This window comes from Lepidochelys kempii, chromosome 1, assembly GCF_965140265.1.
Source record: "Lepidochelys kempii isolate rLepKem1 chromosome 1, rLepKem1.hap2, whole genome shotgun sequence".
Classification (NCBI taxonomy): domain Eukaryota; kingdom Metazoa; phylum Chordata; order Testudines; family Cheloniidae; genus Lepidochelys; species Lepidochelys kempii.
The window spans coordinates 213517455-213589543 of NC_133256.1; the positions used below are offsets into that span (position 1 = coordinate 213517455).

Consider the following 72089-nt stretch of genomic DNA (forward strand, 5'->3'; position numbering starts at 1 on the left):
ATTCTTCTCTTCTGCAGGCTAAACAATCCCAGCTCCCTCAGCCTCTCCTCATAACTCATGTGTTCCAGTCCCCTAATCATTTTTGTTGCCCTTCGCTGGACTCTCTCCAATTTATCCACATCCTTCTTGAAGTGTGGGGCCCAAAACTGGACACAGTACTCCAGATGAGGCCTCACCAATGTCGAATAGAGGGGAACGATCACGTCCCTCGATCTGCTCGCTATGCCCCTACTTATACATCCCAAAATGCCATTGGCCTTCTTGGCAACAAGGGCACACTGCTGACTCATATCCAGCTTCTCGTCCACTGTCACCCCTAGGTCCTTTTCCGCAGAACTGCTGCCTAGCCATTCGGTCCCTAGTCTGTAGCTGTGCATTGGGTTCTTCCGTCCTAAGTGCAGGACCCTGCACTTATCCTTATTGAACCTCATCAGATTCCTTTTGGCCCAATCTTCCAATTGGTCTAGGTCCTTCTGTATCCTATCCCTCCCCTCCAGCGTATCTACCACTCCTCCCAGTTTAGTATCATCATGGAGGCGAGAGGCCCCGATGATGGTCGCCTAGAGTCCTACTGCGGTGGCCAAACTGTTAGGGGAATAAACAATTAGCCCTTGCTCTCACCAATTTAGGTGCTTGATTCGACTCTAGGATCCCACGAACTTCTAACTTCTGAGTCTAATCTATATATGCGTCTTTTATTAGTTAACAGAAATACAGCTCGAGCTGGGTGCCTCAGGAGAGGGACCCTGCCCCTCAGAAATTGCAAGCAATTATACCCTTTACAGTTGGTAACACCGTCCTCGCCCATGTCCAAAGTCCAGCCCCACAATTTGAGTAGGGGTCTCTGTTCTTTTCCATTGGACAGTTCTGTTGCTGAGTGGACAGTCCGTTGCTGGGTGCCGGATTTGCTCCAGGAGACAGTCAGTCCTACTCCTTGCATTCTTTTTTATCTTCGGTGATAACAGGCAGTCTCTCCTGGTTTTGTAGCTGCTTCTTCAGCATTCCTCTCAGGTCATCTTGACCTCGGCCTTAGGCTTCAACTACTTTAATCACTTATGCTAAGTTATAAGAACAAACTTATTGAACATTCATATAAAATAGCATATAAGCACTTTTTTATAACAATAACTCCACCTCAATAGAGGTGTTGTCCTTAGGTCGGTGTCGTTAGAGCAGCGCAGTGTCCATGTAGACACTGAGTTATTTACATCACCTGTTGTCTGTCAGCCCTGAGTAGGGCTGACAGCTGAAGCTCCCCCCACCCTGGTGCTGACAGCCCGAGCTGTCACCAGGCACTAGCTGGAGCTGTCAGCACCCGGGCCAGGGGGAGGGCTCCAGCTGTGAGCCTGGCCCCTGGCTGACAGCTTGGGCTGTCAGCACTGGAGCGGGGGGCGAGAGGGGAGGGGAGGCTGACAGTTGAGGCTGTCAGCCCCAGGGCTGCTGAACTGCAGCTGTCAGTGTCCCACAATCCCCTACCTCAGTCAGTGGAACCACTCCTAGTCGGGGCATGTCCCACCGACAGATGGGACATAGTGTGGACGTGAACCCACCACTTTAATTACTGTGTTGGCTGTACATTGACTTCACTTAAGTTGACTTAATTTTGTAGTGTAGGCAAGCCTTTAGTTTATGGTTGTCTGAGGGAAATAACTGAAGTGTGATGAAACTTAGAAAAAAATTATTTCAAGTTGGAACTCAGGGTTTATTTCCAGTTTCTCCGGTTCCATGCTATGCCTGAAGTTCCCAGTTTCAATCTGGCGTCTGTTACACATGTCAGAACTGCACTGATGGATTTTGTGTTCTCTCTGGTGCATGGCAGTGGTATTTTGATGCTGACAGTAGCTTATTTTTGCAAGTGACTTCCTAAGACTCTTTCCAGTTATTGTCTTGATTTTCATAACTGAACCCTAGTGTGGAGGGAAAGAAACAAGAAGTTCTGGTGTAGCATATAATAGAACGCCGATTTTAATCCCCACTCTGAAAATTCTGAAAAAAAGTATAAAAACCTCACAAGAAAACAAAATGCACTGAGTATATGTCCCATCATACTGATGGAGCCAGTGTTCCTTCTGGTGATGTTTCTTTACCTCAGCTGGACAGCTGCTTTCTCACAGATCCATAAGTGCTCCTGTGAGCAGTCATCTTTATACATTTTCCTGTCATATAGGCGTGCACATTGATCGTATCCACATCCGCGGTCCCTGAAATAGATGTTTTAGAAATAGATTAACATTGTTTGTGTTTAGTAATTTTGAATATTTGTTCATTATTGTATAGATCTGTGTTAATGGTGACATAAATCGTATCATAAGAGGAATGGGAACTGCCCCTTTAAGAATAGGGTGAAGGCACCGTGAGCGAGCTGCTACAGAAGCTAGTATTCACTGTGTGCTGCTGCTGCTGCTCCTGGAAAAGGACGGTGGCCTGTAGCTGGGCACTGGGGAGGTCTCTGTCTGCAAAAACCTCCTTACGCAAAAGGTTGGAAACCCAGAGCAAACAATGGTCTCTTTAAAAAATGACTCTAGTGGTTAAGGGTGTAGCACACAGACTGTCATCCTAGAAAATGAGGCATCGTTTTACTGTGTCCTGACATGTGCATTCTATGCGTGTGTTCAGGACCCTCGTGTCTTCGCCAGTTTCCTTAGGGGGTAAATAATGCACAGCTGCCCTACAACTGGTTTGGATTTCTGCCCCTTCCTGCCAGCTCAGCTGTGCCAGCCAGTGCTCCGCATGGCCAGTGCCAAGTCTCCAGCCTTGTTTGCCCACTCCCGCCCTGCCCTGTGCAGAACGGAGATTAGCAGCTCACAAAGGCTGTTATTGTCCCTGTGCGTCTCTGTCAGAACACAGGTAGGCAGCACAGGAGAGTAAGGGGGCGCCTTATGCTTCTCTCCTGCAGGGGTCCTGGAATGGGCCACAATCAGGCCCTAAATATTCATTACCAATCAGTTCTCTGTGCTGAAAAAGCTGAGCCGTCCTCCCAATGCCAGCCGTTCCCTTCAGATTTACATGATAATCCAAACCAGTAATAGTCTCTAATCTGTCTTGGAGGTACATGATTCTGTGAGGAAATCACAACAACATTACTTAAATAAAGAACTCATATTCTTACCTTTAAAAAAACCCCACTAATGTACATTAGTGATGGGAGAGAACTCCCAGCCAAAGCTATGGCGTCCACCCTTCCTGATGTGATGATATATCCCGGATTTGTATTACAGGACTGTTCAAGTGTCTCAGATTATTGAAATGTTGCAGGACAGATATAAAAGTCACCATTGAAGTGAGTCAGATTTTTAAAAGGTATTTATGCAGATAAGCACCGAGTGGGATTTTTCTAAAGTGCCTAACACCCATTAAAATCAATGGGAGATAGATGCCTGGGTGCTTCAGAAAATCTCATTAGGTGTCTATCTACATCTTTAGGTGCATAAACACCTTTACAAATCTGCCCTAACGGCCACATTTTTAAAGGTATTTAGGCATAACTATGCTCAGCTTTGCAACACCTAACTAATTTAGGAGCCTAATCCTCATTTTCAAAAGTGACTTGGGCACTTCGGAGCCTAAATGTGTTTGAAAATGAGATATCGTTTCCTAATCAGTTCAGCATTGCAAAGTTGAGCACGTAAGCAGCTAAATACCTTTAAATATGTGGGCCTAAATGCTTTGGTAATCTCGGAATAAAAGAATATTTGAACTAAATGCAAAGATGGACAATTTCTATGAACTCATGTCTTAATCTTTTAGAAATCTGACAGATGCTGACATATGATACAACATATAATAGTTGGGAAAACTGACAAGAAATATTTATGATAAATATTATTTCTAGTTTCATAAAACGACAGAAATTAGAGTTAGAAAAGCTGCTACCTTGTCCACGCACCAATGCAAGGTGGATTTCTTTATTTTGTAATTTAGAAAATGCTTCCATATAAAGTCTCTGAATTCATGTGCTCCAGTTAGTAGAACATATGACTTTTAAACAAAAAGTCAAAAACAATAGAACTCTATGCCCAATCCAGTTATAAACTTTAGACCAAACAACTGAACTCCAATTCCAATAAGCAACAGCCTGAAGAAAGGCATGGGATCAGCTCCATGCCCTAAAGATCCACAAATTATGTTTTTTTTGTAGCAGCACAGGAAGTGAATTCCAGACTCCAGGTTCCTTCACTAGAATGCCCTGTCTCTCCATCCCCAGGCATTTGAACTTAGCAGTGGTTAATTCTACCTACTCAGCTGGCCTCAGTTGCTTTGTGACAGTCCATGGCAGAAGAAGTTAGCTACCAGGGAGCTTGGACAAAACCCGCATAGGGCTTTAGACAGCAAATTCGAATCATCCCTTGCATTGCATACGGCAGCTAGAAGTACAGTTGTTTCTGGAAGTTGTCTGAGCAATAACAGAGCTTTGGTGGACTTCTGCTGTTGATTCTGCCTTGCTGCTCCTCAGTGCATGTTGTCTTTATCCCACGCTCCCAGCTCTCAACCTATGCTTGGCTCCCGGCCCTGATTTACTGTCTTCGGTTTAAGATGATTGCTGACCTCAGTGAAAGACCGTGGCCCAACCTGACCCAGACTGTTGCCTCACACACTCAATCTGGTAACAGTATCTGACTGTGTGCTTTTGAGCTGGCCTGGCCCCGGATTGATCTCTGACCTTCAGCCCCAGTATTGAGTAGCTCACTCCAGGCCCACAGGCCACCCATGACTTGGCCTGACAATAGGGGCCTAATTCCCAATTGTCCTGTGCCTTCTGTTGTCATTTACATGGGTGTAAACATCTACCAGATCAGATTGCTAACATTTTATGTCGACTTTACCACATTGTAAATGAAGAAGTGAATCCTGCTCTCTCTCTGCCCATCTGATGTGGAAGTGTGGAAATCCTGCCCTTGAACCCCTCTAGCAGCCAGAAGAGCAGGACAAGTGTTATCCACATAGAACTGATCAACCTACTCCTTAAAGCACCCAGAAGGCAGTGCTCTGTGTGGAAAACCCATTGTTCATAACCACAGCAGGATCTGAGAGACTCACATCTACTCTTTGCTTTAAAAATATCCTATGGTGGTAAGTTCCACAAGCTATTTATCCAGTGTCTGACAAAGGCACTGTTCACTGCAATGTACCACACCCTGTAGATAGGAGGCAATAGAGCTGTAGTAACCAAACTGCATTTTCTGTCTTGGGTGGCTTATGAGAAATTTACATCCAGATAAAATAAAAGAGGCTTGGGTAGGAGCTCTACCAGCTTCTCCATGTCTTGTAGCATGAGAAGGGTTGAATTCTGTAAGGAACAGAATTTTTGACTCTGCTTCCAGGACCTTTTCTCTCTTGAAATGTAGAAGCAGGTGTCACCTCCCATCCATTGCCAGTTTGCAGGGCAGAGTGTACAATTTGGTCCTAAAAAAGAGAGAGAAATTGTCTTTGTTTCTCATCCTAAGCAGTTCAATTTAGAATACAAGGGCTACTGCCATTGACTGGAAAGATGCACATAGAAGTTGCAGAGCTGTCATGTATATGGCACTGATCCTCCACGGGCCAAGCCCGGGATTATCACTAGCCTGTGTGAAATGATCTGCTGAGTCTCAGTTCTTTTAAAGTATGATACGATCTCCATTGAGAAGGGCTGGATTTTGCATTGCTGAAGAGGTAGAAACTGTGTTGAACCCAGCAGCAGAGAACGTTGTTATATCAGGAATCACCAGATCGAGCTTCTACACATAGTCTTACAAGTTCTGCTCCTCAGCATGAGAGCAGTGTGCAGTCTCTGAAGAGATGCTGTATTGTTGTTAGGTTTCAGAGTAACAGCTGTGCTAGTCTGTATTTGCAAAAAGAAATGGAGTACTTGTGGCACCTTAGAGACTAACCAATTTATTAGAGCATAAGCTTTCGTGAGTTACAGCTCACTTCATCAGATGCATACTGTGGAAAATACAGAAGATGTTTTTATACACACAAACCATGAAAAAATGTAAGGAGAGTGATCACTTTAGATAAGCTATTACCAGCAGGAGAGTAGGGTGGGGGGAGAGAAAACCTGTTGTAGTGATAAACACCCATTTTTTCATGGTTTGTGTGTATAAAAACATCTTCTGTATTTTCCACAGTATGCATCCGATGAAGTGAGCTGTAGCTCACGAAAGCTCATGCTCAAATAAATTGGTTAGTCTCTAAGGTGCCACAAGTACTTCTTTTCTTTTTGTTGTTAGGTTTGTGATTCAGGTTCTTTTTTATAAAGCTGTTACAAGCAGCAAGAGAATTTGCTCTTTCCCTTAATCTTTGTAACTACAGTTTATTTCTGGGACAGAGTTGCCTGCTGGGACCCAGACATTAATGTGTGGGCTGAGATTCCTGAAAGCAAGGATTGCCTGTATGCTGTTTGTGACCACCTCTGTTCCAGGTGTATCTAGTGTAAAGAAACCACTTGCACTAAGAATACCCAGACTCCTCATGATTAATTTCTCTTCCAATGGAAAACTGACCCTACCAGGCCCTGAAATCTGCTGTGACTCAGCAAAGAGGCCACTTTTTTTTTTAGTGAACAATCTTGCAGCGGCCAGAGAATGAGAATGGGGATGGAGACGGTATGAACTACCAGGATCAAGACTTTTTCCATCTTAATTGATAACATTATTATGAATCTGAATGTCCTTTATGTAAGGCCCCTTTAGACCACTCTGACAACGTAATGGTGCTTTAAAGGGAGTGTAAATGGCTCCCATAGCAGTGTAAAGGAGAATCTGCTCCTATACTATCTTTAAAGGATAGTTCATACATAACATACCTAAGGCAAAAATCATAAAAGCAAGGTGGTTAAAGGTCAGGGCATCTAACAGGGCATATCCTCTACTCCAGTGGTTTTTTTCACAGACCACTTGAAATTTGCAGAGGCTCCACTAATTAGGTGAGTGGCCCTTCGTTCTCTTGTGTGTGGCTGCCCAGGCGCGCACCTTAGAGGAAAGTATCTGTGGACCACCTGAATGGAGCTCGCAGACCACTGATGGTCCGCAGACCACAGTTTGAGAACCTCTGCTCTATGCCTCAACCTAGGAACACACATCCTACTAGAGCAACCACCATACAATGCAGAATACACACTGTCATCTGAACTCTGCCCCAGTGGGGACACCAGACTTACAGAATAGCCCTCCCAAAATCTCTACACCCACAAACAGACCTGACTTTCCGAAAGCACTGTCCCAATTATTCCTTCTGCACAGTTCTGGAAAAACCACACTAACTCAATGTTCACATAAGGGCTGTTCCACAGAGATCCTTCTCTTTATAAAAGTAGCGTCTGCTTTGCTGAAGACCTTCCTTCCATAGATGATGCTAGATTAGAAAAGCCCATTCATGCTCTGTGTTAAGTTCCAGTTTCAGAGAGAGGGGACATTACTGGAGGCATGTGAAAATTTCTTGCTCTTCCAATATGATCAAAACTAGTGCTGGTGAAAATGAAACTCCATTGTCCTTTTCAAAAACAAAATGTGTTCATGTTTTCCACTGGTGAACCATTGTGCTTAAGGATCTATTTATAAAATGATTATCAATCCCTCTTCCCCAGTCTCAGACCACTGGTAACCTTAGGCACTAGAGCCAGGGTCAGAAATAAATCACTTTTCCCATCTCCCTGAGATACTGGGCATCACAATGAAAGACTCTGATGATCTTTCCAGCTCTGCTTATTTTTCTAGTGTTTTGCAAGCAACTCGTGTACTCCACCCTTGAGGTTCCATAGTGAATCCACGTTAGAAGCCAATCAATATTGCTCCTTAATTAGCCAAAGAGGGCAGTGCAAAGTAGAGCTAACCAAACCATTTTTTTTTAGATGAGGGACTGAACAAAAATATCTGAAAAAAATGGTAAGTTTCCAATCAGAGGTGGGTTTTTTTCATTTTCTCGCTGAAATGAAAAATTGAAAAAAATTTCCTTGATGTTAAATGAAACCACATTTAAAAATGAAACTATTCATTTAGAAATGGAATGTTGTTAGTTTAGAAAAATATCAACGCAATGGAAAAAATTTGCTAAAGAGTCAGTTTGGGGTTGAACAAAATGTTTCCTTCATCCCACAATGTTTTGTTTCCAGACATTTTTAAAGGACTAGATTGAGAAAATGGCCAGAGGAGGAGGCCCTCTTAGAACCCTTACCTCGGCAGGTAGGGCATTCATTTGGAGGGGATATTTGGGTTTCCTTCGCCGATGCATTGATATGAACCTCTATCTCCTCTATCCCAGGAGAGTGAGCTAGAGGCTATTCTTGGATGAGGTTCTCTTAGTCTATTTTGTGGAAGCCATTCCACTTTGTATAAATAATTTAAAAATATTTGGAGCAGGGACATCATCACAGGTGAGGGCCCTAGCACCTAAACTGTAATCATTCTCCCAGTCATGCTCTGCTTTTGTGAATCACTCTGCTTTTGTGAATGGCACCTAAATTCTTGTGTTTATCTAGCCTGATTTTTTTATTTTATTTTTTTTTGCCAAAACAATTTGGGAAATACTTGTCCAGTCCTCTTATACTTTCTGGACAGATATAAATAAATAAGAATAAACTTTTTTATTTGACTTTTTCATTTTTTTCGTTATTTTTTAGTTTGTCTGACTTCAACCTAAGTTGACGAGTAGTTTTGGACACCCCTTTGATGATTTACTATTCAAAAAAAAAAAAAAAAAACAGTTGCCCAGCTCTATTGCTGAGTGATATAAAGCATTCCTGCTTCTCCAGACTCTGAACATGCTGCTTCTTTCACACTTCATGACCCAGTCTTAGAGGAACTGAATGAAAGTTGATCCTTAATCTTCCAAGCTGTTATACAGACCACTAAGCAACATCACTAGTGGACAGTTACTATCTGATACTGTTTTATGGCCCATGTGAAATCAGTCAGATAGTACCAGTTCAGTTACTAGGAGGAAGGTGTCAGCATCACAAAAGCACAATAATAACTGGCATTAATTATTTGCTTTCTTAGCCATTTGAACAGAGAAAACAAGGGCTGAATGGCTCATGAAGGAGGAATTCCCTTGTACCTCACCTCTCTGCTAATTGCATACAATTAGTGATCGTCCTTTTCAGTGCAAGTATAGAGGTCATTTAATGGGGTGTAATTGGAAGAGAATAGATGAAATTGTACAACCATTGCCCAACCTGTATCTATTCTGGAATAAAGGACAGGAGTCCATTTGCATAACAATCCTATTTACCATTATTCTTATTTTTTTCTTCCCCTTTCAGACACAAATTGTCTTTCATGTCTTGCAGCCTTTTTGAGGAACTTGTTTGCAGAGTTTCCTGGTTTTGCTTGAGGTTTCCAATCTGTTTCTGGAAGTCACTGGAAACCTGAAAAACTGAAATTCACAAAAAGCATTTTGTATTCTTATAATTTATTAATAAAAATTATTCCTGTCATTGTCCTCTTTTAATTTTTGTATCCGGGGGTAGCCGTGTTAGTCTGTATCCACAAAAACAACAAGGAGTCTGGTGCCAGTCATCTGTTTTTTTTTAAATTTTTGGTTATTCTATTCGTCTGGTTTAAATTTTGTGCCTTGTTTTGGGTAGTAACCTTTAGTATTGGCATTACAGGTTTAGTGTAATTTTTCTATTTTAAAATAAATTTTAAATAAAATGAGCTGGCTTTTTAATGAGATACAAAGCCTTTCACCTTTTTGTCACCAATTGATATCCAGCGCAGGTCAATAGTAACTGAAAAACATCCCCACCTTATAAGTGTTCAGTGTGAAATGAATTAGTGGATGTCACCCAGTTCCTCATGGGACTGGTTTCCATATCACAAAAAAGAGCATCATAACTTGGTGTCACCAAAAGGCTTCCCTTTGGCAATTTAAGTAGAGAGGTTAAGGAGTGAGTGGGCTCCAGAAATTGTCACTTGCAGCAATAACACTACTCTGGAGCTCAACCAAGGTAAAGTACATTAATGGGTGATAAGAACAGGAGGACTAGTGGCACCTTAGAGACTAACCAATTTATTTGAGCATGAGCTTTCATGAGCTACAGCTGAAACACGGCTGCTACTCTGAAACCTGTCCTTAAGGGGTGATAGTGTATCTGGGAAGCTTGCATTACCACTGCTCATGCTGTACCTGTGTGATGGTTAAATCAACAACTTCAGACTACAGGGGATGGATAGATACCTGTATCAAATTCACCAAATAAAAAAGTATTGATACTTACACACAATCCCCAGGGCTAATAGCCCTACCAGCAATGCCAAGCACAATGTGAGGAAAGTCAGGGCAGCCAGACGCCATGTGGGGGATGAAGTGGGGCGCCCTGCAGAAACAGCAGAAAAAAGTCCAGACCAGTAATATATATAATTGGTGCTTTAGTGGGGCCAATTTCACAATGCTGAAAACAATTATAAACCACATCCAAACCAGCTGGGAGGAAGAATTTAATCAGAAAAAAATTGAACGATAATTGGGAATCTTTAAACAACACCTTACTAGATGTCCCCAATGCCATAAGCCCACAATTGAGGAAGAAGGCTGTGCTAAGTTTAAAAAAAAAAACTAGTTTAGAGTAGAATTAAAGGCAGCTGTAAAAAATAATAATAATTAAATACATAGCAAATGGAATAAAGGGGAATTAATATAAATCAGAAATTAGGAATTGTAGAAAATTGATAAGGGAAGTCAAAGGACACAGGGAGCTATCTAGGGCAGCAGAAATAAGAACAATAAGAAGGAGTTTTTAAAATATATTAGGAACAAAAAGAATCCTGACAATGGTATTGGTCCATTGATAGATGGATATGATAGAATTACCAATAATAATGCAAAAAAGGCAGACATGCTAATATATATTTCTGTGCTGTATTTGGGGGGAAAGCAGATGATGCCGTCTCATCATATGGTGAGTACACTCTTTCCCATTCCACTTGTATCTCTGGAGAATGTTAAACAGAAACTGGTGTGACTGCTGATGGAATACTATGTCCAGTTCTGGTGCTCACAGTTCAAGAAGAATGTTGATAAATTGGAGAGGGTTCAGAGAAGAGCCATGAGAATAATTAAAGGATTAGAAAACATGTCTTATAGTTATAGAATCAAGGAGCAAAATCTCTTTATTTTAACTAAGGGGTGACTTGATTATAATCTATAAGTACCTCCATGGGGAACAAGTATTTAATAATGGACTCTTTAATCTTTCAGAGAGAGGTATAACACGATCCAAAGCCTGAAAGTTGAAGCTAGACAAATTCAGACTGGGAATAAAGTGTAAATTTTTAATGGTGAGAGTAATTAACTGTTGGAACAATTTACCCAGGGGTGTGGTGGATACTCCATCACTGACAATTTTTAAGTGAAGATTGGATGTTTTTCCAAAGCCGTGTCTACACTAGCGAGCTTACGTCTGTGCCGATGCAGCTGCGCCGTTGCAAGATTGATCGTGTAACTGCTCTATGCCAAGGGGAGAGTGCTCTCCTGTCAACTTAATAAAAACACCTCCATCAGTGGTGGTAACTATGTCCGCGGGAGAATCTCTCCCGCTGACATAGCACTGTGCACACTACCACTTATGCTGGCAAAACTTATGTTGTTCAGGGAGTGGTTTTTTCACACCCCTGAACGACATAAGTCATAGCGTAGACATGACCTAAAAGATTTGTTCTAGGAATTATTTTTGGAAAGTTCTATGGCCTGTGCTATGTAAGAGGTCAGACTAGATGCAAGAGGTCAGACTAGATGCTCATAATGGTCCTATCTGTCTTGGAATCTATGAAAACTAATAATGAATTCAGTGACTAAAAGCTCTGCATTCTGGAAATGCCTTATTTTGCTGCTTTGTTCTTCTTCCTTCCTTCCTTCCTTCCTTCCTTCCTTCCTTCCTTCCTTCCTTCCTTCCTTCCTTCCTTCCTCCTTGGTTCCCACATACCCACAAAGACACTGAGCCAGCTTCTGATAGGGCAGACTCAGAAATGGTGAAAGGTCTGCTTGGAAAGGGCTGCAGCTACACAAGTTTCCAACAGACTCTCTTCCACTGCAAGGGCTACAGATGGTCAGCACAGACCCTTGTTGGCCTTTACACAGGGCTTCCCCTGCAGAAGCCTAACCTGATCCTGTATTGTTCTTCCGCCATTGTACCCTATCTGTTAAAACTTATCCCATGACTTCTTTCTGCCAGAGAGACCTGCCTCCTCTGCAGTTTCTTCCCCCAGCTGAGCTCCCTCAGTCTACTTTTAAAGCCTAGCTAGCTCTGCCTCTTCTGGGCAGGAGACAATTAGTTAATCACTCCCAGGTGTGAAGCTGACTAACTAGGGTTCTTTCCCTTACTTTACAGAGGATGGGGATGCTCTGGCACCGGATCAACACCCTAAGCCAGCCCCCAGGTATCCTGGCCTGACTCCAGAAGAAAATTTTGGAGTTCTTTTGGCTGAAGCTGCACTGGGTCTCTGTGGGGGTCCTGAGTCTCCTCCTGGGAGAGGGTGGACAGGACCTGCCCTGCCTTCGCAGTAAGGTCCATGTCTACCACCTTTAGGCCCTGCAGAGACTCCTTTATGGTGCAGGTACTCCAGTGTAGAGTTTTCTGGTGCACGCCTTCCTCCACCATCTCTGAGGGCTCTGATACAACCTTCAGCTCTTCTACCTCCATCTGAGGGGTCTTCTGCAAGACCTGTCTGAGTTGCCGGTCTTCTACTGGGACATCCTCAGGACCTGGAAGCTGGACTTGATGACCAGGTCCATGGTGGCCGCCAGGAAGGAGGACCTCTTTGCAGAACCTCTGCTACACAACCCCCAGCTCAGTGTACAGGTGGCGGAGTCCCCCTTGGTGAGCCAGAAGTTGGTCCTGACAGGTATCACCAGAATCGGGGAGACCTCCTGGAGTAAAACAATTGGACCCCTGTCGCTTGGCCAGCACATGGGGCTCTCCATCCCTCAAGTTCGACGGTGTATAAGAGCAGCCATACGAGGTCAGTCCAAAGGTCCATCTAGCCCAGTATCCTGTCTTCCAACAGTGGCAATGCCAGCAGCCCCAGAGGGAATGAACGGAACAGGTAATCATCAAGTGATCCATCCCCGGCTGCCCAGTCCCAGCGTCTGGCAAACAGAGGCTAGGGACACTATCCCTGACCATCCTGGATAATAGCCTTTGATGGACCTGTGCTCCATGAATTTATCTAGTTCTTTTTTTAACCCTGTTATAGTCTTGGCCTTCACAAAATCCCCTGGCAAAGAGTTCCACAGGTTAACTCTGCATTGCGTGAAGAAATACTTCCTTTTGTATACACCAGGAGGTGAAGGCAGCCTTTCTGCCTGTCTCTCAGGCCTTCCTCGAGTGGGTTATTCAGGAGGGTTCTCCCTGCCTGCCCTTCCCCCCAGCTCTCTGGACCTCTCCATCAGGCCCCTGTCCTGTGAGCCTCCCCCTCATCCCCCCCGACCACTCCCTCCTCACCAGATGAGCTGGCTGCACAACTTGCAACAGGTCCATCTCTGAACTGTTGCACTGCCCTCCTCAAAAGATGCTGCAAAGAATCTGGCTACAATCAATGTGTGTCCAGAGAGCACTGAGAAACCTGTGTGCCTTCTTACAACACGTTCCTGGGGGCAGACTATTATGTCTTCTTCTGAAATCTTTGACACTGGTCAGTGTCAGAAACAGGATTTCTTTCTTTGCCTGTCAGCCCAGGTTCTGGGCACTTTTGAATACTTAAATGGCCCAGATCCTTAACTCTGCTGTGACCCCTATGCACAGCACCTCTGGGACACTGTGGCATAGCTGGCACAGGAGGGTAACACCAGTGTAATAGCTCTGATGCTAACTTCCTTCCCTATGGCTGGTGTAAACCGGTGGCTCCAGAAAAGAAGACACCACTGGGGTTTCCCTGAACCGGTGATCCCCAACTGCTCCTCCTCCAATGACCATTTATGGTCACGAGCACCTGCAGCAAAGTTGGAACAGCCTTCAGAGTGCTCTAACTGATTCCAGAGGACTGGCTTAGAGCACAATTGGCCCAGGATTGGGGATAGAACAAAGATGGTTTCCAGACATTCTTGCACATTCCCCTACTGAATCATGCTGTGTGCTCCTCTGCCTGAACCAGGAATCGGGGCCTGTAACACACTGATGCCGTCTGGTGATTGCTACTTTCCTAAAAATGACAAAACTGCTAAATAATCTGGCATTTATCTGAATGTAAAGGCAAAATAACCTACCACCTTCCCTACCGAGGTACAGCCCCAAGCTGGAGCCTGACAGCATCACATGTGGTCTCTGACAGATAAGGAAAAAAGGAAGTGGTTTCAGTTTGATTCACTCGGGATCTGAGGTTTCCCTAGCTGAATGCAAGCCCTTCTGCAGAGATCAGCCTGGGGCTCTGAGGTCCAAACTGGTCAGGGAGCCAGAGCAAACAAAAGTTCTGTCTGGAGAGTTTTGTATTTAACTAATCTCTCGTTCATTGTTTCAGAAAAAGGCTCTGTGAAACAGAGTTTGTGTTTTGAGCCTTTTTTTTTAATTCTTGCATTTACAAATATTCCCATGGTCTCTTTTTTAAAAGGACCTTTGACTATTTAAAGTATTTCCCTCTTCTCTGGCTCTGTTCACCCTCTCGCATGGAGACATCACAAACGCTCTATACTGTGAAAGTGAGTTATCATTTGTCACCAAATGTTACAACCTCCCGTGAGAAGGAAGCAGGTCAAAAATGAAAGAGAACTAAGATCCTATTTCCCCCATAGACCAGAGTTTGACAACTATAAAATCCTAATCTAGGGCAATATCCTGCCATTGTTGATTCTGCCAAAATCCCCATGGATGGCACAATATGTCCTCTAGACTCTCAAACTCTACTCTAGAACCTGATCCCACAAACACTACCTTGCACACTGGTCACTCCCATGGGTAGTCCCATTCAAGTCAATAGGATTACTCATGGTAGAAAGTGCTCTCAGCAGTTAGTGTTTGCAGGGATCCTTACATTATACAAATATGCAGGGGAGGGACAACATCTCCCTCCATGCTTTGAACTGCACAGTGCATGCTTCTGTGCTTCTGTTAATTAATAATGACAATAAAACAAAAGGAGAAATTCACCACTGGTGTAACTCTACTGACAGTCATGGATTTAGAGGAGTGAATTTGGCCCATTCTGCCTAAGATTAGGTTGACAGTACTTCCCAGTCCAGCTAATTTAAGCACAATAACCAAAAAAGCTCCTTAGAGATTGTACCTTTTTCCTCAGGAGCGGCAGGTTTTGGGATATTTTCCAGTGCATAAGGTTTATTAAATTCCAGATCCGCATATGTTATTTCCTCTGTCATAGCTGGTGAAGAGGGAAGCTTATATTTCAAGTCAAAAAGTTAAGGCACATTCAAGGTTCTGCAGCAGATGAGTGAGGAACAATATCTGTCATTTTAGAGAGGGCTCCTTTTTAATGCATTGGTAGATACAAATGATGCAACCTGGATGTCAGAGCAGAGTGGCCCAGAACTTCCTATGACAGGATGTTACAAAAGAGAAATGTTCCCTTTTGACTGAGGAACAGTCCCCCTCTCTTTCTTCCTCTGCCTCCCTTCTCACCCATCTACCCACCACTTATTTCTCTTTGCAACATCTGTCTGTGTAAATTCTGTGCTTTGGTTTTTAAAGAGGCAACTTGTTTCTGCAGAACTGCAGGGTCAGGATTCATATGTGGGGATGAATACAGGATTTTCACAGCATTATGGTCATGTTCTGTTATGACCAGATGCATGTCGTAGGGGTTAGTACTCTGCACAGTCCAGCAGCAGGCTTGGGATCAATTCTCAGTCCTTGTCGCTTGCCACAGGGTGCTGAGAGTGCTCCAGAGACTAGGTTCTGTCCCCAGGAGTTAGAGTTCAATGTGACCATGCAGAAGCCCAAGTCCAGGTACTTGGGCCCAGATCCTTGGCTGGTATAAATCAGTGTATTGATAATTGATTTATAGTCCAATGTACATCATCTGGCACCTGGTTTCTACCAGCTCAGGTCAGAAAGAGCAAGGAGTGCTCCAGGGATCGGGGCCAATGCCTGGGAACCACTGCTTGTGCTCTGATATGTGAGACTTCAGCTTTATTAACATTCCTGGAATCTTGCTTGTCTAGGCCTAAGGGGATAGTCTTTGACACAAGGAAAAGTTCAGGCAAAGGGACAGGTTTTGAGGCTGCACAAGAAGGTAAAAGGAGGATGCAACATGTGTGCTGGCTTTTGTGCCTCCTCCATAAGGGCCAGCAAAAATTGTAGACCCTGCACTCTTCTCAGTGCAGTGACTGCTCCTTTCTAGCACACCCTGTAGTGTAAGGCTCTGAAAGGGGACAGGAAGGAGGGAAGGAACTGGCTAGCCTTGGAAGACAGTGCATGCTGCACCCTCCTAGCAGACAGAGCACCAGGTGTGTTATCTGGTGCACCAGAGAGATCCACTGTATTTCTGTGGGCCACAGGGATTCCCACTGCTCCTGACCATACAGCATTAGGGCAAGTTTTGTAACAGCCAAAGCAACTGAGACACAGAAACAGACTCCTTTGGGGAGGTGGTCAAGTACTCAGTGATACTGAGAGATTCCAGAGAGTTTAAATTAGATGTGGGGATGCAGATGTGGGACGTACACCATTGTGAAATGAAACAAGGGCTACAACATGTGGATCAGGAGCAGATTGTAAATGATGTCACAATATGAATTGCTAACAGAAATAGGACTGATTCTCATTTACAGTAGGACCACCTTACACCACTCTGGCAGTGTAAAGGATCTTTAAGTGAGTGTGGATGAAATTTACACCTACTTTAAGATGTCTTTGCACTTTCAGATTGGTGTAAACCAGCCTTAGGGTGACTGAGAATCAGGCCATAATATGGGGTTTGTTTTGTTTCTCCCTCCAATTAACTGAAAAATATTATAGACATTAACATTTTCATCATCTCAGTTGTTAGAAACATAGAGAAGGAAAATTAAATTTAAATTATCCAAATGTTAACCTGTGTTCCAATAGAGCCCAATTCTACAAATGCTTTGCACAATATTATCTTTACTCAAATGAATAGCCCAGGTGAATTACTGATGTGCTTAAGTGTTTGCAAGTACAGGTAATTCATTTGGACTGATCAAAGAAGAAAACACTCTCTGAAATTATTTTAGTTATTAACCAAAATTCCGAGTGTCCCAACCTTTAAATTTGTGTTTAAATTCGGCAGAGAATTCCGTCTCTCTCCCTGCAGATAGGGTTTTTTTCCAGGCTGCACAGTTCTCTGCCTACACTTCCCAGCAAGCCAGATGACCTACACAGCCAGTGTCTGTGGTTTGTTTTGTGCTCCCTGACAGTTAATCAAAAAAAGGGGGCATGACCTATGCTGAGGTTCCACCCAAATCAGGGGCCCCATGACAGTCATCCTTTGTGAGCTGAGAACTCTGCCCCTCTTGTAGCTCTTGACTCACATTTACACTGCCACTCACATCCATATTTCCTCTGTCCAAGTAAGAAGAGAGTTAACCTTCTCTGAGAAAGCATCCAACAGTAATTTTCTCCAAGAGGAATTCACTCCAGCAGACATTGTTGTTTCCTTAAAGAAGTGATGCTTAAAAAATTAAGCAAGTTACAGATGAGAAAATATAGACAATATGAGATATTATGCAGGACACTGTCCAGATTCTTATACCTCACCTATCCCTGTGGTATGTGAACATCTAACAAAGTAGCTTCAGTGAGGAGTTGCATTATCACCAAAATGTCACTTTGGAGAATAAAAAGTAAACTATGCATAGGAGAAGAAGTTAGTTCCCTCTTTAGCACTTACCTCTTCTGCTTGTAGCACAAGCATCTTTGCTTCTCTCTCTTCCTATCAGCAACATGGCTAGTGACAGCCACTTGGGAAGAAAGAGTCTGCATTGAGAGACCTTTCAGAGATATAGGCCAATTCTCTTTCTGAGCACAGGTGATGCAATTAACAGAGTGGGACCAACAGTGGGAGTTATCACTATACCACCAACATAAGGGCGTGGTGTTTATTTTATTTATTTTATTTATCTATCCACTTCAGGACACTGCCCTCCAGCAGTGCCCACTACTCCAGACTTACCCCCTTCCGGGGAGGTTAACAGCAGGTTTGGGGACTCGCACCTGCCTCAGTGGCCAACCTCAACCCAAAGTCTAGCCCCCTTTGCCAGAGTGCCCCTGAATTTCAGTGATCACCACTATGAGGCAGCCCCTTGGGGACTGTTGCAGACAGGCATAATTTAGAGAATGTCCGAGGCTGCTATAAATTACACTAAGGAATAGGCCAGCCCCATTGACCTCAGAATCAGCACATGTGGCTTCAGCTCTCCTTTATCCCCTCCTTTCTCAGCTGCACTGAATAGAGCTTTGGCACAACTGAGGATCTGGCCCCTTCTATTTACTTTGTGGTTTTTCTCTTTACTCTCTACTGGAGGCAAAATAAACTTTGCTTTTATTGAAAATAAATATGGCTCCACTTCTCCTCCCACAGGGACTGGTGCAAATGAGGACTAACCCCACTGAATTCAATTCAATTAGATTGCTAGAAAGACAGAACACAGTCAAGTTCCTGGAAGTGGTTATAGTAAGTGTCAGTGGACACTGCCTTTCCTGGGCACTCCAAAGAAAAGGAAGTTCACTTTAAATGTCAGAGGAGGCTGGGTTGGGAATGAGGGAACAGAATAGACCCAAAGAGTGGCAATGCCCTCCTCAAAAGATGCTTCAAAGAAGCTGGCTGCAATCAGTGTATGTCCAGAGAGCACTGAAAGATCTGTGTGTCTGCTTACAACATCCTCCTGGGGCCTGACTTTGAAATCTTCCTCTAAAGCCTTCGACATTGGTCAGTATCAGAAACAGGATTTCTTTGTTTCTCTTTGTTTTTCCAGCCAAGGTTCTGGGCACTTTACAATCCTTAAATGGCCCAGATCCTTAACTGTGCTATGACCCCTATGCACAGCACCTCTGGGACACAGCGGCATAGCCGGCCCAGGAGGATCATACCTGTGTATTTGCTCTGATGCTAACTCTCCTCCTTATGGCTGGTATAAAATAGTGGCTCCAGAAAAGAAGGCACAGCTGGGGCTTTCCTGAACTTAGGTGATCCCTAGCTGCTCCAATGGTCATTTATGATCACTAGCAACTGGAGCAAGTTGGAGCAGCCTTCAGACTGCTCTAATTGGTACCAGAGGACTGGACTGAAGCATAGCTGGCCCAGGATCAGGAATAACACAAAGGTGGCTTAAAGCTACTTTGCACATTCCCCTCCTGAATCATGCTGTGTGCTCCTCTGCCTCAGCCAGGAATCAGGGCTGAGAACACACTGATGCTGTTTGGTGATTGCTACTTTCAGAAAAATGGCAAAACTGCTAAATAATCTGACATGTATTTGAATGTAAAGATGAAAAAACCTTCCACCTTCCCTACCAAGCTACAGCCCCCAGCTTGAGCCTGAAGGCAAAACGCTTTGTCCTCTTTGACAGTTAACCAGAAAAGGGAAGTAGTTTTCTATTTCAATTACTCTGCTGCAGAGAACAGCACGGGGGCTCTGTGGTTGAATTGGTCAGGAGGCCACAGCAAACCAATTTCCTGATTTGTACGTGTTTTGATTAAATAAACTCTCATTCATTGTTTTGTGAAAAGGTTCCACGAACTGGGGTTTGGCTTTTGAGGGTTTTTTCTTCCGCTTTCTAATGTCACCTTGGTCTCTTTTTGAAAATGCAGCGTTGACTGTTTAAAGTGTTTCCCTCTTCTCTGGCTGTGTTCACCCCCTCACATGGAGACAACACAAACACTCTGCTCCAGAAACTCGAGTTATAATTTGTCACCAAATGTTACAATCTCCCATGAGAAAGATGCAACCTGGAGCAGGTTAACCATGAAAGCAAACAAAGATCTTCTCCTCCCCATGGACCAGAGTTTGAGAATTTTAAAATCCTAATCTAGGCTGCATCGTGCCATGGATGATTCTGCAGAAATGATTATGAACTGATGACACAATATCTTCTCTAGCGTGTCAAACTGTTCTCTAGAGCCTGATCCCACAAACACTTATTACCTGGCATACTGCTCATTCCTATGGGTAATCTATCCAAGTGAATAGGACTACTCATGGCAAAAAGTATTACTCTCAGCAGTTAGTGTTTCCAGGATTGGTTCCCTACATAAGAAAATCTTCAGGGTAGAGACAGCATCTCCCTCACGCTTTGAACACCAATGTGCATGCTTCCACACTTCTGTTAATTAATAATGACAATAAAACAGGACAAATTCACCACTGGTGTGACTCTACCAAGAGTAGAGTTAGAGGATCAAATTTGGCCCACTCTGCCTAAGATTAGGTTGAGAGCACTTCCCAGCCCAGCTACTTTTAGCACAATAACTAAAAAGCCCCATAGAGATTGTACCTTTTTCCTCAGGAGCGTCAGGCTTTGGGACATTTTCCAGTGCATACGATTTATTAAATTCCAGATTCGCATATGTTATTTCCTCTGTCATAGCTGGTGAAGAGGGAAGCTTAAATTTCAAATCAAACAGTTATAGCATGTTTCAGGCTCTGCAGCTTTTGAGCAAGGAGCAAGATCTGCTGTTTTAGAGAGGGCTCCTTTTTTAATGCATTGGTAGATACAAATGATGCAACCCGGATATCAGAGCAGAGTGGCCCAGAACTTCCTCTGACAGGATGTTACAAAAGAGAAATGTTCCCCTTTGACTGAGGAATTGTCCCCCTCTCTTTCTTCCTCTACCTCCCTTCTGACTCATCTGCCCTCCACTTATTTCTCTTTGCAAAATCTGAAGAAAACACAGCCCTTCGGCAGAGAATTCCATCTCTCTCCCTGCAGATAGGGGTTTTTCCAGACTGCAAAGTTCTCTGCCTATACTTCCCAGCAAGCCAGATGGCCTACACAGCCAGTGTCTGTGGTTTGCTTTGTACTCCCTGACAGTTAAGCAAAAAAAGGGGGCATGACCTATGCTGAGGTTCCACCCAAATCAGGGGCCCCTTGACAGTCACCATTTGTGAGCTGAGAACTCTGCCCCTCTTGTAGCTCTTGACTCACATTTACACTGCCACTCACATCCATATTTCCTCTTTCCAGTAAGAAGAGAGTTAACCTTCTCTGAGAAAGCATCTAACAGTAATTTTCTCCAAGAGGAATTCACTCCAGCAGGTATTATGGTTTCCTTAAAGAAGTGAGGTTTAAAATATTCAGCAAGTTACAGATGAGAAAATATAGACAATATGAGATATTATGCAGGACACTGTCCAGGTTCTTATACCTCATCTATCCCCGAGAACCTAACAAAGTAGCTTCAGTGAGGATTTGCAACATCATCAAAACTGCAGTTTGGAGAACAAAAAGTAAACTATGTGTAGGAGAAGAAGTTAGTTCCTTCTTCAGCACTTACCTCTTCTGCTTGAAGCACAAGCATCTTTGCTTCTCTCTTCCTTCAGCAGCAAGGCTAGTGACAGCCATCTGGGAACAAAGTCTCTGGATTCAGAGCTTTCAGAGGTATAGGCCAATTCTCTTTCTGAGCACAGGTGATGCAATTAACAGAGTGGGACCAACACTGGGAGTTATCACTATCCCACCAACATAAGGGTGTGGTGTTTATTTTATTTAGTTAGTTAGTTAGTTGGGTGATCATACAATAACTTTACTGAAGTCACTGGGAAAGTGAAATGATGAAGTTATTTATATACAAACAGATATTAAGATGAGGAAGTTGGAGGTACATGATACTTTAAAGTGCATGTCTGCTCTAAAGGGATGAAATCCAACTCCCTTTCCCAGGGCTGGTCTGTCTCTGCAGAGTGAACAGGACAAAAAATCAACAACTTGTTTCTATTCCTAAGGCCAAGAGCATGGCTTTAAATATCCACAGGAAGCAGGTACATTCCATAAGAAGATGTCTTTTTATATTCACCTTTCAAAGTAAAACTGCGCTTTTGGAAATTTAGTCCTGTGTAGCAAAGATAAATTATAATGGACTTGCTGATTACATCTTAACCCACATCTCTCTCAGTACAGAATAATAACACCTGAGATTTTCATGTTGATCTAGGAGGATTTAGTTACACATCTTCCATTCAAATGTATGTCTTTAAATTCCCTAGACTGCTTTGAAAATCTCCACCAAATGGTTTTCCAGTAGAACCTTATTGTTCGGAATGACATGAGATGAAATTGAAATTTAGGCACATGAAAGCATCATCTACCCACAAGCTAGACAGTGTAATCTGAAAATACCTGGAAAATCAGAACTGAATGAATGGAAATGAACGTTATGGTGTCAAAAGCCACATGCACACACTATGCCTTCTGGATAAACAATGAACATTGGACATACAAATGGTACTTCATACCCAATTGGTACAGTGCAGTTCTCCTGGGAAGACCATACTAGACAAGCCATCAGAAGTTTTATGAGTGGATTTCTTCATTCCCCCTCACTTTAAGCCAAAAAAGACAAGGATGGAAGATCAGAGACCAGAGTCTAAAAATGGCCCCCTTTTAAGACTCTGCCATGTTGTTACAGAAAAGACAGATTAAGGATGAGTATTCATTGTTGTTCTCCTCCACAATCCCCTCCTTGCTACAAAGAACCTGATTTGTACCAATGCAGCAATCAGAAGATTCCCTGTACTGGGACACACTCACTTTTAATACAAAGTTTCTGCTGCTTAGAATCATAGAATCATAGAATCATAGAATATCAGGGTTGGAAGGGACCCCAGAAGGTCATCTAGTCCAACCCCCTGCTCAAAGCAGGACCAATTCCCAGTTAAATCATCCCAGCCAGGGCTTTGTCAAGCCTGACCTTAAAAACCTCTAAGGAAGGAGATTCTACCACCTCCCTAGGTAACGCATTCCAGTGTTTCACCACCCTCTTAGTGAAAAAGTTTTTCCTAATATCCAATCTAAACCTCCCCCACTGCAACTTGAGACCATTACTCCTCGTTCTGTCATCTGCTACCATTGAGAACAGTCTAGAGCCATCCTCTTTGGAACCCCCTTTCAGGTAGTTGAAAGCAGCTATCAAATCCCCCCTCATTCTTCTCTTCTGCAGGCTAAACAATCCCAGCTCCCTCAGCCTCTCCTCATAACTCATGTGTTCCAGTCCCCTAATCATTTTTGTTGCCCTTCGCTGGACTCTCTCCAATTTATCCACATCCTTCTTGAAGTGTGGGGCCCAAAACTGGACACAGTACTCCAGATGAGGCCTCACCAATGTCGAATAGAGGGGAACGATCACGTCCCTCGATCTGCTCGCTATGCCCCTACTTATACATCCCAAAATGCCATTGGCCTTCTTGGCAACAAGGGCACACTGCTGACTCATATCCAGCTTCTCGTCCACTGTCACCCCTAGGTCCTTTTCTGCAGAACTGCTGCCTAGCCATTCGGTCCCTAGTCTGTAGCTGTGCATTGGGTTCTTCCGTCCTAAGTGCAGGACCCTGCACTTATCCTTATTGAACCTCATCAGATTCCTTTTGGCCCAATCCTCCAATTTGTCTAGGTCCTTCTGTATCCTATCCCTCCCCTCCAGCGTATCTACCACTCCTCCCAGTTTAGTATCATCCGCAAATTTGCTGAGAGTGCAATCCACACCATCCTCCAGATCATTTATGAAGATATTGAATAAAACCGGCCCCAGGACCGACCCCTGGGGCACTCCACTTGATACTGGCTGCCAACTAGACATGGAGCCATTGATCACTACCCGTTGAGCCCGACAATTTAGCCAGCTTTCTACCCACCTTATGGTGCATTCATCCAGCCCATACTTCCTTAACTTGCAGACAAGAATACTATGGGAGACCGTGTCAAAAGCTTTGCTAAAGTCAAGAAACAATACATCCACTGCTTTCCCTTCATCCACAGAACCAGTAATCTCATCATAAAAGGCGATTAGATTAGTCAGGCATGACCTTCCCTTGGTGAATCCATGCTGGCTGTTCCTGATCACTTTCCTCTCATGCAAGTGCTTCAGGATTGATTCCTTGAGGACCTGCTCCATGATTTTTCCAGGGACTGAGGTGAGGCTGACTGGCCTGTAGTTCCCAGGATCTTCCTTCTTCCCTTTTTTAAAGATTGGCACTACATTAGCCTTTTTCCAGTCATCCGGGACTTCCCCGGTTCGCCACGAGTTTTCAAAGATAATGGCCAGTGGCTCTGCAATCACAGCCGCCAATTCCTTCAGCACTCTCGGATGCAACTCGTCCGGCCCCATGGACTTGTGCACGTCCAGCTTTTCTAAATAGTCCCTAACAGCCTCTATCTCCACAGAGGGCTGGCCATCTCTTCCGCATTTTGTGATGCCCAGCGCAGCAGTCTGGGAGCTGACCTTGTTAGTGAAAACAGAGGCAAAAAAAGCATTGAGTACATTAGCTTTTTCCACATCCTCTGTCACTAGGTTGCCTCCCTCATTCAGTAAGGGGCCCACACATTCCTTGGCTTTCTTCTTGTTGCCAACATACCTGAAGAAACCCTTCTTGTTACTCTTGACATCTCTGGCTAGCTGCAGCTCCAGGTGCGATTTGGCCCTCCTGATAACATTCCTACATGCCCGAGCAATATTTTTATACTCTTCCCTGGTCATATGTCCAACCTTCCACTTCTTGTAAGCTTCTTTTTTATGTTTAAGATCCGCTAGGATTTCACCATTAAGCCAAGTTGGTCGCCTGCCATATTTACTATTCTTTCGACTCATCGGGATGGTTTGTCCCTGTAACCTCAACAGGGATTCCTTGAAATACAGCCAGCTCTCCTGGACTCCTTTCCCCTTCAAGTTAGTCCCCCAGGGGATCCTGGCCATCCGTTCCCTGAGGGAGTCGAAGTCTGCTTTCCTGAAGTCCAGGGTCCGTATCCTGCTGCTTACCTTTGTTCCCTGCGTCAGGATCCTGAACTCAACCAACTCATGGTCACTGCCTCCCAGATTCCCATCCACTTTTGCTTCCCCCACTAATTCTACCCGGTTTGTGAGCAGCAGGTCAAGAAAAGCACCCCCCCTAGTTGGCTCCTCTAGCACTTGCACCAGGAAATTGTCCCCTACACTTTCCAAAAACTTCCTGGATTGTCTATGCACCGCTGTATTGCTCTCCCAGCAGATATCAGGAAAATTAAAGTCACCCATGAGAATCAGGGCATGCGATCTAGTAGCTTCCGTGAGCTGCCGGAAGAAAGCCTCATCCACCTCATCCCCCTGGTCCGGTGGTCTATAGCAGACTCCCACCACTACATCACTCTTGTTGCACACACTTCTAAACTTAATCCAGAGACACTCAGGTTTTTCTGCAGTTTCGTACCGGAGCTCTGAGCAGTCATACTGCTCCCTTACATACAGCGCTACTCCCCCACCTTTTCTGCCCTGCCTGTCCTTCCTGAACAGTTTATAACCATCCATGACAGTACTCCAGTCATATGAGTTATCCCACCAAGTCTCTGTTATTCCGATCACGTCATAGTTCCTTGACATCACCAGGACCTCCAGTTCTCCCTGCTTGTTTCCAAGGCTTTGTGCATTTGTATATAAGCACTTGAGATAACCTGTTGATCGCCCCTCATTGCCAGTATGAGGCAGGAGCCCTCCCCTCACAGACATTCCTGCCTGTGCTTCCTCCCGGTATCCCGCTTTCCCACTTACCTCAGGGCTTTGGTCTCCTTCCCCCGGTGAACCTAGTTTAAAGCCCTCCTCACTAGGTTAGCCAGCCTGCTGGCAAAGATGCTCTTCCCTCTCTTCGTAAGATGGAGCCCGTCTCTACCCAGCACTCCTCCTTCATGGAACACCATCCCATGGTCAAAGAAACCAAAGCCTTCTCTCCGACACCATCTGCGTAGCCATTCGTTGACTTCCACGATTCGACGCTCCCTACCTAGGCCTTTTCCTTCCACGGGGAGGATGGACGAGAACACCACTTGCGCCTCCAACTCCTTTATTCTTCTTCCTAGAGCCACATAGTCCGCAGTGATCCGCTCAAGGTCATTCTTGGCAGTATCATTGGTGCCCACGTGGAGAAGCAGGAAGGGGTAGCGATCCGAGGGCTTGATGAGTCTCGGCAGTCTCTCCGTCACATCACGAATCTTAGCCCCTGGCAAGCAGCAGACTTCTCGGTTTTCCCGGTTTTCCTTAGAGTCGCCAGGAGGATGTATGAATGGAATGGAGTACATCTCATGTGACATGGCATGTATTTTCCTGTTGTTGTTTATTTGAGGAAGATGTGTACTGTCGTTCAGGTACATTGAACACTGGCCCATGGACTGGAACTGGCCCACTTGATGTATTTGGTGGCCTTTGTGGTATATTCAGATTCTGCAGAGTCTAACTTTATTTTTGAAATCAGGTTTCCAGACTCAAGTGTTGCAAAGAAACCCTTGAAAATTTGACCCACAGAGTGTAAATTGCCACAGCATGAGTGTTATGCATATGCCCTAATCCTTGAGATCCCCATATCTACTGGAAGTGGCTTTTTCAGAATTATAATTGTCATCACTAACAAAAAGTGTAAATGTATTCATGACAATGTTTGCAACTGCTGGACTGCACTTCTCTTCAGCATTGTTCACGTTACTTTCCTCTTCCTTTTATGATCCTGCTGTTTTGTTTGTGTAAACATTAATGAAAAGAGAATTGGGGCCCTGGGTTAAAGTTCATTTAATCAAGAAACAAATGTATTCAAGAGTAGATCATGTCAGTAAGAGCCCTGGGTTGGTGACCATACCAGGGTGACCTCTACTCTGTCTGATCTAGGGAGGGGGAGCGGACATCCGGAATCAAAGCTCCCATGGTGAAAGTCTCTTGCTACTACCCAACTCCAGCTGAAACTAGGGCCTGTTACATGGTGCACCCCAACTGGTCTCCCTCTTCACAAGAACACACAAGAGTTTTCTATTCTTCAGACAGAGGGTGCCCTGGAAGTAAAAGATACTACTTTTATTCAAATTTTTAAATGACACCTGACCAAAGATCAAAGCACATGTACTATACAGAAAAGGCCCTTAAACTGATTGATCCACATGCAGTAGTATAAAAATAACACAGGAGATAAAGCATGCAACATTTTAAAAAGAGTACAATACAAATAGTACAAAATTCAACTGAACTAAAATCTACATTTAAGACCCACCCCAACGTTTAACAGCGAGACACCACATTGGTCGACTCTGCCCCAGATACACCAGTGCAATGTCTGTGCAGAGGAGTCCTCGGCTGGATCTGCGAGGCAGTACATTTCAGAGAGGAGAGCCTTTCAGTGAGAATCCTGCAAACCTAGCTGAATGGATCTGGGGACTGTCAGCTCACATGTTACGCTCTACCTCACGCACTGGAATAAAACAAAGGAAAGGGTTGATCAGTACGGTGCAAAGCATCCAAATTAAAATGATCTTTTCAGATTCACTCACACTAACACTTTGAATTGAGCCTGGCAGCCAGTGCAGCCTCTTGAGCCCCGGGGGACTGTGCACGTTCCAGTCCAGAATCAGCATCATATAAGACAGTGGCAACTTTCTTCATTGCCTGACATTTCTGAGTGGCTTCAGGAGTAACCCCAAGAAACGTTCATCACAGAAATCCATTTATTATTCTTTTTGCCAATTACATGACTGCGAACATTATGATAACCCTAAAATTTTCAACTTGTTTTAAAATCCAGCCACAATATTTAACTCTTTTAGCCTGAGGCAGTGAGTTACAGAGATTTTCTATCCACTCTATTTACAGGGTCTTTCATTATGTCCTACAGTATTACAAGATGCAACCTAAAGATCTAATCATCTGAAAATGACCTATCAGAGTACTTTCTAAATCTTCATTTCTCACAAAATGTTTAAACATTCTTCATAATTCAAATCCCTCCAGAATCTTAAAGAGCTACATATGCATAATTTGGCTAAGTGATGACTGAATAGTAGGGATACTGCCACCTTCTACAGGTATGTACAGAAGGTCAGAGGAATGTGTTTAGGGTTGTTGGAGGGTTTAATAGATGTGTGAAAAACCTGAGGGAAATAGAAATGTTTAGGGTTAGTGATCAGGAAATTTTTGGCAGAATAGACTCCTGAATGAAAATGGTTGAAAACTCATCACCTGAGTTAAATCTGCAATAGACAAATATCTGTCAAATAGACAATGGGAGACAATCATATACTGGGCTTCCAGGGGATGAACAAGATGTGACCCTATAGTTCTTTCCATATCTCAGTTCAACAGCTTTATAATTTGTCAGGATTTGCAAGTTTCAATTTGGTATCCATTGCACATTTCAGAGCTGGATTAACAGACTTTGTGGATAGCACCCTATGTGTGTTCCCTAAGTAATGTAGTTTTTAACAGAGGTGTCCTAAAAACAATGCAAATGAAGACGCTGATTTGGACACTGACTACACACCTATTTAAATCACCATTTGAAAACTTTGAAGAACCAAAAAACTAACAATGCAGAGCAAACAGAGGATCTTCCCACGGCTGAAAAATAATAATTTCATACTGATAAACCACACTTCCCACTATTGATTGTCTTTAACCTCAGCTGGATGGCTGCCTTCTCACAGATCCAGATTTTTTTCTCTTGCAATTCTGATCAGCATAGACATATGCGGTAACAAACAGATATGCACAGTGTTTGGCAAGTTGGTAGATATAGATCCAAGAAACAAAGCACTGTTTCACTACATCGTGGCATGTTTGAGTTACACACATGGCCATTTCTAGACAGGGCCATCTCCACAAGAACTGTTCGAGTCCCTCTCAGTGAAACATGATTCTCCAAACTGTTGAAGAGCCTGGCAGGGCCAAGCCCTGAACCCTAGGACAATAGACCTGATTGTAAAGTGCTCACAGCCCTGCCAGCCCCCTGCATAGTGATGGAACCTCTGGAGGGAATCTGGGATGTGTCACCCAGATAGCAGTGAAGACACCAACATCTAGGTCATTGAACCCCAAACCAGTGTTTCTAGATACAGCCAGAGCTAAAAACCAATGTAAAGCAAACTCAAACTGGGACCTCTGAGCTAAATGTATGAACTTCTAGTGCATGAGGTAAAAGACACTTCTCTCTTAGCCAAGTCTGTAGCAGACTCATCGATCTCTAGCTGGCCTACCCAGCACTAGATGGGGACAGAATCATAGAATCACATAAGATTAGGGTTGGGAGAGACCTCAGGAGGTCATCTAGTCCAATCCCCTGCTCAAAGCAGATCCAACCCCTACTAAATCATCCCAGCAAGGGCTTTGTCAAGCCTGACCTTAAAAACCTCTAACGATAGAGATTTCAACACCTCCCTAGGTAACACATTCCAGTGCTTCACCACCCTCCTAGTGAAAGAGTTTCTCCTAATATCCAACCTACACCTCCACCACTGCAACTTGAGACCATTGCTCCTTGTTCTATCATCTGCCACCACTGAGAACAGCCTAGCTCCATCCTCTTTGGAACCCCCCTTCAGGTAATCGAAGGCTGATATGAAATCCCCCCTCACTCTCCTCTTCTGCAGACTAAAGAAGCCCATTTCCCTCAGCCTCTCCTCGTAAGTCAAGTGCCCCAGCCCCCTAATCATTTTCATTGCCCTCCACTGGACTCTCTCCAATTTGTCCACATACTTTCTGTAGTGGGAGACCCAAAATCAGATGTAATACTTCAGATGTGGCCTCACCAGTGCTGAATAGAGGGTGATAATCACTTCCCTTGATCTGCTGGCAATGCTCCTACTAATGCAGCCCAATATGCCGTTAGCCTTCTTGGCAACAAGGGCACACTGCTGACTCATATCCAGCTTCTCATCCACTGTAATCCGCAGGTCCTTTTCTGCAGAACTACTGCTTAGCCAGTCGGTCCCCAGCCTATAGCAATGCATGGGGTTCTTCCATCTTAAGTGCAGGATTCTGCATTTATCCTTGTTGAACCTCATCAGATTTCTTTTGGCCCAATACTCCAATTTGACTAGGTCACTCTGGACCCTACCCCTACCCTCCAGCATATCTACCTCTCCCCCCAGCTTAGTGTCATCCGTGAACTTGCTGAGGGTGGAATCCATCCCATCATCCAGATCATTAATGAAGATGTTGAACAAAATCGGCCCCAGGACCGACCCCTGGGGCAATCCACTTGATACCAGCTGCCAACTAGACATCAACCGATTGATCAGTACGCGCTGAGCCCGATGATCTAGCCAGCTTTCTATCCACCTTATAGTCCATTCATCCAATCCATACTTCTTTAACTTGCTGGCTAGAATACTGTGGGAGACAGTATCAAAAGCTTTGCTAAAGTCAAGGTAGATCACGTCCACCACTTTCCCCATATCCACAGAGCCAGTTATCTCATCATCGAAGGCAATCAGGTTGGTCAGGCATGACTTGCCCTTGGCAAATCCATGTTGACTGTTCCTGATCACCTTCCTCTTCTCCAAGTGCTTCAAAATGGATTCCTTGAGGACCTGTTCCATGATTTTTGTGGGAACTAAGGTAAGGCCGGTCTGTAGTTCCCCAGGTTCTCCTTCTTCCCTTTTTTGAAGATGGACCCTCTAGTTGCCTTTTTCCAGTCATCTGGGACCTCCCCTGATCGCCACAAGTTTTCAAAGATAATGGCCAATGGGTCTGCAATCACATCAGCCAACTCCCTCAGCAACCTCGATGCATTGCATCCAGCCCCAAGAACTGATTTGGTAACCGTGTTCAGGGAGTGCATGCCAGATTGGGTACCTCAGGTGAGTTCATGCAAAATATGAAATTGCAGAACTACTGTCGCTGAAAGAAGTCTCTGTACCAGATGGCTGGAAGGTAGCTACTGTAATGCCAGTCCTTAAAAAGGGCTCCAGAGGAGATCCTGGCAAGGTCCTCTCATGAATCAGTAACTGGTTAAAAGACAGGAGACAAAGGGTAGGAATGAATGGTCACTTTTCAGAATGGAGAGAGGTAAATAGTGGGGTCCCCCAGGGATCTGAACTGTGACCAATGCTGTTCAAAGTATTCATGAGTGATCTGGAAAAAGGAGTAAACAGTGAGGTGTCAACATTTGCAGACAAAAGAAGATTACTCAAGAGAGTTAAGTCCAAAGCAGACTGGGAAGAGTTACAAAGGGATCTCAAAAAAGTTTGTGACTGGGGTCTGAATGAGCTGTTGCCATCCAAGAAGGAGATTTGGGAATCATTCTGGATAGTTCTCTCAAAACTCCATATTAATGTTCAGCAGTGATAAAAATGGCTAACAGAATGTTAGGAGCTATTAGGAAAGGGATTGAAAATCAGACAGAAAATATCATGATGCCACTATATAAATAGATATATATCCATAGTCCATAGATTTCTGTGTCCAGTTCTGGTTTCCCCATTTAAAAAAGAATGTTGTGGAACTAGGGCTGTTGATTAATCACCGTTAACTCATGCAATTAACTCAAAAAAATTAAGCTTGATTTAAAAAATTAATTGTGATTAATAGCAGTTTTAATCACATGTTTAAACAATAGAATACCAATTGAAATTTATTAACTATTTTGGATGTTTTTCTACATTTTCAAATATATTCATTTCAGTTACAACACAGAATACAAAGTGTCCCGTGCTCACTTTATATCATTATTTTTATTACAAATATTTGCACTGTAAATATGATAAACAGAAGAAATAGTATTTTTCAATTCACCTCATATAAGTAGTGAAAGTGATCACTTTCATGAAAGTGCAATTTACAAAAGTAGATTTTTTTTGTTGTATAACTGCACTCAAAAACAAAACAATGTAAAACTTTAGCACCTACAAATCCACTCAGTCCTACTTCTTGTTCAGCCAATCGCTCAGACAAACAAGTTTGTTTCCATTTATGGGCTATAATGCTGCCTGCTTTTTATTTACAATGTCACCTGAAATTGAGAACAGGCATTCGCATGGCATTTTTATAGCCAGCATTGCAAGGTATTAACATGCCAGATATGCTCAATATTTGTATGCCCCTTCATGCTTTGGCCACCATTCCAGAGGACATGCTGATGACACTCATTAAAAAAATAATGCGTTAATTAAATTTGTGACTGAACTCCTTGGGGGAAAATTATATGTCTCCTGCTCTGTTTTTTACCCGCATTCTGCCGTATATTTCATATTATAGCAGTCTCGGATGATGACCCAGCACATGTTCATTTTAAGAACACTTTCATTGCAGATTTGACAAAATGCAAAGAAGGAACCGATGTTAGATTTCTATAGATAGCTACAGCACTTGAGCCAGGATTTAAGAATCTGAAGTGCCTTCCAAAATCTGAGAGGGACGAGGTGTGGAGCATGCTTTCAGAAGACTTAAAAGAGCAACACTCCAATGTGGAAACTACAGAACCTGAACCACCAAAAAAGAAAATCAAACTTCTGCTGGTGGCATCTGACTGAGATCATGAAAATGAACGTGCGTCGGTCGGCTCTGCTTTGGATCGTTATCGAGCAGAACCCATCATCAGCATGAATGCATGTTCCCTGGAATGGTGGTTGAAGCCTTGAAGGGACTTATGAATCTTTAGCGCATCTGGCATGTAAATATCTTGCAAAATCAGTTATGACAGTGCCATGCGAATGTCTGTTCTCATTTTCAGGGGATGTTGTAAACAAGAAGCAGGCAGCATTATCTCATGCAAATGTAACCAAACTTGTTTGTCTGAGTGATTGGCTGAACAAGAAATAGGACTGAGTGGACTTGTAGGCTTTTAAATATTACATTGTTTTATTTTTAATGCAATTTTTTGTACATATTTCTACATTTGTAGTTCAACTTTCATGATAAAGAGATTGCACTACAGTACTTGTATTAGGTGAATTGAAAAATACTATTTTGCTTTTACAGTGCAAATATTTGTAATAAAAATAAATATAAAGTGAACACTGTACACTTGGTATTCTGTGTTGTAATTGATATCAATATGTTTGAAAATGTAGAAAACATCCAAAATATTTTAATGGTTTTCTATTATTGTTTAATTGTGCAATTAATCATGATTAAATTTTTAATCATGCAATTAATTGAAATTACATTTTTAAATCACTTGACAGCCCTAAGTGGAACTGAAAAAGGTTTAGAGAAGGGTTTGACAGAATACACCACTGTATTCACACTGTACACACTATTGTAATAATCTTTGTACAAGTACGCCCTGTAAGGTATTACCTGAAAACCCATAATTTGCTGGTCAGTGTTGTCCTGGTAAAATATGTGTGGTACCATGGTATAGGAAGATTGTAAGATTCCCCCTGTAGGCTGTTATTAACACATGTTCAAAACCATGCAGCCTTGCCCAGGCAGAAGTTAGGTCTGTCCTGAACAAAGGAAGGATTGTGTGCTAGCGTTAATTTGCATTTAAGCAGGAAAGAGAGCAATCAAACTGGAAGGGGAGACAAAGGAAGTTCGAACAGGTGAAAAAACAGCAGGAAATATCCTTCCTTTGTCTCCTGAGTCTCAGCTGGAAATGTTTTTCAAGAAGGGGACTGAAAGTATAAAAAGGAGGAACAAACACCCTGTCAAGGTTCCTTCCTCACTCTGAACTCTAGGGTACAGATGTGGGGACCTGCATGAAAACCCCCTATGCTTACTTTTACCAGCTTAGGTTAAAACTTCCCCAAGATACAAATTAATTTTACCCTTTTGCCCCTGGACTTCCACTGCCACCACCAAACTTTATCTGGGTTCCTGAAAAAATGTAGTTTGGACACGTCTTTCCCCCCAAAATCCTCCCAACCCTTGCACCCCGCTTCCTGGAGAAGGTTTGGTAAAAATCCTCACCAATTTGCATAGGTGACCACAGGCCCAAACCCTTGGATCTTAGAACAATGAAAAAGCATTCAGTTTTCTTACAAGAAGACTTTTAATAGAAGTAAAAAGGAATCACCTCTGTAAAATCAGGATGGTAGATACCTTACAGGGTAATTAGATTCAAAACATAGAGAATCCCTCTAGGCAAAACCTTAAGTTACAAAAAAGACACACAGACAGGAATATTCATTCTATACAGCACAGCTATTTTCTCAGCCATTTAAAGAAATCATAATCTAACACATACCTAGCTAGATTACTTACTAAAAGTTCTAAGACTCCATTCCTGTTCTGTTCCCGGCCAAAGCATCATACAGACAGACACAGACCCTTTGTTTTTCTCCCTCCTCCCAGCTTTTGAAAGTATCTTGTCTCCTCATTGGTCATTTTGGTCAGGTTACCTTTAGCTTCTTAACCCTTTACAGGTGAGAGGATTTTTCCTCTGGCCAGGAGGAATTTTAAAGGGGTTTACCCTTCCCTTTATATTTATGACACACCCCAAGGGACTGCTCGCTCTCTCCCTGCCCATCACATTCTCAGCCCCGGAAGAGACAAAGGAAGCAGCCTTTCTGAGGAGGGGGTCTTGACCTGAAGAGTTTGGTCAGTAACATTGCTGGAAGGATGTGTTGAGAGATTTTGATTGAATCTAATATAGTTTGTTAAGTTAGTCACTAGTAAACATTTTATGTTTATTTTTCTGATAACCATTTCTGACTTTTAAGCCTCATTACTTCTGCTTCAAAAAAATCAATCTCTTTGTAGTTAATAAACTTGTTTGACAGTTTTTTCTAATCCAGTGTGATTAGCTTGAAGTGCTTGGATAACTATTTAAGATAATAAAATGGCATATTATTCCCTTAAAGCAGTGTTTCCGAAACTTGGGGTGCCGCTTGTTCAGGGAAAGCCCCTGGCGGGCTGAGCCGGTTTGTTTACCTGCTGCATCTGCAGGTTCAGCCGATCGCGGCTCCCACTGGCCGCGGTTTGCCACTTCAGGCCAATGGGGGCTGCGGGAAGTGGTGGCCGGTACGATTGGCCTGCAGGAATGAACCACAGCCACTGGGAGCTGCAATTGGCCGAACCTGCAGACACGGCAGGTAAACAAACCGGCCCGGCCTGCCAGGGGCTTTCCCTGAACAAGCGGCATCCCAAGTTTAATATATAAGACTTAATATATTTTAATATATAAGACTTAATATATATATAAGACTTAATATATTTTTACTGTCCAGGAGGGGGCTGGGAAATACAGTACATATATTTCTGGGGGAAATTTGAGACCGGGGGGGCAGGTGTTGGGGTCTGCGGTGGGGCGGCTGCCCCAGCCCCTCCGGAGAAGGGCTGGAACAGGCCGTAGAGGCTGCACAGACCAGCGGCCAATCAGCAAGGGCCTGTGGACAGACAATCAGGGCAGATTATGAGGCAGCCAATCAGGGCCAAGCTAGGTCCTATATAAAGGTGCCTAGCAGGGGTGGGATCAGTTTCTCCCTGACTAGCAGGGGAGGAGGACTGGCTCCTGAGCTAGGGAGTGAGCATCTTGGACAGAGCAATGCTGGGCAGGCTCGGGGGAGCAGGAGAGAGCTCCATCCCCATTACCTGCCAGGCTGCAGACCCTCCTACAAAGGGCTGAGAAGGTGTACAGGGCCAAAGGGGAACTGGCCCAGGGAAGAATAGGAGGACAAGAGGGGAACAAAGGAGGGCAGAAAGAGGCTGCCACTAGAGGGTCCCTGGCTCAGGACTCAGAGTAGTGGGCAGGCCTGGGTTGCCCCATCCCTCCCTTACACTGCACCTGGCCACCGAAGACAGTGGCCAGTACAGACTGCAACTTGCCCCTGAGGTAAGGGGCTTGACTTTGGGTTGTGGTTGTCCACTGAGGCAGGTGTGAGTCCCAAAAACTGCTGTTAATCTCCCTGGAAGGGGGTAAGTCTGGAGTAGTGGGCATTGCCGGAGGGCAATGTCCTGAAGCGAACGCTGCCAAGTGGGGAGCAATGCGGGACCCAGGGCAGCAGAACCCACAGCGGGCAAGAGGGTGCTCCAGGACTGGACAGAGCTAATTCCCGGAGCAACCAGTGGGAGGCGCCAGCGGCGGTGAGTCTTGACCCCATCACAGGGTCACTGCAGAATACCCAAAGCTGGTGAGAGCCAAGGGGTGGCTGGCTGGCTGCAGCACACACAGTGACTTACATGCTGGTGGCTGTTTATGAGCTGTGTAGGTTGGAGACTACAGCAGCAAGGTATTGTAAAGGGCACCCCAGGTTACACTGCAGAGGTGACACAGCCATCCACTAGTCTGAATTGTACCCCAGAATGTCACAAAGGGCACAAAGATGGTGAAGGGTACGGAACGGCTTCCATACCAGGAGAGACTAAAGATTTGGGTTGTTCATCCTAGAAAAGAGAGAAGTAAGGGGAAGAGGGATATAATTAAGGTTTTCAGCTAAGATTGAGCAGCAGGGCTAGGCACCTCCCTGCAGCCTGGACGTAGATGCCTGTCCCTGTGAGAAGGGAAGGGTTTGCACACACTTCTCCTCAGCATCTCCCATTGAACAGCTTAGGCGGTTCCCTGCCTAGGGTGCTGGCTTTTGTAAGCCCCATTACAAGGTTCCTGTCTCTTGATATATTTTGAATAAGAGTCTAGGAGCCTATCTCAGACTTCAGGAGTTGCAGTGGTTTTCTGGGCACCTCAAAGTTAGGTATGGCTCGGTGTCACAGCACCTAACTCCTTTTGTGCATCCCGGCCCTCAAGAATCTAATGTTCTGAAGCATCACACCATGCGCTTCTGTCATAAATATAAAGGGAAGGGTAACCACCTTTCTGTATACAGGGCTATAAAATCCCTCCTGGCCAGAGGCAGAACCCTTTTACCTATAAAGGGTTAAGAAGCAAAAATAACCTTGCTGGCATCTGACCCAAATGACCAATGAGAGGACAAGATACTTTCAAATCTGGAGCAGGGGGAACAAAGGGTTTGTCTGTCTGTGTGATGCTTTTTCCGGGAATAGATCAGGAATGGAGCCTCAGAAACTCTTAAGTTAGTGAGTACTCTAGCAAGAAATGTTAGATTTCCTTTTGTTTAATAGCTGGTAAAATAGCTGTGCTGAATGGAATGTATATTCCTGTTTTTGTGTCTTTTTGTAACTGTTTTGCCTAGAGGGATTCTCTAAGATTTTAATCTGATTAACCTGTAAGGTATTTACCATCCTGATTTTACAGAGGTGATGCTTTTACTTTTTCTTTAATTAAAATTCTTCTTTTAAGAAGCTGATTGCTTTTTCATTGTTCTTAAGATCCAAGGGTTTGGGTCTGTGTTCCCCTGTACAAATTGGTGAGGATTTTTATCAAGCCTTCTCCAGGAAACCGAGTGTAGGGCTTGGGGGGGCGGTATTTTGTGGGACGACGTCTCCAAGTGGGCTCTTTCTCTGTTCTTTGTTTAACACACTTGGTGGTGGCAGCATAGGGTTCAAGGACAAGGCAAAGTTTGTACCTTGGGGAAGTTTTTAACCTAAGCTATTAAGAGTAAGCTTAGAGGGTCTTTCATGCAGGTCCCCACATCTGTACTCTAGAGTTCAGAGTGGGGAAAGAACCTTGACAGCTTCTAATCACAAGATGTGACCGAAAAGGTCTTTATCTCTAATTTTTCTGGTTCATTGATATGCCAGAAGTTCCTAGTTTCAATTTGGCACCTGTTGCACATTTCAGAACTAGATTCCTAGATTTTTGGGTGTTATCAATAGTTATCGGGTGTAATACTTTTGTGCTGATCGTAGTTTATTTTTACTAGTTACTTTCTAAGAATCTTTCCAGTTAATGTTTCTTGATTTTCATCACTGAAACCTGTGGAGAAAAGAAGCAGAAAGTTCTGGCTTAGTGGCTAATAAAATGCCCATTAGAATCCCAGTTGTGAGAAGTCTGAAAAACAAAAATATGCACAAGAAAACAGAATCACTAGTATATGTTATCGCATACTGATGGAGCCAATTTCCGTTTGATGTTGCTGTACCTTAGTTTGACAGCTGCTTTCTCACAGATACAGAAGTACTTCTCTGTGCAGTAGTAACTATAAATTTTTTCTCTGTATAGGTATCCACAATTAGAGGATGAATACAAGTCAATCCTAGAAAATAAAGCATAATTTCATTATATCTTGACATTGGCACTCAGTGCATGTATTCAGGGCACTCTGTATTTGCCAGTTTCCCTGGGGTAAGTAATGTGCATGTACCCTACAACTGGTTCAGATTACTTTCCTCTACATGAAAGCTCATCTCTGCCAGCCAGTGCATTGTGAGGTCAGTGTCAATGCTCCACTGCTCCTTGCCCACTCCCTCCTCACCCACACAGGACAGGGATTAGCAGCCCTACAGAAGCTGCTATTGCCCCTGTGCTTCTAGTCACAACACAGACAGCGCAGGAAACTAAGTGGGCACCATCTGTCTCCTTTGCACAAGCACCCAGGACAGGCCTCAATTTGGTCCAAAATATTTATAACTTACCAATCTACTTTCTGTGTCAAAACAGCTGAGCCATCCGTCCAATACCAGCTGTTCTCTCCAGATTTATGTAAACCAATCCAGTAATATTGTGTATTCTCTCTTGGAAGTACATGGTTCTGTGAGGAAATCACCACATTATTTCCCAAAAGAAGCCAAGTTCTTATAGGAGATATGGGGTCTGGTGCCCTATTGTCCTGCACATTGTCTTGTTATTTACACCAGGATAAAATGGGTATAATACCTACCAGATCAGAATGCTGGCATTTGATGGCCACTTTATTCCAGTGTAAATGAAGACACAAATTTTAGGACCATGGTGAATCCAACTCTGTGGAAGTGTGGAAATCCTTCCCTTGAATCCCTCAAGGAACCCAGAAGACCAGGACAAATGTTATCCACAAAGCACTGATCCACCCTCCTCCTGAAATCAGCCAGAAGGCAGTACCCCCTGCAGAAAAACCATTGTTTGTAACTATAGCAGGATCTGAGAGACTTGTGTCTATTTTACTAATATCACCGGCAATAAGTTCCAAGTGTGACCAACAGATTTACTGTACTCTGCACTGTTCCACACTTTGTGGTTCCTGAGGCAACAGAGCTGTAGTAACCAAAATGCAATTTATCTTGGAGAGGCTTCTGAGAAATTAATTAAAGTTAAAATAAAACAGACTGGGAGAGGGACCATACCAGCTTACGTCTGTGTTTTAGCATGAGAAGGGTGGAATTCTGTAAGGAGCAGAACCTCTGGCTCTCTTCCCATGACCTCTTCTGCATTGATATGTAGAAGCAGGTGTCACCTCCCATCCATTGCCAGCTTGCAGGGCACAGTATACAACTGGGTCCTATGAAAGAGAAATTGTTTCTATTTCTCATCCTAAGCAGTTCAGTGGAGAATACAGGAGCTGAAGCCATGGGTTTGAGTGCGTATAGAAGTTGCAGAGTTGTAATGGATGTGACACTAATCCTCCTGGGACCAAACTGGAGAATCTCGCTAGCCTGTGTGAAATGAGTTGCTGAGTCTCAGTTCTGCTACAGTATGACTTGATCTCCATTGAGGAGTGGTGGATTTTTCATTGCTGAGAAATTTAAAACCCAGTTATTATCAGAAGTCACCAAGTCATGCTGCTACACATAATCTTACAAGTTCTGTTCGTCAGCATATGAGCAGTGTGTAGTCTTTGAAGAAATACTATGTTGTTAGTTTTGTGAGGGAGGCTCTTTTTGACAGAGCTGTTACAAGCAGCCAGAGAGTTTGCCATTTTCCTTAATCTCTGTAATTAGAGTCCATTCTTGGGGCAGGGCTATCTCCTGGAAACCAGGTATTAGTGTGTTGCCTCAGATTCCTGAAAGCGGGGATTGCTGCATGCTGTTTGTGACCACCTCTGTTCCAGGGTGTATATAGTATAAACCAAGCAATTGCACTGAGGGAATACGCAGACTTTTTGTCATAGATTTCTCATCCAAAAGGAAACTTACCCCACTTCTCCAGGGTTCTAGGCACCACAATCAAACACTCTGATGACATTTTCACTCCTGCTTATTTTTTTACTGGTTTGATATCCAACTGCCCAGTTCCACCCTGGAGGTTCCATAGCAAATTCACTATAAGGGCGTTGCTGAATAGAGCTAAGTAAATAACTGGGTGGCTGGGGGGTGGGGGGTGGGTTGCTCAGCATCTGAAGGGGAAAAAAATCTTTAAAAAAAAGTTCAGTAAGTTTCAAATCAGTTCAGAACTCTTTCTCGCTGAAACAAATTCATGTGGGTCAAATGAAACAATTTCAAAATGAAAGTTTATTTAGAAACTAAATGTTGAAATGGTTCATTTCAAAAATGTCAAAATGAAGCATTTTGAGTTAGTTGATTTTTTTCCTTATTTTTTATTTGGCGGAATTCTATCCAAATTCAGAAATAATTTTGCTCACCACTTTGGACATTTACTATTCACTAAAAAAACATTGCCTAGCTCAATGCTGAGTCACACAAAGTACTCTTGCTTCCCCACTGACTGAACATACTGCTTCTTTTGCAATTCATTATCCTGTCCCAGTCCCAGAGGTACTGAATGAAAATTGAACCTTAGTCCTCCACACTGTTCTGCAGACCACTAAGCAACATCTCGGGTGACAGTTACCATCTGATGCTGTACTGTGGCCCATGTGAAATCAGTTGGTTAGCAAAAATCCAGTTACTAGGAGGTAGGTCACATCACATCACAAAAGCACCACAATAACTAACATTAATTATTTGCTTTCTTAGCAATTTCAACACACAAGAAGAGGATCGAATGGATCATGAAGGAGGAATTCGCTTATCTCACCTCTCCACTAACTGCATACACTTAGTTGTGGTCCCTTTCAATGCAAGGGCAGAGTTAATTTAATAGGGATGTTATGAGAAGCAGATGGGGGAATTGTATAACCTTTGCCCAACCTTATCTATTCTGGAATAAAGGATAGGAGTCCATTTGCATAACAATCCTAATTACCATTATTCTCATTATTTTCCTCTCCTTTAAGACACAAATGATCTTTCATATCTTGCATTCTTTTTGAAAAATTTGTTTGCAGAGTTTCCTGGTTCCTCATGAGGCTCCCAATTTGTTTCTGGAAGTTATTGGAAACCTGAAAAACTGAAATTCACAAAAGCATTTTCCATTCTGACCATTTACAAATCAAAATTATTCCTGTCTCTCTCCTCTTAATTTTAGTGATTCCGTCCATCTGGTTTAAATGTTGTGCCTCATTTCATGTCGTAATGATTAGAAGTGACATCACAGATTTAGTGTAATTTTTTTCTACTAAAAACAATATAAAATGAGCTGGTTTGTTAATGGGGTACAGAGCCTTTCACCTTTTTGTCACCAATGTTTATCCAATGCAGGTCAGTATTAACCAAAAGGCATGCCTCCTGAGAAGTGTACAGTATGAAATGAGTTAGTGGATGTCACTCCAGTTCCTAATGGGACAGGTTTCCACAGCACAAAAACCACCACCATAACTGGCACAAGAAGGCTTCTCTTTGGCAATTTAAGCAGAGAGGCCAAGGAGTGAATGGGCTACACAGATTGTCACTTGTAGCATTAATACTACTCTGGAGCAGGGCCAAGGTTAAAGTACATTAATTGGTGAGAGTGTGTCTGGGAAACTTGCATTATCACTGCCCCCGCTGTACCTTTGAACCAGTTAAATCATCAACTTCAGACTAGAAAGGATGGATATCAATCTGGCATCTTTTACAAGCACCAAATGAATGAATAAATAAAATATTGATACTTACACACAATCCCAAGGGCTAACATCCCTAGCAGCAATGCCAAGCACAGTATGAGGAAAGTCAAGGCAGCCAGACGCCATGTGGAGGATGAGGAGGGGAGCCCTGGAGGAACAGCAGAATAAAGTCCAGACCAGTAATATTATTTATATATATATTGACCCTCTTAAAGCACTAAGTGTGTGTGTGAAATGAAATGAAAATTGGGAATCATTTAACACTTCTCTAGATGCCCAAAAAGTCACAATCCCACAAAGAAGGCTGTGCTGGTTAAAAAACCAGTCTGGATTATAAGACAATTGAAGGCAGCTGTAAAATATTATATCGAAGGAAACACGCTGTGAGAAAAGGCTCTTAGCCTCTACGTGCTATTCAAAACTCCCGCCAAAGAGGGACAGCCTTTTGATGAGAAGGAATTCAAAGCCAGCCAAGGTTGGCTTAACAGTTTTAGGAACTGCTTCAACCTCAAAAACGTGCAGACTACTGGTGAAGCTGCATCTGTCAATGAAGAGGCAGCAAAAGCTTACCCTGAACAATTAAAGAAATATAATATATACACACACACACAAAATGGAATAAAGGGGAAGTTGATAGTAATGAATATAAATCATTGTGAAATAATGTATCCCTGTGTTCACACCCTACACACTATTGTAATAAGGTTTATACAAAGTATGCCTTTTCAGATTGTGATGGGTTGGACCCCCCTTCTGAGATGCCACCTGTTGTGTTGGGGTCCCACTGAGCCCACTCATTCTACCAGCCTGGGCTGCCTCACCCTGTCCTGCTACACGCACAGGTAGGGGACACACCCAGGTGTAGAATCACAGCGTCTGCAATCAGCTCTGTGTGGGAAGACTCAGCTCAGGGAATTTACCATAGGGTACAGCAGCAAAGCATTGTAAAGGGCAACCCAGGTTAGAGGGCAGGAGCGAAACAGCTACTCATTAGTCTGGATTCTACACTGAGTATGTCACAATCAGAAGTTAGGAATTGCAGGAAATTGATAATGGATTATAAGGTGGATAGAAATCTGGGTAGATCATCGGGATCGATAGGTAGTGATCAACGGCTCGATGTCTAGTTGGCAGCTGTATCAAGTGGAGAGCCCCACAGGTCAGTCCTTGGCCTGGTTTTGTTCAACATCTTCATTAATGATCTGGATGATGGGATGGATTCCACCCTCAGCAAGTTCATGGATGACACTAAGCTGGGGGGAGAAATAGATACACTGGAGGGTAGGAATAGGGTCCAGAGTGACCTAGCTAAATTGGAGGATTGGGCCAAAAGAAAACTGATGATGTTCAACAAGGACAAGTGCAGAGTCCTGCACTTAGGATGAAAGAATCTCATGCACTACTAGAGGCTGGAGACCGACTAGCTAAGCAGCAGTTCTGCAGAAAAGGACCTGGAGATTACAGTGGACGAGAGGCTGGATATGAGTCAGAAGTGTGCCCTTGTTGCCAAGAAGGCTAACGGCATATTGGGTTGCATTAGTAGGAGCATTGCCAGCAGATCGAGGGAAGTGATTATCACCATCTATTCAGCACTGGTGAGGCCACATCTGAAGTATTACATCCAGTTTTGGGCCCCCCACTACAGAAAGGATGTGGACAAATTGGAGAGAGTCCAGCGGAGGGCAAAGAAAATTATGAGGGGGCTGGGGCACATGACTTACGAGGAGAGGCCGAGGGAACTGGGCTTAGGTAGTCTGCAGAAGAGAAGAATGAGGGGGAATTTGATAGCAGACTTCAATTACCTAAAGGGGAGTTCCAAAGGGGATGGAGCTAGGCTGTTCTCAGTGGTGGCAGATGACAGAACAATGAGCAATGGTCTCAAGTAGCAGTGGGGGAGGTCTAGGTTGGATATCAGGAAACACTATTTCACAAGGAGGGTGGTGAAGCACCGGAATGGGTTACCTAGAGAGGTGATGGAATCTCCATCCGTAGAGGTTTTTAAGGCCCGGCTTGACAAAACCCTGGCTGGGATGATTTATTTGGAGTTGGTCCTGCTTTGAGCAGGGGATTGGACTAGATGACCTCCTGAGGTCTCTTCCAACCCTAATCTTCTATGATTCTATGAAGCCATGGGACGGAAGTAGAAATCTGTGGCAGCAGAGTTAAGGACAGTGAGAAGGAATTTTTTAAATATATTAGGAACAAAATGAATCCTGACAATGGTATGGGTCCATTGCAAGATGGAAATGGTAGAATTATCAATAATAATGCAGAAAAGGCAGAAGTGTTCAATAAATATTTGTGTTCTGTGTTTGGGGAAGAAAACAGATGATGCAGTCTCATCATATGGTGGTAATAGCACTCTTTCTATTCCACTTGTATCTCTGAAGATTGTTAAACAAGCTACTAAAGTTAGAACATTTTAAAATCAGCAGGTCCAGATAATTTGTATTCAAGAGTTTTAAAAAAGCTGGCTGAGGAGCTTGCTGGACCATTAATGTTAATTTTCAATAAGTCTCGGAGTAATGAGGAAGTTCCAGAAAAGTGGAAGAAAGCTAATGCTATGCCAACTTTTAAAAAAAGTAAACAGGATGACCCAGATAATTATAAACCTATCAGCCTACCATCAATTCTTGACAAGATAATGGAGTATCTGATATGGAACTCGATAAATAATGAACTAAAGGACATTAATATAATTAATGCAAATCAGCATGCATTTATGGAAAATAGATCTGGTCAAACTAACTTGATTTTTTTTATGAGATTGCAAGTTCGGTTGATAAAAATAATAGGATTGATATAATGTACTTTGCCTTCTGTAAGGCATTTGACACGGTGCCGCATGACATTTTGTTAAAAAAACTAGAATGCTATAACATTAACATGACACACATTAAATGGATTAACAACTAGGTAACAAATAGGTCTCAAAATGTAACTATATAGCATTTTTATCAATGACCTGGAGGAAAACATAAAATCATCATTGATGAAGTTTGCAGACGATACAAAAATTTGGGGAGTGGTAAATAATGAAAAGGGCGGGTCACTGATTCAGAATGATCTCGATAGCTTAGTAAACTGGGCACCAAGCAAACAATATGTGTTTTAATATGGCTAAATGTATCATCTGGGAACAAAGAATGCAGACCATACTTTGATGATGAGGGACTCTGACCTGGGAAGCAGTAACTCTGAAAAAAGTTTGGGAGTGGTGGCGGATGATCAGCTGAACACAACCTACCAGTGTGATTCTGTGGCGAAAAGAGCTAATGCAACCCTGGGATCATAAACAGGGGAATCTTGAGTAGGAGTAGGGAGGTTTCAAACCCTTTTGGAGACAACCAAGATGTTACAACTCAATTTTATGAACTCTTTGATTGGATAATATGCACTTGAACCAGATCCTCAGCTGGGGTAAATTGGAATGATCTACTGAAGTCAGAATAGCGACACCAAGTTTTGATCAGTTCTAGCTACAAATGAGTTAACTTCCCAATTAATTACAATCCAGTTCCAATTTGGAGTGTGTATGGGACAGTAACTGTGTACCCAGTTCATATTAACATTTTGCATAAGTCCAAGGCTGGAGCACAGACAGAAGACCCTGTTAAATCCAGGTTAGTTCCCATTTTCTCTTCAAAATAGAATGCTGTTTTAACCAGTCTTGTAAATGGGCCTCCCTACATGGTTGTTTTTGTAATGTAGACAGGCCCATGACCCACATGCTCTCAGAGAGAGGCTGGTCCTCTGAAAAAAGGCATCATGCTGTAGTGGAAAGAAACAAAAGGACTTTCTGAAACATAACAGTTTTCATCTTACTTAGCCAATATCCCGTGAAATTAACTGCAAGCGTGTTTTTAGTCTAGCTGTATTTCTAGTCTCCTTATTGAACCAGGTCCCTGCCACCGTGGTTTGCCTGCTTTATGTTGCTCCGGCAATGTAAAACAGGAAGAAAGTCTACTTAGCCATCTACATGGGAATCCACCATGATAGGGAAATTCCTAGCTGGAGTAGCCAACTTCATACCACCTGGCCATAACATAAAGCGGGTGTCTAGGACATGGCTAGGAAGGCGACATGGTGAGAATGCCCCTGCACTCCAGTGACCATCACTTGTGAAGGAGCCCCGTGGACACTGTTGCAGCCAGGCCTGAGGCTGCTCTAAATTATGCTGAGGGAGGGGTCAGCCTGTAAGTGTGTGTCTTCGTCTCTAGGGCACACCTGATGCCTAGATGCAGCATTGCAGAGCTCTATGACTCTCATACCACCTCTGGTGACTACTTATTTGGCTACAATGGCCAGTCCCAGCCAATGTATTCTCCCTACCCCCTGTCTGTGTCTTCTGTAGCTCAGCCCTCTAGCCAGGTCACATAAGAGTTCAGCTTCTTCCAGAGTAGCACAAACAACATCAAACAGATCCTTAAACTAATAGTCCTTCTGCTTCTCTCAACTTCTCTGTAGTTCCCTTGTTTGCCTTTGCACAGGGCTTTTCTTGCAGGTGCCTAACCTGCCTCTGTATTGTTCTTCTGCCATTGTACCCTGTCTGTTAAATCTTATCCCATCACTTCTCTCTGCCAGAGAGACCTGCCTCCTCGCCACTCTCTTCCCCTAAGTGAGATCCCTCAATCTACTTATAAGGCCCAGCTTCACCTACTCTGGCTAGTAGGCAACTAGTTAATCACCCTCAGGTGTGGAGCTGAGTAATTGGGGGTACTTTCCCTTACCTTGCAGATGATGGGGGTTAAGCCCCATCATACAGCCTCAGTTGGCCTCATGATTAGCAAAGGTGGTGTAAACTCCCTTTTATCTGCTTCCCCCTTAGCTGCACTGAATGGAGCTTTGGCACAGCTGAGGATATGGCACCTTTTGTTTACTTTTGCCATTTTTCTTTTTACTCTCTATCCAAGGCAAAATAAACATTGCTTATGTTAAAGATACCTATGGCTCCGCTTCTCCTCCCACTGCACTGGTGCAAATCAAGGTTAACTCCACTGAATTCAATGACTGCCTGAAAGACAGTCAAGTTTCTGGAAGTGGTTATGTTAGGTGTTGGACTGCTTTTCCTGGGCACGCTGACGAGAAGGAAGTTCACTTTAAATCTCAGAGGAGGCTGGGTCGGGAATGAGGGAACAAACCCAAAGAGTTGCAAAGCCATCCTCAAAAGTTGCTGCAAAGAAGCTGGCTGCAGCCAGCGTGTGTCCAGAGAGCACTGAAAGATCTGTGTGCCTGCTTACAACATCTTCCAGGAGCCAGACTATTAAATCTTCCTTTAAAGCTTTTGACATTGGTCAGTATCAGAAACAGGATTTCTTTTTCTTTCTCTTTCTCTTTCCAGCCTAGGTTCTGGGCACTTAACAATACTTAGATGCCCCAGATCCTTCCCTGTGCTGTGACTAAGGTGACCAGATAGCAAGTGTGAAAAATTGGGAAGAGGAGAGGGGAAATGGGGGTGGGCGGGGGCGTGTAATAAAGTCCTATCTAAGACAAAACCCCTAATAATCCGGACAATCCAGATAAAATCGGGGCATCTGGTCACCCTAGCTGTGACCCCTATGCACAGCACCCTTGGGACACAGTGACAAAGCTGGCCCAGGAGGATCATATCAGTGCAGTAGCTGTGCTGTCAACTCCCCTCCCTATGGCTGGTGTAAAGTGGTGGCTCTGAAAAAGAAGGCACAGTTAGGGCTTCCCTGAACTCTGGAGATCCCCAACTGCTGTAATAACCACTTATGGTCACTAGCAGCAGACACAAGTTGGAGCAGCCTTCAGAATGCTCTAATTTATACCAGAGGACTAGCCTGTACGTAAAGACAAAATAACCTAACACCTTCCCTAACGAGGTATAGCCCCAAATTGGAGCCTAAAGGCATCACAACTGGCGCTCTCAGAAATTTAAGCAAAAAAAGGGAATGTGGTTTTCAGTTTGATTCACTTGAGGACTGCGGTTTCCTTAGCTGAATGCAAATCCTGCTGCAGAGGACAGGATGGGGCTGTGAGGTCTGAACTGGTCAGGGAGCCAGAGAAAACAAAAGACCAGGTTTGTGAGTGTTTTACTTACATAATCTCTCATTCATTGTTTCAGGAAAAGGTTCCATGAATCAGGTTTGTTTTTTGAGGAATGTTTTTCTTACACTTACTAATGTGCTCTTGGTGTATTTTTTTTAAAGTGACCTATGACAATTTCAAGTGTTTTCCCCTTCTCTGGCTGTGTTTACCCTCTCACATGGAGATGCCACAAATGCTCCATACCCTGAAAGCAAGTTATCATTTGTCACCAAATGTTACCACCTCCCATGAGAAAGAAGCAACCTGGAGTCGGTCCTACATGAAAGAGAACAAAGATTCTCGTTTCCCCATGGAACAGAATTTGGCAACTGTAAAATCTTAACCTAGGGCCACATCATCCCATGGATGATTCTATAGAAATCCCCACTGAATTCATTATGAACTGATGGCACAATATGTCCTCAAGACTGTCAGACTCTACTCTAGAGCCTGATCCTCAAACACTTACTACCTTTCACACTGCTCACTCCCATGGGTAGTCCTATTAAAGTCAATAGGACTACTCACGGTAGTAAGTACTACTTTCAGCAATTGATGTTTGCAGGAGTGGGTCCCTATATAGTAAAATGGTATGGGGAGGGACATCTCCCTCCATGGTTTGAACAGCACCGTGCATGCCTCTGCAGTAATCACAATAAAACAGGAGAAATTCACCACTGGTGTGACTCTACTGAGAAGGAGGGAGTTAAAGGAGTGAATTTGGTCCATTCTGCCTAAGATTAGGTTAGAGCACTTCCCAGCCCAGCTACTTTAAGCACAACTAAAAAGCCCCATAGAGATCGTACCTTTTTCCACAGGAGCGTCAGGCTTTGGGATATTTTCCAGTGCATAAGATTTATTAAATTCCAGATCCGCATATGTTATTTCTTCTGTCATAGCTGGTGAAGACGGAAGCTTATATTTCAACTAAAAAAAATATAGCACGTTTCAGGTTCTGCAGCTGTTGAGTGAGGGAAAAGATCTGCTGTTTTAGAGAGGGCTCCTTTTCAGTGCATTGGTAGATACAAATGAGGCAACAGAGCAGTCCAGAACTTCCTATAAGAGGATGTCACAAAGAAAAATGTTCCCTTTTGACCAAGAAATTGTCTCTCTCTCTTTCTTCCTCTTCCCTTCTCGCCTATCTGCTTATTTCTCACTTATTTCTCTTTGCAATGGCTGAAGAAAACACAGTCCTGTCTGTGTAAATTCTGTGGTTTTGGTTTTTAAAGAGGTAACTTGTTTCTGGAGAACTGCAAATTCAGGACTTGCATGCAGGAATGAATACAAGCTTTTCACAGCATCATAGTCATGTTCTTTTGCCCTTGCTAGCTGCAACTCCAATTGTTCTTTGGCCTTTGTGATTACACCCCTGCATGCTCGAGCAATATTTTTATACTCCTCCCTAGTCATCTGTCCAAGTTTCCACTTCTTGTAAGTTTCTTTTTTGTGTTTAATCTCACTGAAGATTGTTCTGTTAAGCCAAGCTGGTTGCCAGTCATATTTGCTATTCTTTCTGCACATTGGGGTGGTTTGTTCCTGCGCCCTCAATAAGGCTTCTTTAAAATACAGCTAACTCTCGTGGACTCCTTTCTCCTCGTATTAGCTTCCCAGGAGATCCTGCCCATCAGTTCTTTGCAGGAGTCAAAATCAGCTTTTCTGAAGTCCAGGGTCTGTATTCAGCTGCTCTCCTTTCTTCCTTTTGTCAGGATCCTGAACTCAACCATCTCATGGTCACTGCTGCCCAGGTTGCCACCCACTTCTACTTCCCCTACTAATTCTTCCCTGTTTGTGAGCAGCAGGTCAAGAGGAGCTCGGCCCCTAATTGGTTCCTCCATCACTTGTACCAGTTCTCACCAACACTCCCCAAAAGCTTCCTGGATTGTGCACTGCTGTATTGCTCTCCAAGCAGATGTCAGGGTGATTAAAGTCCCCCATTAATACCAGGGCCTGTGACCTGGAAACTTCTGTTACTTGTCTGAAGAAAGCCTCGCTTACCTCATCCTCCTGATCCGGTGGTCTATAGCAGATGCCCACCATGACATCACCCTTGTTGCTCTCGCCTCTAAACTTAACCCAAAGACTCTCAACAGGCTTTTCTACAGTTTCATACTGGAGCTCTGAGCAATCATACTGCTCTCTTATATACAGTGCAACTCCTCCACCTTTTCTGCCTCGCCTGTCCTTCCTGAACAGCTTATACCCATCCATGACAGTGCTCCAGTCATGTGAGTTACCCCAACAAGTCTCTGTTATTCCAATCACATCATAGTTCCTTGACTCTGCCAGGACTTCTAATTCTTCCTGCTTGTTTCCCAGGCTTCTTGCTTTCATGTACAGGCACCTAAGATAAGTAGCTGATTGCCCTACTTTCTCAGTATGAATCAGGAGGGCTCCCCTGTTGCACCCTCCTCCTTTTGTTTCCTCCCACTTCCACACTTACCTCAGGGCTTAGGTCTCTATCCCATGGTGAACCTAATATAAAGTCCTCCTCGCTAGATTGACAAGCTTGCCTGCGAAGATGCTCTTCCCTCTCTTCATTAAGTGGATCCCATCTCTTCCTTGCAATCCTTCTTCCTGGAACAACATCTCATGGTCAAAGAATCCAAAACCCTCTCTCCGAAACCAGTTCTGTAACCAAGCATTTACTTCTACAATTCGATGGTCCCTACTGGGCCTTTTCCTTCAACAGGAAAGATGGACGAGAACACGACTTACAACTCAAAGTTGGCACCCTGACAGTAGGATTGTCTGGTTATGTAGACTCCCTCCTCAGGCCCTACGCTACCAGCACTCCCAGCTATCTTCGAGACACCACTGACTTCCTAAGGAAACTACAATCCATTGGTGATCTTCCTGAAAATACCATCCTGGCCACTATGGATGTAGAAGCCCTCTACACCAACATTCCACACAAAGATGGACTACAAGCCGTCAGGAACACTATCCCCGATAATGTCACAACAAACCTGGTGGCTGAACTTTGTGACTTTGTCCTCACCCATAACTATTTCACATTTGGGGACAATGTATACCTTCAAATCAGTGGCACTGCTATGGGTACCAGCATGGCCTCACGGTATGCCAACATTTTTATGGCTGACTTAGAATAACGCTTCCTCAGCTCTCGTCCCCTAATGCCCCTACTCTACTTGCGCTATATTGATTACATCTTCATCATCTGGACCCAGGGAAAAGAAGCCCTTGAGGAATTCCACCATGATTTCAACAATTTCCATCCCACCATCAACCTCAGTCTGGTCCAGTCCACACAAGAGATCCACTTCCTGGACACTACGGTGCTAATAAGCGATGGTCACATAAACACAACCCTATACCGGAAACCTACTGACCGCTATTCCTACCTACATGCCTCCAGCTTTCACCCAGACCACACCACATGATCCATTGTCTACAGCCAAGCTCTACGATACAACCGCATTTGCTCCAACCCCTCAGACAGAGACAAACACCTACAAGATCTCTATCAAGCATTCTTACAACTACAATACCCACCTGCTGAAGTGAAGAAACAGATTGACAGAGCCAGAAGAGTACCCAAAAGTCACCTACTGCAGGACAGGCCCAACAAAGAAAATAACAGAACGCCACTAGCCGTCACCTTCAGCCCCCAACTAAAACCTCTCCAACGCATTATCAAGGATGTACAACCTATCCTGAAGGATGACCCATCACTCTCACAAATCTTGGGAGACAGGCCAGTCCTTGCCTACAGACAGCCCCCCCAAACTGAAGCGAATACTCACCAGCAACCACATACCACACGACAGAACCACTAACCCAGGAACCTGTCCTTGCAACAAAGCCCGTTGCCAACTGTGCCCACATATCTATTCAGGGGACACCATCACAGGGCCTAATAACATCAGCCACACTATCAGAGGCTCGTTCACCTGTACATCTACCAATGTGATATATGCCATCATGTGCAAGCAATGCCCCTCTGCCATGTACATTGGTCAAACTGGACAGTCTCTACGTAAAAGAATAAATGGACACAAATCAGATGTCAAGAATTATAACATTCAAAAACCAGTCGGAGAACACTTCAATCATTCTGGTCACGTGATTACAGACATGAAAGTTGCGATATTACAACAGAAAAACTTCAAAACCAGACTCCAGCGAGAGACTGCTGAATTGGAATTCATTTGCAAATGGATACAATTAACTTAGGCTTGAATAGAGACTGGGAGTGGCTAAGTCATTATGCAAGGTAACCTATTTCCCCTTGTTTTTTCCTACCCCTCCCCCCTCACTGTTCCTCAGACGTTCTTGTTAAACCTGGATTTGTGCTGGAAATGGCCTACCTTGATTATCATACACACTGTAAGGAGAGTGATCACATTAGAAAAGCTATTACCAGCAGGAGAGTGGGGAGGGGGGAGAGAAAACCTTTTGAAGTGATAAACACCCATTTTTTCATGGTCTGTGTCTATAAAACATCCTCACTGCATTTTCCACTGCATGCATCCAATGAAGTGAGCTGTAGCTCACGAAAGCTTATGCTCAAATAAATTGGTTAGTCTCTAAGGTGCCACAAACACTCCTTTTCTTTTTGCTAGGGCAGTGCAGCTCTGAGCCATAGCTATTAATAGCCGCCATAGTCAGTCCTTACGATATCGAGGGAAAGTTTGTAACAGCCAAAGCAGGGAAATAGTGGGGAAGTGGCTGAGTACCCAGTGATGGGGGGAGATTCCAGAGAGTTTGGATTTGATGTGGGAATGCAGAAGGACATAGTCCTGTGGGATTCTGGGGGACAGGAGATCAGACTGGATGACCCAGGTGTCCCCTATTTGTTATGATTCTGTTTCACCCTTACACTCTGCTGAGACACAGACAACTTTTCTGTGAAACCCAAAACACACATTGTGAAGGCTGGATGTCTGACGTTCAGGTTTCCTGTGTGACTTACACCATTGTGAAACGAAATAAGTGCTACAACACGCGGATTGCACATGGGTTTCACAATCTGAATTGCTAAAGTAATGGGACCAATTCTCATTTACACTGCCAAAGTGGTATAAACAAGCCTTAGGGTGACTGAGAATCAAGCCTTAATGTAAGGTTTCAGAGTAACAGCCGTGTTAGTCTGTATTCGCAAAAAGAAAAGGAGTACTTGTGGCACCTTAGCGACTAACCAATTTATTTGAGCATAAGCTTTCATGAGCTACATGATGAAGTGAGCTGTAGCTCATGAAAGCTTATGCTCAAATGAATTGGTTAGTCTCTAAGGTGCCACAAGTCCTCCTTTTCTTTTTGCAAAGCCTTAATATGTGGTTTGTTTTGTTTTTCTTCCCCAATAAACTGAAAAACATTAGAAACATTAACATTTGTATCAGTGCACAATAGAAACAAACAGCATTTATAGTGGAAGCAAGTTAGATCCTAAAATACTGAGTTTTAATCATCTCAGTTGTTAGTAACACAGAGAAGGAAAATTTTTTTTAAAACATCCAAATGTTAGCCTCCATTTCCATAGAGCCCTATCCTGCAAATGCTTTGCACAAAATCTTCTTTACTCACATGAGTAGCACAGGTGAGTTACTGATGTGCTTAAGTGTTTGCAGGTACAGGTAATTCAGTTGGACAGATCAAAGAAGAAAACACTGTCTGGAATTATTAGAGTTATTGACCAAAATTCAGAATGTCCCAACCTTTAATTCTTCATTTAAATTAGTACAATAACGTTTTCTTTTCCAAAGGGAAAATATCTGAAATTCTTTTCCCCCTGACTGTGCCTTTAAAAAACTTGTTTCTTTTGGGAACTGTCTTGATGAAAACATTCAATTGTAGATGCCTAAACTCGTATGTCTAAGGATGGGATTTTCAAAAGTGCAAGTCACAGTTCAGGTCAACAGCACCTGTATCTTCCTTCCATAATCCTATTCAAGATCCCGGTTCCCTGGCTGTCAATTCTCTTGGACAAAGACCCCTGTCTCTCTCCCTGCTGACTGGGGCTTTTTCCAGGGTGCACAATTCCCTACCTACACTGTGTTATTCCCAGCAGGCCAGACAGCCTACACAGCCAGCATCTATGCTTTGCTTTTCCTTCAGAGGCTATAAACAGCATAATTTCCCACAGTTATAAGTTACCACCCAGCCCTTTCTAAGCAAGCACATTTATCCTTAAGATGAAAGAATTACAGAGAAAACATATTAAAAACTCTGTGTCTTAACGAGTGGGGAAGCAGCAGCCTCTTTGCTGTTAGCACTACAATAGCCATGAGCTAGATCCTCAGTTGTATAAAATGGAATAGCTTCAACTTCTGTTTAAGCCAGCTTTCTCCCCCTTTTGCCACTGCCAGTGAGGCACAAAGAAGCTGGTGAGGTGAAGGAAGGTTCTCGTCCTCAGGGTCTAGCTGTCCATTTGGCAAATTCTTCTTAAGCTTTATTGTCATGCTGTATCTCAAAAAAGGCAAGGTCTCAAAATGTGTTGTGAAGGTCTTGCAGATCACCAACTTCTATTGCTATTTTTGAACGCTGGTAGTAAATGCTGGGAAGATGTTCCTGTGTGAATCTGGAAAATCAAAATGTTCCCTTGTCATGTTATAGACATGTACGCTCTGATGTGTGGATCTACAGTTCCTTCTCCTGCAAAGTCTGGATTTATAACAACTTCAATTAATGACAGTTAGGTAATTTTAAAATATAATTGGGGAGTGAATTTGGTGGTTGTGACAGTGAAGACTTAATTGCACCCTCTAAATGTGAGAGGGTTTACATGCTTCCTCAGAACTGTTATTGCATCTTATTGAAGCCTTCCTCACCCTATTCTAACACTTGTGGGGCATGAGTAAAATACATCAACAAACCTATGTAGAATGGCAGGCCTAAACTAGCAGGGATACTGAGAACAGGACCGAGACAAGCAAAGTTGCTGGTGGTGGGGAACTTGCATGGACCGCCTCAGCAACTTAATCTGTCTCTATCCAGCACTACCAACCACAACAGTCATCTGTTTTTGTCTAAGCCGATCCATTTTAGGAGACAACTGGAATAACTATACAGTATCATGAGACTGTTTTCATATATTCAGGGCCAGATCCTTAGATAAAGTTGGTGTAACTCTTTTGATTTCAATGAGCTATGCTGCTTTACACCAGGTGAGGATATGGCCCTCCTTCATCTCTAGGTCACTGGTTCCTCTACATCTCCGGGTTGTTAATTCCTATCTGGAGGCCCCTCAGGGGCCTATCTGAAATAAGTGGGTAGATCCCAGTCTTGCTCTGAGAAGGATGATGTTTACATCACAAAAATCACTACCAGATAAGAATTACTTGGCTCCACTCAATATCTCAGCAGAGGGGTCAAAACTGGAATGGACCATAGCATGGGCCCCTGTCTCCCTTAGAGGTGATCCCTCGGGGTCAAGGATGAGGTTAGCATTAGCAGAGGGATGGGACAGTGTGCATATGGGTGTTGGGCCCAAGAAGACAGCTTGTGTTACTGCCCTCTGGGTTGCAGATATTCTGGAAACAGAGGACATCAGCCTCCAGGGCTATTAGTCCTGCACTTTCCACCAGCACTTTAAAAAATTACACAAACTTAGTTGCTTGTTCTCAGTGGTCAGGAATCATTAGACACTCTCAGTCACAGACGGAAAACCACAACAGAAAACATGAGAAATATAGCAGATGCTCAGCGCTGACGTCATTCACGCTTGGTTGTGAAACCTGCCCCGTCAACTATATCCAAAGCCGCAGCGATGGTATCTGGGAAGTACATGAACTGCAACAGCAGGGCTGCTCTACCCCTCTAGCTTTTGTGGGTCTTTCCTGCATTACTCAAGCCATAGCCGATGGTGTGGTTGCTACTATATCACAGCAGCAAACACTTTAGCAGTGTCAATAAGGAGAACTACTTGAAACTGTGTGAAATCTTGATGCAAGATGTCAAAAGCTTTGAGTGGAACATTTTGTACAAATGTGCTGACTTTTCACCCACTCTCTTGAGGATTTGAATACACACACAGCAAGACATGCCTGAAACTTAAGGAGTGAACTGGGTGTAATGTCTTATACACTACTCTCTCCAGAATCCTCACTAGGACTCTGGAACAACCAGAGAAGAGGCTGTCCCTCCCAGGATGGAACTGAGCTCAGCGCAGACTGGGACAGGTCTGTGGGAGTGAGATTGTGATTGCACCGTACACTGCAGTCATGACTTGTAGAACTCACAGTTTATGGACCTTGCTATTGAGTTTCAGTGCCTCGATTCAAGGAGCTTTCAATGATGTGTAACACATTTATTATCTTTCTTCTCTGCCTGTGTAACGTTTTCTGTCTGTGGTGATGAGGGACAGGAGAGGGAAGCAAATATAACTCTTTTTGTGCATATGCTTTATAAGTCCTGAGCTTGGAAAATATCTTAGTGTTCCCTTTTATTTCACAGTGTGGTCAGAGCAACAAAATAAGCTCACGGGTTCTCTGGAGTCACTTAAAAGCATAGTTAAGCACTTGAACAGGTTACCTAGGGAGGCTTTAGAATCCCTGTCATTGGAGGTTATTAAGAACAGGTTCAATAAACACCTGTGAAAAATGATCTAGGTATACTATATCCTGCCTCAGCACAGGGGGCTGGACTAGATGACCTCCATTTATATGATTGTATGAGGAACCCTTGTTTTGGCAAGAAAAGCCAACCAAGTTCACCTGTAAATATTACCATCAATTAACACCAAGCATTTTGCCCTCTTATTAACATAAAGTGTTACTGTCATTTTCAGCAGCTTTTCAGCTGTTATTTGTATATATTGTATAAACACAGTTCAGTCTGAAAGTTTTTGTGGTTTCGATCATTCTTTGTATAAAATTTAAGATTAGTCATTGGCCTGAATGGCTGGGATTGGGCGAATTTATGGGTGTGCAACTAGTTGAAAGACAGCACTCAGCGAGTTAGCTGTCAAACTGGGAAGGCATATCTCGTGGGATCCTGCAGGGGTCGGTCCTGGGTCTGGTACTGTTCAACATTTTCATTAATGACTTGGATAATGGAATGGAGAGTATGCTTATAAAATTTGCTGATGACACAAAGCTGGGAGGGGTTGCTTAGCACTTTGGAAGACAGGATTAGAATTCAAAATGACCTTGACAAATTGGAGAATTGGTCTGAAATCAACAAGATGAAATTCAATGATGACAAGTGCAAAGTAAAAAATGTAGGAAGAAAAAATCAAATGAACAACTATAAAATGAAAATAACTTTCAAGACAGTAGTGCAGATTAAAAGGATGTGCCAGTTATAGTGGATCACAAATTGAATGAATCAATAATGTGGTGCTGTTGCAAAAAAGACTAATATCATTATGGGTAGGACCCTATCAGATTTGTGGCCATGAAAAATGCATCACGGACCATGAAATCTCGTCTCCACCCATGAAATCCGGCCTTTTGTGTGCTTTTAAGATATACCATACACATTTCATGGGGGAGACCAGTGTTTCTTAAACTGGGGGTCCTGACCCAAAAGGGAGTTTCAGGGGGGTTGCAAGGTTATTTTAGGGGGGATTGCAGTATTGCCAGCCTTACTTCTGCGCTGCCTTCAGAGCTGGGCAGCCGGAGAGTAGTGGCTATTGGCCAGGAGCCCAGCTCTGAAGGCAGCACCCTGCCAGCAACAGCGCAGAAGTAAGGCTGGCAATTCCATACCATGCCACATTTATTTCTGCACTGCTGCCTTCAGAGCTGGGCAGCCGGAGAGTGCCGTCTGCTGACTGAGGATCCAGCTCCGCAAGCAACAGCGCAGAAGTAAGGGTGACAATACCATACCATGCCATCCTTACTTCTACACTGCTGCCTTCAGAGCTGCGTGGCCAGAGAGTGATGGCTTCTGACGGAGGGCCCAGCTCTGCAGGAAGCAGCGCAGATGTAAGGGTGGCAAAACCACACCATGCCATCCTTACTTCTGCACTGCTGCTGGCAGCTGCTCTGCCTTCAGAGCTGGGTTCCCAGCCAGCAGCCACCGCTCTCCAGCTGCCCAGCTCTGACGGCAGTGCCACCAATAGCAGCAGCGCAGAAGTAAGATTAGCAGTACCACAACCCCCCCCCCCCACAGTAACCTTACAACACCCCCCCACACAATTCCTTTTTGGGTCAGGACCCCTACAATTACAACATAGTGAAATTTCAGATTTAAATAGCTGAAATCATGAAATTTATGATTTTTAAAATCCTATGACTACGAAATTGATTAAAGTAGATGGTGAATTTGGTAGGGCCCTAATTATGGAGTCCATTAACAGGAGTCATATGTAAGACAGTGGAAGTAATTGTCCTACTCTGTTGAAGACTGGTGAGGTCTCAGCTAGAGTACTGTGTCCAGTTCTGGGGCACCACACTTTAAGAAAGATGTGGATAAGCTGGAGAGAATCCAGAGGAGAGCAACACAAATGATAAAAGGTTTAGACTAACTGACCTATGAAGAAAGGCTAAAAAAACTGAGAAAAGAAGACTGGGAGGGGAGCTAACAACAATCTTCAACGATGTTAAGGGCTGTTATGAGGAGGACGGTGATCAGTTCTTTATGTCTGCTGAAGGTAGGACAAGAACTAATGGGCTTAATCTGCAGCAAGGCAGATTTAGGTTATATATTAGGAACAGCTTTTGACCTGTAGGAGTAGTTAAGTTCTGGAATAGGCTGGCAAGGGACGTTGTGGAGTCCCCCTCACTGGAGGTTTTTAAGAACAGGTTGGACAAACACCTATCAGGGATGGTCTATGTTTACTTGGTCTGGTCTCAGAGCAGGGGACTGAATTTGATGACCTCTCAAGGTCCCCTTCAGACCTATATTTCTATGTCACACCCCCAAGGGAGAAGGATATGAGTCTGTCACAGGGACGACATTGGCTGCTGGTTATGTACAGTGGCAGGCAGTGATCCACCCCTAATCCCAACCCACCAACCATAGTGATAAAGAAATGTTATGCTGCCCTAGCAATGAGGGATGAGGAATCACCCCCAAAGGTGGAGGAGAAGCCATGTTCCCCCAAGACTGGGAGGATCACGGCCACCACTCCAAAGAGGAAATGTAGGGTAGTTGTGGTTGGTGACTACCTTCTGAGGGGACTCAGACACCCATCTTTTGGCCTGACCTGGCATCAGTGAGGTATGGTGCTTGACAGGGGCCTATATCTGAGATGTTACAGAGGGATTGTTAAGGATCATCTGGCCCTCTGACTACTACCCCGTGGGCACTAATGATACTGCGAGGTGTGGTCAGATGTTGACTGTGTGCGTGTTCATTCAGCGTGCTGTCCCAGCTCTGCGCAGATAGCAGAGATAGCAGACCTCAATTAAACTGCCCAATAAATCCACAGACTCCGTTTTTAGTGAAGGCACCCAGCCAGGTTTATTGTTAACAAGGCACAGTCCCCATATCCTGCAGACTCTACAGGACCACTAACACATGTATGCCCATTACAATGGATCAATTCAGTGAACGGTGGGACTTTCCATTCCCCCCTAGGCCAGAGCTCAATACCCCCTCAGAGATACCTCTTTATACCCCAGTACAAACAAGTTACGTACATTTGTTAGGTGCCACCTGACAGAGTGAGGTGCCACCTTCTGATGTGGTTAGTTACTGCCCCTTCTGATATAGCTAACCATCACCCATTACCTTATACCTGTCAGTTCAATCAAAACATTTCTATCCCTCTTGCTGTCATCCTGACCTTATCTTTAGGATGGGTCAGTGTGTTCTTGTTACCGTTGAGGGTTGTGTTTGTACCGTACTTGGTATCAGGGTGTTCTGGTACCATCTTTCTCAAATGTGTTTGCGTGAGTGTCCTGGTGCCTAGCACTTCTTAGGAATGTGTGTTTCTGCAATATTCATCCTGTTCTTTTCAGATGCTGTGAGCAGGGCCTGTCTCTAGCTTACAGCCTGATTTTACTTTATATCAGCAAAGCTTTGACCACTACCTTAGCCCAGGCCTCAGGCCTCAGACCAGGCCTCTGACAGAAGGGCTTATGTTTCAAGCCCTCTTCCTACTACATGCAGTATGACCCTGCGCGATCAGAAGTGACTACAGAACACTTGGCGAAAGGGTGAAAGAGTTGGGGGCACAAGTGATATTCTCTTTTATCCTTCCAGTGAAAGGTAGGAACCCAGGCAGAAACAGATCCATCCTGGAAGTGAAAGCCTGGCCGTGCAGATGGTGTTGCCAAGAGGTCTTTGATTTCCTTGACCATGAGATGCTGTTCCAGGAAGAAGGACTGCTGAGCAGAGATGGGATCCACCTACTGAGGAAGGGGAAGAGCCTCTTTCGATATAGATCAGCCAACCTAGTGAGGAGGGCTTTAAACTAAGATTGATGGAGACAGGAAACAAAAGTCCTAAGTCAAAAACATGGAGACCAGGGAGAATGGTCAGAATCTGCGGGGGAGCATGGGCCACTATATCAGGGACAAGGGCGAGGCAAGAGGGAAGATAGAGGGGAAATCAGATCAGTATCTTAGATGTCTGTGTATTAATGCAGGAAATATGGGAAATAAACAGAAAGAACTAGAAATCTTGTACTAGTGAATAGACACTACTATGACATAGTTGGCATCACAGAGACTTGGTGGGATAATACACATGGCTGGAATATTGGTGTGGAAGGGTACAGCTTGCTCAGGAAGGACAGGCAGGGGAAAAAAGGAGGAGGTGTTAGAATAGAATCATAGAATCATAGAATATCAGTGTTGGAAGGGACCTCAGAAGGTTATCTAGTCCAATTCCCCGGTTAAAACAGGACCAATCCCCAATTAAATCATCCCAGCCAGGGCTTTGTCAATCCTGACCTTAAAAACTTCTAAGGAAGGAGATTCTACTACCTCCCTAGGTAACGCATTCCAATGTTTCACCACCCTCCTAGTGAAAAAGTTTTTCCTAACATCCAACCTAAACCTCCCCCACTGCAACTTGAGACCATTACTCCTTGTCCTGTCCTCTTCTACCACTGAGAATAGTCTAGAACCATCCTCTCTGGAACCACCTCTCAGGTAGTTGAAAGCAGCTATCAAATGCCCCCTCATTCTTCTCTTCTGCAGACTAAACAATCCCAGTTCCCTCAGCCTCTCCTCATAAGTCATGTGTTCCAGACCCCTAATAATTTTTGTTGCCCTTCGCTGGACTCTCTCCAATTTATCCACATCCTTCTTGTAGTGTGGGGCCCAAAACTGGACACAGTACTCCAGATGAGGCCTCACCAATGTCGAATAGAGGGGGACGATCACGTCCTTCGATCTGCTCGCTATGCCCCTACTTATACATCCCAAAATGCCATTGGCCTTCTTGGCAACAAGGGCACACTGCTGACTCATATCCAGCTTCTTGTCCACTGTCACCCCTAGGTCCTTTTCCGCAGAACTGCTGCCTAGCCATTCGGTCCCTAGTCTGTAGCTGTGCATTGGGTTCTTCCGTCCTAAGTGCAGGACCCTGCACTTATCCTTATTGAACCTCATCAGATTTCTTTTGGCCCAATCCTCCAATTTGTCTAGGTCCCTCTGTATCCTATCCGTGCCCTCCAGCGTGTCTACCACTCCTCCCAGTTTAGTATCATCCGCAAATTTGCTGAGAGTGCAATCCACACCATCCTCCAGATCATTTATGAAGATATTGAACAAAACCTCCCCCAGGACCAACCCCTGGGGCACTCCACTTGACACCGGCTGCCAACTAGACATGGAGCCATTGATCACTACCCGTTGAGCCTGACAATCTAGCCAACTTTCTACCCACCTTATAGTGCATTCATCCAGCCCATACTTCTTTAACTTGCTGACAAGAATACTGTGGGAGACCGTGTCAAAAGCTTTGCTAAAGTCAAGAAACAATACATCCACTGCTTTCCCTTCATCCACAGAACCAGTAATCTCATCATAGAAGGCGATTAGATTAGTCAGGCATGACCTTCCCTTGGTGAATCCATGCTGACTGTTCCTGATCACTTTCCTCTCATGTAAGTGCTTCAGGATTGATTCTTTGAGGACCTGCTCCATGATTTTTCCGGGGACTGAGGTGAGGCTGACTGGCCTGTAGTTCCCAGGATCCTCCTTCTTCCCTTTTTTAAAGATTGGCACTACATTAGCCTTTTTCCAGTCATCCGGGACTTCCCCCGTTCGCCACGAGTTTTCAAAGATAATGGCCAATGGCTCTGCAATCACAGCCGCCAATTCCTTTAGCACTCTCGGATGCAACTCGTCCGGCCCCATGGACTTGTGTATGTCCAGCTTTTCTAAATAGTCCCTAACCACCTCTTTCTCCACAGAGGGCTGACCATCTCTTCTCCATGTTGTGATGCCCAGCGCAGCAGTCTGGGAGCTGACCTTGTTCGTGAAGATAGAGGCAAAAAAAGCATTGAGTACATTACCTTTTTCCACATCCTCTGTCACTAGGTTGCCTCCCTCATTCATTAAGGGGCCCACACTTTCCTTGGCTTTCTTCTTGTTGCCAACGTACCTTAAGAAACCCTTCTTGTTACTCTTGACATCTCTCGCTAGCTGCAGCTCCAGGTGCGATTTGGCCCTCCTGATTTCATTCCTACATGCCTGAGCAATATTTTTATACTCTTCCCTGGTCATATGTCCAACCTTCCACTTCTTGTAAGCTTCTTTTTTATGTTTAAGATCCGCTAGGATTTCACCGTTAAGCCAAGCTGGTCGCCTACCATATTTACTATTCTTTCGACACATCGGGATGATTTGTCCCTGTAACCTCAACAGGGATTCCTTGAAACACAGCCAGCTCTCCTGGACTCCTTTCCCCTTCATGTTAGTCCCCCAGGGGATCCTACCCATCCGTTCCCTGAGGGAGTCGAAGTCTGCTTTCCTGAAGTCCAGGGTCCGTATCCTGCTGCTTACCTTTCTTCCCTGTGTCAGGATCCTGAACTCAACCAACTCATGGTCACTGCATCCCAGATTCCCATCCACTTTTGCTTCCCCCACTAATTCTTCCTGGTTTGTGAGCAGCAGGTCAAGGTGTTGCCTGGTATATAAAAGATGTATGAACTTACACTGAGGTTGAGATGGGAAATAGGAGATAGACTTGTAGAAAGTCTCTGGGCAAGGATAAAAGAAGTACAAAGCAAGGGTGATGTCATGGTTGGGGTCTACTATAGACCTAACCAGGAAGAAGTTGATGCGGCTTTTTTTAAACAACTTAACAAAATCATCCAAAGCACAGGACTTGGTGGTGATGGGGGACTTCAACTACTCAGACATCTGTTGGGAACATAACACAGCAGGGCACAAATTATTCACCAAGTTCTTAGAATACATTGGAGACATTTTTTGTTATTTCAGAAGATGGAAAAAGCAACAAGGGGAGAGGATGTTCTAGATTTGATTTTGACAAATAAGGAACTGACTGAGAATTTGAAAGTAGGAGGTAGCTAAAAATCATTAAATGCTAAATTCATGATTCTAAGAAATGGTAGGAGCGAAAACAGCACAATAAAATGATGAATTTCAAGAAGGTGGACTTCAGCAAACTCAGAGAGTTGGGAGGTAAGATCCTATGGGAAGCAAGTCTAAGGGGGAAAAGAGTTCAAGAGAGTTGGCAGTTTTTCAAAGAGACATTATTAAGGGCACAAGAGAAAACTATCCCACTGTGTAGGAAAGTTTGGAAGTATGGCAAGAGATCACCCTGGCTTAAACAAAAGATCTTCAATTATCTTAAACTCAAAAAAGAGTCCTACAGAAAGTGGAAACTAGTCTAATTAAAAAGGATGGCTATAAATAAACACAAGAAGGTAGGGACAATATTAGAAAGGCCAAGGCACAAAATGAAATTAAACTAGCTAGAGTCATAAAGGGTAACAAGAAAATATTCTACAAATACATTAGAAGCAAGAGGAAGACCAAGGACAGGATAGGTCCATTACTCAATGAGGGGGGAAAGACAATAACAAAAAATGTGGAAATGGCAGAAGTGCTGACTGACTTTTTTGTTTCAGTTTTCACCAAAATGATTAGTAGTAATTGGATGTCTAGCATAGTGAATGTCAGTGAAAATGAGGTAGAATCTGAGGCTAAAATAGGGAAAGAACAAGTTAAAAATTATTTAGACAAGTTAGATGTCTTCAAGTCAGCAGGGCTTGATGAAACACATCCTAGAATACTCAAGGAGCTGACTGAGGAAATATCTGAGCCATTAGTGATTATCTTCAAACACTCACGGAAGATGGGAGTGATTCCAGAGGACTGGAAGAAAGCAAATATAGTGCTCAACTATAAAAAAGGGAATGAGGACAACCCAGGAAATTACAGATCGGTCAGCTAACTTCAGTACCTGGAAAGATAATGAAGTAAATAATCAAGCAATCAATTTGCAAACACCTAGAAGATAATAAGATGATAAGTAACACTCAGTATGGATTTGTCAAGAACAAATAATTTCAAACCAACCTAATAGCTTTCTTTGACAGGGTAACAAGTGTTGTGGATGGGGGAAGCGATAAATGTGGTATATCTTGACTTTAGTAAGGCTTTTGATACTGTCTCACATGATCGTCTCATAAATAAACCAGGGAGATACAACATATAAGGTGGGTGTGTAACTGGCTGGAAAGCCATTCGCCTAGAGTGGGATCCCACAGGATCAGTCCTTTGTCCGGTTCTGTTCAATATCTTCATCAATGATTTAGAGAGTACACTTATAAAGTTTGCAGACAATACCAAGCTGGGACAGGTTGCAAGTGCTTTGGATGGTAGGGTTAAAATTCAAAATGATCTGGACAAACTGGAGAAATGGTCTGAAGTAAACAGAATGAAATTCAATGTGGACAAATGCAAAGTACCTCACTTAGGAAGGAACAATCACTTGCACACATCCAAAATGGGAGATGACTGCTTAGGAAGAAGTACTATGGAAAAGGATCAGGGGATTATAGTGGATCACAAGCTGAATATGAATCAACAGTGTAATACTATTGCAAAAAAAGTGAACATCATTCTGGGATGTTGTCACCGAGCCTCAGTGGGTCACAACTGAGAATACCAAATTAAGGACAAACTGCTGAGAAATAGGGCAGACATATCCCCAAACTAGTGGTTATTCTTCTATAAGATATACCAAACCAGCCACAAAGGCAAACTTCTGGCTCACCACACTGGCTAACAAAAACTCAGAAATGCAGCCTCCGTAGGTATTCCAGTCCTGGACTCAACACCCAGACACTAGACTTACTGATGTGTGGTTCTTTCAAACCAATTTCATCAACCAAAGGGTTCTTCTTGTCCCAAAGGACCAGCCACATACCCACGTCAATATATTACTCAGATCCTACCCAGTAAAATGTTGTTGCCAATCCTTTAGTATCTAACATCTAAAGGTTTATTTATAAGAGAAAAGAAAGAGGTGAGAATTAAAATTGGTTAAAGGAATCATATACATACAATAATTGCAAAGTTCTTGGATCAGGCTTGAAGCAATGGTGGAATAAACTGTTGTCTTGTTAAGTCTCTGGTTGCTTCCAAATAATTGGAAGGTCCTCAGTCCCTTGGTTAGAATGCTCCCATTAGTATAAGTCCATAGTCCAGAGGTTAGAGCAAGAAAAAGGGAAAATGGAGACGTTTCCAGGGCTTTTGGAAATGTGGAGGGAAAACATGTTAAGGGAAACCCATTGTTCCAAACAAAGCCCTCAGCACAGTCAGTGGCAAAATACAGGCACACAAGATGGAGTTCAGTACCCCTTGATCTAGTCACATGCCCTTGCATGCTTTGAGGAGTCATAGCAGAGGCCATTATCCATATTCTAGCTGGAACATCTGCAAGAAAGTCCATCAGATATAGACAAGGTTCATTCATGAACTATTGTGTTTGTTGATGGGCTGGCAACTTAAATATTTCCTTCACAATGTGCTGGCTAGATTGGATGTAAATACCTTTTTGGTGTTACTCAGGAGCATTTGAAATACAGGTATACAGTCAGTATTCATAATTTCAGATACAAAAATGATACATGGATATAAATAGGACAATCACATTCAGCAAATCATAACTTTTCCATTGACACCTTACATGACATAATTTGTACAAGATTTGTTGCAATTCTATAACAGTGGTAGCTACAATGATCTACATGGTCATATTTTAATCAGATAATGACACAGATGTATTAGCAGGATTGATGTAAGCAAGGCACAAGAAGTAATTCTTCTGATCAACTGTGCACTGGTAAGGCCTCAACTGGAGTATTGTGTCCAGTTCTGGGCGCCACATTTCAGGAAAGATGTAGACAAATTGGAAAATGTCCAGAGGAGACCAACAGAAATTATTAAAAGTGTAGAAGACATGACCTATGAGGATAGATTAAAAAAAAAGGTTTGTTTAGGCTGGAGAAAAGAAGACTGAGGGGGGACATAACAGTTTTCAAGTACATAAAAGGGTGTTACAGGGAGGAGGGTGAAAAATTTCTCTAGTTAACCTCTGAGGATAGGAAAAGAAGCAATGGGCTTAAATTGTAGCAAGGAAGGTTTAGGTTGGACAATAGGAAAAACTTCCTAACTGTTAGGGTAGTTAAGCACTGAAACAAATTGTCTAGGGAGGTTGTGGAATCTCCATCATGGGAGGATTTTAAGAAAAAGGTTAAACAAACACCTGTCAGGAATGGTCTAGTTATTACGTAGTCCTGCCTTGAGTGCAGAGGATTGGATTAGATGACTTCTCAAAGTCCCTTCTGGTCCTACATTTCTATGGTTCTATGAATTTTCAATAAACTCTTACTTCCTTTAAGATACTTCTTCTGGTACAATAGTGTGTTATTCACAGTAATGTTTAAATTTATTGAGAGGTGATCGAAGTGTATGTAGTTTGTATCTATTATGGCTGTTTTTCTCTACTGCATCTTTAAATGGAGAGAATTCCTTTCCTTACTGCAATAGTAGAACCCATTTTGTACATTCAGACTGATATCCAGAGATGTGAACAGCTTGTGTGACTGAGCAATAGCAGTTGAAATGCTGGTGTTCTAGCTGAGTTCATTATAAAGGAAAGAACGAGTGGTAAAGTTTGAGGCCTCAGTTCTCAGCTTCCCCCCGTATTTGCTGGTCACAGCTGAATGGGGAGGACATGTTTGCAGCTCTCCAGTGCAGGGTCTGGCTGAGCTCCAGATCATCCTCAGGTTTAGTATGGAGCAGTCCCAGTGCAAATTATTTAATGTTATTATCAGAGATTAGGATGAAGCACAAAGTTCTGATTCTCAGTTTTCACAAAGTTCTAGGTGTTTGGGTCTAGAGCTCTATTGTGGCTCTAGTTAGAGACAAAAACCAGCAGCAAAGATCTGATCTGGATCCGAGCCCACCCCCAAAGTTGAAGATTTTTCAGGTGCAAGATTTTGGATGTGGCCCAAATTAATTAATTAAATTAATTAAATTTCCTATTTTCTTTATTATGATCACCAGCCCCCTACCTCAGTATTTCTTTTATCTACCCTCTTTTCCAGATAGCAAATCCTCTTCTTCCCCTCCACACCCCACCTCCTAACCTTCGGTGTTTCAAAGGTGTTATTTTTGTACTCTGTAAAATGTTTCACAAATAGATTTTTTTAACTTTTCTCAGCACACAGAGAAAAGTTATTACCACCCCTCACCCCCCTCACAAAGAATAGTCTCTGAAACCCAATAAGATTTACAAATTGTCTTTATTAAGCATAATTTGCATGATTTCCCCCAGTCATCTGTACAATGACATTTTTTTATGGTCATTGATGGTCCTGAGACAAACTGTGTATATGGTGTGACACCCTGGCACCCCAATATTCACTACTGTCATGTAATTAGGATATATTTTCCACAACGTATGCCTTGGGAGGTATCATTCTAAAAGTCTTGATCTGCTAGACATTAATATCTCATTGGATTGTATGTTCTATCATCGTATGTGAAGTTATGAGGTTTGCCTATGTATGTGTTACTGAAACATGTTGTGAGGTTGAAAAAGCAGTTAAAAAGGCCAAACAATATTAATGGCTTACTGAGGAAAGGCACACAGGCACAAGGATTGCCCCAGGAACTGTGTACAAAAGAAATCTCTCAGAGATAGCACTACACAATGGGAACTGTTTGACCCAGGTCACAGCAAAAGAGATTTCCACAAGTGAGAAGAAGATATAAAAGGGAGATGGGAAGATCATGATGGGACCTCACTCTCCCTACAACAACACACCTGGAAACACCTGAGGAATAAAGACTGAACAGCAGGGAAGTGATGGTCCCAGGCTAAAGGATTGCTAGCCAGTGTATGAAAACCTGGGAAACCAAAGCTGCAAAGCCCAGGCAGCTAGTGCCTTAAGAATCTGCCAGCCTGTTTATCACTCAGGGTGAGAATTTGCTAATTCATATCCTACCTATCTAGTATGTTAAGTTCATTTTGCAGTTTTGTTTATTTACTAGGTAATCTGCTTTGATCTGTTTGCTATCACTTACAATCACTTAAAATCTATCCTTTTTAAGTTAATATGCTGTCTTATATTAAACTTATATTATGTTTAAATCCAAACCAGTGTGCGTTTGACTAAAGTATCTGGGGAAAATCTCAGCTTGGTTACCACAAGTGTGCATGGTCCTCTTCACATTGAGAGAGGGGCAGATGGGATGTTAAACCCATATACTGGTCAGATTTGACCAGGGTAGGACAGTACTGCTCTGGGATCCTAGGCTGGGAGGCTGGTGGTTAGAGAGCCTGCCTGTGACCGCAGTTGTGTCTGTCCCTATGCGTGTGAATGCTGGTGAAAGTGCAAGCTTGGAGGGCTTTGCAACTTGTCACAGCAGCACAGGGTGAGAGGGAGCCCAGGCTGGTGGGTCAGAAGGCTCATTGGTACCCCATGTAGTAGGAAGAGGACCTGAAACACAAGATCTTGGATCTGAGGCCTGGTATGAGGCCTGAGGCCTGGGTTAAAGTAATGGTTAAAACTTACTAATACAAAGCAAAGTTAAGTTGTGAGCAAGAGGCAGGCCCTGCTCACAGAATCTGGCAAGAAAAGGGCGGATTTTGCAGAAACACACATTCCTAAGTAGTGCTAGGAATAAGAAGATATAAGCAAACACATTCCAGAAAGGTGGTACCAGAACACCCTGATACCAAACACTTTCCCCAGAGATAACAGGAACACAATGACCCATCCTAAAGATAAGGTCAGGATGACAGCATGATGGATAGAGCTGTTTAGATTGAACCAACATGTACAAGGTGTTGGGTGGCACCCGACTATGTCAGCAGGTACCACTGAGATATGTCAGGGGCAATACCTAACTTGTTTGTATCTGTGTATAAAGATGTATCTCAGCAGAAGTGTCTTTGGCTGGCTGAGGGAAGAAAGGAAAGTCCCGCCATTAACTGAGCTAGTCCATTGCAATGGGCATACATGTGTTAGTGGTCCCATAACCATGAAGCCAGGACATTAGGACCATGCTTAGTTGACAGTAAACCTGACCAAGTTCCTTTGCTACGAACTGAGTCTGTGGATTTATTGGGCTGTTCAATCAGAGCCTGCTTTACAGGCTATCTGGCCAGAGTGAGTACAGCATGCAGAAAGAATACACACACACACACACATACGCACACACACAGCCAAACATCTGACCACATCCCAGTTCCAGGTGGCACCCCAGGGGGAACCCATCACTGATGGACCCAACTGTTCAAATGTACAGGAAACTCCACACAAGCCTGGGACTCAGCAGCAGGCTGTTTATTCTTCTGGATCTCTGTGGGGAGGGGACTGGTGTGTGGGCTGGGGAGCCCATGGCTGGGCTCTGGGGAGGGAGGAGATGGAGTCTGGGCTGGGGGGGGCACAGCTAGGCTCTGGGGGGAGTGGGTGTGTATTTAGGCTCCCCCCCACAGCTAGGCTCTGGGGGGAGGGGGTTCGGGTGTATTGGCGTGGGAGGCCCAATGGCTGGACAGGGGTGTGGGGGAGGAAGGAGTTGTGAGTGTTTGGCCCCCTGACTGGGCTCTGGAGGGGCAGAAGGGGCATAGAAAGAGGAACTGGGTTGTCATAGGGATTTCTTTAACTCTTTACTCCTAGGGGAATTTTTGTGTGTGTCTGTATTGTTACAGACCTACTTGCTGACAGGTATTTTTGAAATAAATTACCAAAATAATTGAAACTGGCATGATTATATAGTCTTATTTTGACAAATAAAAATGTGCAGAATTTTAAATATCGTGTGCTGAATTTTTTGGCACAGAATTTCCCCATAAGTACTAAAACCCCATAGCCAGCCTCTAGCATTACCACAACACACATCATCTAAAGTAAGCAGACAGATCACAAGGATTAAACTGAATTCTTCATTCAAGCAAGCTGTTGTATGTCATGCCAATTACATGTAGCACAAGTGACTAAATGCAATACCCAATAGACCTCACTAGGGTAAGCATGAAAAGGTGCCAGGATGAAAATGGTAGATCCCTGTCTGTACAGTGTGTAGTAGCATGCTGCTGGTCCTTTATAAGCAATACATAACAATAAGAACAAAGCAGGAGGTCTTGGATTTACAACCTGAAATATAACTTATTTCATACACCATAGGGGACAAAATTGGTGACACATAGTCAACCTGTGGAACTCATTGCATGTGACGTTCTGAAGGCCAAAATTATAAATGGATTTTTAAAAGAATTAGATAAGTTCATGGAGGATAGCTTCATCGATGGCTATTAGCCAAGACAACCCCATGATCCAGGTGTCCCTAAATCTCTGACTTCTAGAAGCCTGGACTGGACAACAAGGGATGAATCACTTGAAACATTGCCCTGTTCTGTTCATTCCCTCTGAAGTATCTGGCACTGGCCACTGTTAGAAGACAGGATACTGGGCAAGAAGGACCATTGGTCTGAGCCATTATGAACATTCTTATGTTCTTATATTAACTTTTGAAGTTAAACAAGGCATATGCCCTATCTTTCTTGACTCTTCCTAGGCTCTTTGCTTTCATTATAATTATCCTTTGCATCGGGTTTTTGTTTTCTTTCTATCTTAACAGAAGACACTGTGATCTCCCCTCCCCCCCCACCTCTCACGTGACTGAGTTACCAAGCATTCTGATGGGAACAATATATTTGGGGCTGCTACCATTACCCCCATCTGTTCCCTGGTTCCCTTCCATAAGAATCCATGAGGCATTCCACAGCACACTGGGGAGGTGGGATGGAAAGGGCTGCAGCAGCTAGAGCTTCCCACAGGAATTCTAGCTGACCTGGCCAGAATTCCTCCGAGGACAGGATGTAACCTGGTGGCTAAAGGTTTCCATTTTGTTCTAAATGAAAGCTTAGTACCCGGAGCACAAGAGGCCTTTACTAGAAAAAAAAGACAGCAGCTGAACAACCATGGATCAGCCCAGTTCTCCCACTGGAGAATATGGAAAACTCCAACCATGCAGGGCTCCTCCCATCAAACTCCGCTACATTTACAGTAGTCTGCCCTACTGACCAAAGGGTGATTCCACTGTCCCTCATTGCTACCATCTAACTTACCAGCCATTGAAAATCACACGTGATAGCAATAAATTCTGAGCAGTTTTACTGTGTGAGATATGTCTACAGGGTTTTGTCTGCTGTCTAGCTCGCAGAATGACTTCTACTGGTAGGTTTGGGTAACAAAGCTGAATTGCCAGACAGCACAATCTCCAGTTGTGTGTTGAGATAATGTCCCACTCTGAAGCAGTGGGAGAGAATTATAGGTTTGGCCTGGTCTGAAGGGATGTCCCTGTCACATTTCAGGGTGCATTTCAGGTCAGTCAGAGCTTGTGTCACTGCTTGTATTATAACCCTGAGTGCCCCAAAATGCTTCTGATATTTGTGCTCCCTGCCTGGGACACCAACACAGCCCTAGCAGCTAGCATGCACACTGTGTTTTGTATTCTGTACAGTTCTGATTCAACCCCTTTGAATCCAACATCCTGCCAGCAGATATCACAGACAGAATCTGGTCTTTACCAGATTGGTTAATGCTAGCAGATGATCCAAACACATCCCCAGTCCTGAACTTTCCCAAACACATGTGCTCTGCAATGTAGAGCCTTTTCCTGCAACGTTCAGAGGAATAATAAGATCTGTTTATTCCTTTAAAGAGACAAAACCCAACAGTTTATTAACTTAACTGAGCTAAATATGCTCTTCCCTGCAAATACAGCACTGACTTGCTTTGTTGTAAAAATTAAAAAAACAACAATAGGACATAAGTAAATGATGCTAAGTAAAAGAAATAAAAGTAGAGATGGTTATAAGCAAATAAAAGTGAAAACACACATCTAAAAGTCTAAAACTTAATCTAGCAAGGTACAGATGTTATTTTCCCCTTATCAACCTTTCTTCTTCCCAGCCATGGCTGACTTTCCTTCAGTTAGGACCTTCCGCAGAAGTACAAGATGCTGACTTCCCTTTTCTTCCTAGGTGAAAGATCTTTGCCTAAGCAGGTTTCTCATCTACACTCAGTTCCCAGAGATTTCAACTCCTTCTTGGTTAAAGGACCCATTTTTCCTAACTTGCAAGAGCTGTAAAACATAATGTCATATGTACTGTGCATATTAGGCATTCATAAAACACCTCACTCATTATACTCG

At 43.5% G+C, this 72089-nt stretch overlaps 2 protein-coding genes across 9 annotated transcripts; both read right to left on the bottom strand.

The window, feature by feature from the left end:
• Positions 1–681: 681 nt before the first annotated feature.
• On the bottom strand, positions 682–20583 carry LOC140898748 (C-type lectin domain family 12 member B-like). 8 transcript variants are annotated; one of them, XM_073313111.1, is made up of 7 exons: positions 20377–20583; positions 10199–10297; positions 9211–9354; positions 5325–5403; positions 2940–3058; positions 2088–2201; positions 682–1058 (listed from the first exon to the last, which is right to left on the bottom strand). In XM_073313111.1, the coding sequence occupies exons 1-6, from the start codon at positions 20465–20467 to the stop codon at positions 2089–2091; spliced, it is 645 nt and encodes a 214-aa protein (XP_073169212.1). In that variant the 5' UTR covers positions 20468–20583; the 3' UTR covers positions 682–1058; position 2088. The 8 variants fall into 8 exon arrangements, with proteins under 8 accessions (XP_073169212.1, XP_073169202.1, XP_073169172.1 ...); XM_073313101.1 differs by having other exon boundaries at positions 682–1907; XM_073313071.1 differs by having other exon boundaries at positions 5249–5403.
• A 6171-nt stretch (positions 20584–26754) lies between these two features.
• On the bottom strand, positions 26755–49110 carry LOC140898767 (C-type lectin domain family 12 member B-like). The gene is made up of 7 exons (XM_073313136.1): positions 48333–49110; positions 41525–41623; positions 40734–40877; positions 38936–39090; positions 38249–38364; positions 37756–37869; positions 26755–27293 (listed from the first exon to the last, which is right to left on the bottom strand). The coding sequence occupies exons 1-7, from the start codon at positions 48421–48423 to the stop codon at positions 27287–27289; spliced, it is 726 nt and encodes a 241-aa protein (XP_073169237.1). The 5' UTR covers positions 48424–49110; the 3' UTR covers positions 26755–27286.
• Between the last annotated feature and the right edge of the window lie 22979 nt (positions 49111–72089).

Coding starts and splice junctions, on each gene's coding strand:
- LOC140898748 (XM_073313122.1), bottom strand. CDS start 20,467: ATGACAGAGGAAATAACATATGCGAATCTGGAATTTAATAAATCGTAT. Junction 5,404..9,210: donor AGAAAAAAATAAGAATAATG/GTAAATAGGATT, acceptor TCTCTTTTTTAG/GACCAAATTGTACACTCTGC. Junction 3,059..5,209: donor CTCTTTTATTTTATCTGGAT/GTAAATTTCTCA, acceptor ATTTCCTCACAG/AATCATGTACCTCCAAGACA.
- LOC140898767 (XM_073313136.1), bottom strand. CDS start 48,423: ATGACAGAAGAAATAACATATGCGGATCTGGAATTTAATAAATCTTAT. Junction 40,878..41,524: donor GTTAGCCCTTGGGATTGTGT/GTAAGTATCAAT, acceptor TGTGAATTTCAG/TTTTTCAGGTTTCCAATAAC. Junction 37,870..38,248: donor TTGACACAGAAAGTAGATTG/GTAAGTTATAAA, acceptor TTTATTTTCTAG/GATTGACTTGTATTCATCCT.